Here is a 72,089-nt window from a genome sequence, read left to right as displayed (position 1 = left end):
AGCCAGATATAATATTAAGTGTAGACCTGAAATTTCTAACAGGAGCTTTAATCTGTATCTAATCCATGCTGTGCTTGACCTGGGAATGCTTGATGGCACAGTGTAGAGGGAGTTTTATTCTGCATCTAACTTGTGCTGTACCTGACCTGGGAATGATTGATGGCACGGTGTAGAGGGAGTTTTATTCTGCATCTAACTTGTGCATCTAACCTGACCTGAGAGTATTTGATGCTGACACTAGTGTATGAAATAGGAAAGTGCTCCAATCCACAGCACTAACATCCTTCAACTTGATGAGCACAAGAAGTAGCTCAATATGGAGGTTAATATACAAGTACAAAGTGACTTATCCTCTCAGAGAGTCCTTTTAGAAGAAATCCATTATCAAGAAATTTCCATTTTGTTACGTGACCTTTAAGTGGAAATTCAATAAAATATTAAGTAAACTGACTAAGAGTTTGAGCCTGAGCTCAGTGATTGAGCTGCTGAACTATAATAAGGGACATTTATGCTGAACCAGAAGTTCCACTCAAAATAATGGGGCAGAAATTACTTGCGAAATAACGGAGAGCTCGACAGCGTTCTCTGTCGTTAGTGGCGAAATTGAGGAGCAAGTTCCAACATTCACACATGTGCAGTGAAACGCGGAAATCCGGAACTTGTTCCTACTGGTTTGCCGGCGATATGACAGCTTCGAATTAAAGCGACATTGCACGCTGCAATCAGGAAAATCATTGAAAAAGCACTAACTTGCTTAATAGCCTCGCTGGAAAGTAACTAATATCGCCACAAAACAGGTAGGCTTAAAAATACCAGACTAAACTAAATTTAAATAACGCGGTAAGTCTTAATGACTGCCAAACAACTAAAAATTAACTTTTAAAAATGTGGAGTCTCATTACTCCTTATTTTAATAGTTTTTGGTCATTAAAAAAATTTTTTTTTTTACATTTCCCTTCGGACTCTTTTATTTAATTCAATTATTTCTTGCCCTCTCTTTTTTTCGCTGTCCAGAACTGTTTTTACAATGATTTTAATGTTGTACATTTCACTTCCTGGTTTTAACGATGGAAGCCTGCAGAGAGAGTAACGCAGCTTGTCAAAAATGCTGCGATCTGATTGATCGAGGGGAGAGTGTGATGCTCTCCCTTCTCCCACAGGTCCTAGATTCACCTGAACTGACGCTGGGCTCTTCTCCGCCTCCTATTCGAGGAAGTGCCTGAAGAAAAGACTAAGTTAGTGGGCTAGTATAAATCTATGGAGCGGCGAGCAGTGTTGGTTCACTGCTCCAGGTGATTTCTGCCCCAATGTGGAGATTTAAGAAAGAATGTATTTTTTTCTAACCTCTTAAGCTTACAGTTTTGGCCGTAGAGAATTATATCTACAGTTCATCATTTCCCTCCTCTCTGGCCCCAATATTCTCACCTCCTCTCCAGAAAGTGCTGACTTTTACTGGGGAGACATATCACACCCGGGTAGACTGTGAAAGGGATATGGCGAGAAGGTCAGTGAGTAAGGCTGACCTATCACAAAGGAATGAGCCTGTTGAATCCAGTGACCTTTTCCCATCCCTAAACCTCCTTGTGCTCAGACACTTGGAGCAACAACTCTGTCAAGGGCCCACTTGGCCATGTTGTCAGTCGCACTGGATCATGGTATACTGAGCACTGCCTTAATAGTAGTACTTCTGTTTCAATTTCAACGTTCACTGTAACGGTTCTCACATTCCATGTGCTGTAGATTAATGAGTTAACTGGAATCCAACCTGGGATCTTCTAGACTGTATTGTTCATTCTACACCAGGTCTTACATTTAAAAAAAAACGTACATTCTTGTAACATCATCGCACGCCTTAAATCATTTCACACAGTACATTACTTTTGAGGGAGAGGGACTGCTATTATGACAGTTTTTTGGTGGTGTTGATTAAGAGAGGAATGCTGGCCAGGACAACGGGAGAACTCTGTGTTAGTCTTTGCATTGTGCCATGTGATTGTTGACATCCACCTGACCCATTAGAACAGGCAGATGGGGCCTCGGGTTTACATCTCATCCCAAGCAATTACAGATAAGCTCCTGAGGGTGCTGCGAATGCAGATTAAGCCCAATATATCAATGTACTGAATTAAGTGATCATTATGAGCTATCAATAGTCTCACTTTAGAGCAATTTTTTCACTAACTGAGGGAAGTTGGCAGAAAGCTTTTTACTGTTTGCTGGTTACCAGGTGTAGCTTGGAGCCCCTGTAGTCCTAGGCTAATATTTCCTCTCCGTAATACATTTATCATTTCAAGAGGTCTTTACCATTTTTGGGGTGTAGTGTTAAACAGTAGGGGTAGTATCTCTGACTGGGGGCATGCTGCATTCCCTCAGATGGGCCCCAATCTTTGGTCCTCTCTGCTTACACAACTCTCACCTATGGCTCCAAGTAGTCGCTTGTGCACGGCAGTGGTCACAGCCTGGGAAACTGTGTCGGCTCGCAGGCTAAGCTAGCTGAAGGTAACCCGTGGATTTATATCGCGGGTGATAGAGAGGCACCCATCTCCTCAGTGCATGAGGAATGCTGTGGCGAATTAAGCAGACTGAGCCTAGAAATTGGATGATGCTCTGCCTGTTTTACAGGCGTAAAGCAGGTGCCAAAGTGTCCAATATAGCATACAGCATGAGCACGTACATTCTGCGCCGGATGTGCACCACCCACCATATTGGTATAGGCATCAAAAGTGGTGTCCAGGGCCCATGCCTCAAATAGGCATTAGGCCCTTTGCATATGAGAGGCCTAACGCCTGTTTAATTCCTCCTTTACCAAATTAGTTTGCCCTCGCCGAGAACCTGGCCTACATGCTAGGCTGGTCAGGTCATGTGGTGCGAATGTCTGATGAAGGAATCCCAAAGATCTTTTATGAAGCATTGACAACTGGGAAGCGATCTCATGGTGGACAGCAAAAGAGGTATAAAGATAAGTGGGAGCAACGTGCTCAAGATAAGAGGGCATGGCGAAAAACCATCCATGAAGGCACCTCCTGCTACAAGGCCCGTCGCCCTGCTGATGCTGAATGTAAACGCTAGCTGAAAAATCAAGATCCCCAACTTGGCGTACCCAGAATCCACTGTTCACTCTGCGGACACTCATTTCGAGTAAAAATCGGTCTCGTCAGTCATCAAAGAACTGATTGCAGAAAATGAGACGATTATTTGGCTTTCTTCTTTAATGTCCAAGGACAAACAAACCATTTTTTTGACTCTTTGAGCCTGACAGTGTCACTAAAAACCCATCTGTTCTCTATAAGTATTTTAAGACAGTTGTGTGCAGGTTATAGAAACTCTGTGGCCCTGCAGATGCCTGTCAGTGCTTCATTCTTTTGACACACCTTGATAAATTGTCACACTGGGGAATCCTGTCAGTCCATCTGGTGAAGGATCTCAAGATCATAGAATGATACAGCATAGAAGGAGGCCATTCAGTCCATCGTGCCTGTGCCGGCTCTTTGAAAGAGCCATCCAATTAGTCCCACTCCCCTGATCTTTCCCCATAGCCCTGCAAAATTTTTCCCTTCAAGTATTTATCCAATTCCATTTTGGAAGTTATTATTGAATCTGCTTCCACCACCCTTTCAGGCAGTGCATTCCAGATCATAACAACTCGCTGCCTAATTTTTTTTCCCTCTGATTCTTTTGCCAATAACCTTAAATCTGTGTCCTCTGGTCACCAGCCCTTCTGCTGCTGGTAAAAGTTGCTCCTTATTTGCTCTATCAAAACTGTTCATGATTTTGAACATCTCTATCAAATCTCCTCTTAATATTCTCTGCTCTAGGGAGAACAGATGCCTTTACAGTTTCAATGAGTTCTGAAGGGATTCACAAGAGCCCTAAAGCACCTCTGGTCCATCTGTGTGTGTCTTTACTCCATCTGTAAATCAGGCTAAAAGCAGACAGTGTACAAAGGTTAAGGAGCAGAACTGCCTGGGAACGAGGGAAGTGAAAAATGAGTTTGGTATTTAACACAGAAGTGAGAGAAATGTTTTTAAAAAGTTTAAAAATCACTCTTTATATTTTTAGTTTTGATTTTTCCGATTCTCTCCCCTCCATGCCTGGAAGTGCGACTCTTACACACACATGAAAAGAACAGCAGGGAAAGACCAAATGGTCCATCAAACTGTCTCCATCCATACACAATGCAACCATGCATTGACCTATCCTCTAATCACACTACATCCTGGGAAAGGCAAAAAAAAACTGAACTGAAACAATTCAGGAAAACTCTGAGAAATTCCAGTCCGACTCCCTAAGGCACTCAAGCAAAGTTCAGGGAGGCCTTGGTAGCCCGTAACTCCTGTCAATCATAACTAACTAGCAACTTACTCTCTCTAACTGGAAATGTCTTCTTAAGAAAAGACAGTTTGATAGACCATTTTGTCTTTCCCTGCCGTTCTTTTCTCTTAGGAACCTGTCTAGTTCCCTTTTAAAGGGTTGTAGAATTCCAGACTCGTGCTGTACTGCTCCCCAGCCACCCTGTGCCACCTCAGTTAACTGAGCCTAGACGGTGAGTGCAGTGAGCTATTTGACCGTGGAGAGCATCATAACTGAGCCTAACCGCATCCTTGCCCAACATCCACACAAGTGGCTTTTCCAGCAGGGGTTTACTGGATAGCGATCAGGAGTGGGAACTCTGGCTGATATTCTTCGCTCCCTAACCCAGGGGGCTGAGACAAATGTTTGCACCCCTTCTTTGATCCCTGGCTGAGATTGCAATAACTCAGCACAGACCAAGAACCGAGCCTGGGAACGTCTTGATGGCTTTGGCTCAGTACCACTCTGGGCCGTTCACTTCCCCTCAATCCCAGTTAGTACACTCGCCCCCTGAAGCACCAGGGAAGCCGACAAGGCAGACATTGGGAGAATTGAGTCCAGAGGATAATCGATAATGGTTTCAGCAGTGGTGGGGATGAGATGAGGTTGGAGGTGGGAGTAAGTTGTCCTGGTGGGGAATGTTTCTTTAACCAAAGAATGCAATTTTAGTTCTCAGATAACTTGGAGTCTATATTTAAAATGATTTAAAGTGACAGAGCCCCGATTAGTGTTCCAGGGTGGGGTGGAAAAAATTGGACAGAGTTCCTGAACACTATTCATTGGCCCTTATGTGTGTGGATGTCCGATGACAACAGGATCAGGCCCAGGGGCCCAGCTGTCTTGTCTCATTTATGGTTCTCAACCCCCTCCCCTCCTCCCCCCACCCTCAATCAAATAGGGCTCGCAGATCAATAATGGCTAATTGCTACCGGTGGGCAGTCAGCACCCATGGGACCATGGAAGAAAATGCAGCTTGCATCAAATGGTTCCACATTTCAGTTTCAGCCACTGGGAACCTTTATTTCAGAAGGTTTTCCTCCAGCACAGCAGAATTTTTGACTATTTACATGATTACAATGAATGCCTAGTGCCATGTATTGAATCATCATTACACAGCACAGCTGCCCTCCATCGATAAACAAGTGAGATAATGTGATAGTGGTTCCACTTCAGTGAAGCAAGTAGGAACAAATTATATAGGGAGAAGTCAAGGAGATAATAGAACCCTATGTCACTTAATGGATAAATTACCACAGGGTAGCTGAAGTCACATGACTTGCCAACGCCATGACACTAATGGCCTGAGAGGGCCTTTATAAAATGACTAACAGTTTGTGTTCTGGTCTAAATGCTCGCTGTCACATCGGCTTCAATTATACAATTGCAAAGAACGCTGGTCTCGTGCTGCATTCACTGCAGCAGACAAATCATTTTTAATAAATCATATTTTCCCATAATCCTCTCCTGAGGGTCCTGGCTCATGCTGGTGTTCAGTCCCATGGGTGCTGGAGTTCAGTCCCATGGGTGCTGGAGTTCAGTCCCATGGGTGCTGGAATACAATCCCACAGGTCACAGAGTACAGTCCCATGGGTCCAGGAGTACAGTCCCATGGGTGCTGGAGTACAGTCCCATACGTCCTGGAATGCAGTCCCATGGGTGCTGGAGTACAGTCCCATGGGTCCTGGAGTACAGTCCCATGGGTGCTGGAGTACAGTCCCATGGGTGCTGGAGTACAGTCCCATGGGTGCTGGAGTGCAGTCCCATGGGTCCTGGAGTACAGTCCCATGGGTGCTGGAGTACAGTCCCATGGGTCCTGGAGTACAGTCCCATGGGTGCTGGAGTACAGTCCCATGGGTCCTGGAGTACAGTCCCATGGGTGCTGGAGTACAGTCCCATGGGTCCTGGAGTACAGTCCCATGGGTCCTGGAGTACAGTCCCATGGGTCCTGGAGTACAGTCCCATGGCAATAAAATGTCCTCCACTACCTTGAACTAAGTGGCCAATTGATATCACAGCCGAGCCTCATCCGATGCACACACACCTGTTCTCTCCAGCAAGGTTTGCTGCATAACAGTCATGGCCGGGAATTTCCTCGGAGCTGCTTCTTCTGAGATCAGTTAACTCAGCACAGGCCAAGGATTCAACATGTGACCTGCTGGACTGTATGGATCATGAGTCCGTGCAATTACTAATTGAACCATCAGGCAACCACCTAAATTGATAAATTTGCGTCTCGGAGAGTTTCAGATCATTATCAATCCCCATTGATAACAGTGAACCATTATCAATCCCCATTGATAACAGTGAACCATTATCAATCCCCATTGATAACAGTGGATCATTATCAATCCCCATTGATAACAGTGGATCATTATCAATCCCCATTGATAACAGTGGATCATTATCAATCCCCATTGATAACAGTGGATCATTATCAATCCCCATTGATAACAGTGGATCATTATCAATCCCCATTGATAACAGTGGATCATTATCAATCCCCATTGATAACAGTGAACCATTATCAATCCCCATTGATAACAGTGAACCATTATCAATCCCCATTGATAACAGTGGATCATTATCAATCCCCATTGATAACAGTGAACCATTATCAATCCCCATTGATAATAGTGAACCATTATCAATCCTCAATGATAACAGTGGATCAATATCAATCCCCATTAATAACCATGGATGAATATCAACCCCCGTCCTTAGCAATGGATCATTATTTAACTGTTAGATTCTCAGAAACCATTATCTTCGCAAAACAGCAAAAAATCACATTGACACAATCTGCTCACCTTAAAAGAACTTTAAGACAGTAAAAGTCCATCTTTTTTTTCAACCTTATCTGCCCACCTTTTTACCACATCCCCAATCCCTTGTCTTTGCAGAAACAAGTCTAATTGTCTCTTGCAGCACCTGCCCTTTCACCTGCTCCTTTTCATCTGCTCCCTTTCATCCTCCAGGGCCCCAAACACTCCTTCCAGGTGAAACAATGATTTACTTGTACTTCTAACAACTTGGTATACTGTATTCACTGCTCACGATGCGGTCTCCTCTACATGAGGGGTGCCAAACACAGATTGGGTGATTGCTTTGTTGAACACCTCCGTTCAGTCCGCAAGCGTGACCCTGAGCTTCCACTATAATTCTCCATCTCACTCTCCACAGATTTTCCATGCTTCCCTCTCCCTCTGCTATTCTGCTGTAACCATTTACACCTCCTCTGGACCCATCTTTTGTTTCTGTACTTGTCTCATTATCACCTCCCCTTGCTTTGCACCATCATCACTTTTGTTCTTTCTCTGCACCCCCCCCCCACTTTTCCTGGCTCTGTATTTGCTTAAAGCTGTTAGATTTCTAACATTTTCCGGTTCTGATGAAAGGTCATCGACCTGAAACGTTAACTCTGTTTCTCTCTCCACAGTTGCTGCCTGACCTGCTGAGTGTTTCCAGCACCTTTTTGTTGCTATTTCAAATTCAGTATTTTGCTTTTGTGTAATTGTCTCTTGACCCTATTTACACTGTCCACATCAAATGCCCATCCCTGGTAACCTAGTCCACAACTCAATCACCCTTTGGGTGAAAAAGTTCTCCAACTTTCCTTCTTACTGCAAACTTTTCATTTCTCGACTTATCACCCCGGATTGTTATTAGTTGCTACTTACCCAGATTACACTGTTCCTTTTGATATCTCAAAAATAATCTTTGCGAGTGCTATAAATAAAGGTGAAGGCTGAGCTCTGCGTTTTTTTTAAATTAAATTTTATCGAAAATACTGGGAACTGATTTTTAGGAATACGCAATCCTATATAAAAGTCATTTGTACCGAATTGATTTTTATTTTGCCATAGATGTGTTTAATGTAGCCCAAGTGAAACTAAAAAAGTGATTTTGAGGAATGCTTAATATTGTCACACTGCAGCATGTGACTGAATGCATCAGCAGATGTGCGAACACAGCGCTCCCTGCAGGTAACTCGGGCTTCCTGCAAAACTTCATCCAATAGAACCGCATTCACCACATCCAACACAAGAGAGTTTCTGTCAATTATTTGATAGCTTTCCAACACTGCAGTGATATGGTTTGGAACAGGGATCTCTTTAACCTCCCACGGTACCTAGTTGCTCCTTCAACTCACAGGCTTTTAAAACCTAAGTTTTGGCATCACCAAACCACAATTTCCCGATTTACCTCATCTCTTTTCAGCCTTGGTGACACCTGGCACTGTGGGTTTTATACTGTGCCCCCTCCACCAGAAAAAATATTAGCACACAATTGCTGGAAAAATAACGGTGTGTTAATGTGCAGATTGGCCAGCAAATTCAGAGGATTAAGAGATATGGCATGAGTTGTGAATCTTCAGAATATGTTGGTCGATTTATGCCGCTCTGCCATTTGCTTCGCACAAATAGCATCTCGCCCTTAGCCACCCTGTTATTTTAAAGAACTTGATGGATTTGCACATTAACTGCCCATTAAACTCGCCACAGAAAGTTAGGTCTGGTAATTAACAGTGTAAATACCCTTTAATCGTCGTGATAACTGTTAATGAAATGCCAATCAACCTCTCTGGCCCAGAAAGTGAACAATTTAAACTGTGGAGTCTCATTCCTTCAGGTGATAAATTTTTCTTGGAGATTTTAAAAATGTCAAATTTAACATTTTAAAATTGTTTTCTTACTTTTCCCTTCTGTCTCTTTTCTCTCCCTCTCTCTTAATCCAATCTTTATTTCCCTCTCTCATTTCTCTTTCTGTACCTGATTTGACTCTAATTCACCCTCCTTCTCAGCCGTTTCTCTGATTCTTTCTCAATCCTTAAATCTAATTGGTTAAGGATTGAGAAAAGGTCCCACCGTTTACTTGGGTCTCAGGTGCCCCATTGCCCTTGTCGGGCCGTTATCAGCTCGCACTTCCAGCAAGTTACAGGGCAAAGCATTTTAGAGCTGAAAGTTGAGGGGCAAAAGTCTTTAACTAATGGGGCACACCACAAGATGCCCGGTTCCAACAAAATCTGGGCCAGTATGTACAGTTCAACCTTCAGATAATAGAATGACCTCTCTGTTCACTTGCAGCATCATAAGTTTCTTCTCAAATTTTCAAAGGCAGCTCAATGTTGTTTTAATTTAAAGGAGAAGTTCATCTTCGGCCAAATGTTCTGAACTGTGCGCTGCAGAGAAATCCATATTGGAATATCTCACCTCGGATGATCAATACTTCTCCACTAGACGCTTTCCGGGTGAAACCCCACAGTCACATCACGATCCGGAGTTTGCTGTACAACATTCCATAGAATCAGTATTCCGAAAGGAATTTTATTCACAAAGCAAAAAATCCTCAAATAAAATGGACAATTTTTTAAAATTGAAATTATAGAATGTAGACTGATTTTATAATGCCTAAGGTGAAGCTGTCTCGCTTTTCAAGTTTGAGTTTGCTTGCCCTTTCTTCAATAGACTGCAGGAAAACCTTGGAAACTGTGACCCTGTTTGCCCAAACTCATAGTGTGGTCACAAGTCTGTCATTGTTTAAGTCTGTTGACCAGTTTCAGAATTTTAACAGCCGATTCCCTGGAATGATCAGTGATGGTTGATGGTATTGAAAGTGTCAGCATTTGTCAATAAACTAATGGTGGCCCTGGGTGGGGTGGGGTGGGATGGAGGGGGGGTGGGCTTGGTATCTGATGACTGTTGATAGCAGACCACCATTCAGTATAGTAATCGGGAAAAGCACTTCTGTGAAAATAGTTCATGATGTGACCCTATAAATCTTCACATTCTGGGTCTTGCTGTTTGTGGGACCTTGTTGTGTGCAAATTGGCTGCTGCATTGCTTGCATTATAACAGTGACTACATTTTAAAAGTACTTCATTGACTGTAAAGCACTTTGGAATGTCCTGAGGTCTTGAAAGGTGCTATATAAATGCAAGTCTTTCTTTCTTTAAGTACAGTAAATTCCCACCTTTCTCTCCCCCACCTCTCCTGAAGGCTCTTGCTGGCGAGTGGCTCTCAGAGCAGAGACAGCCCTTTGGTACCTCCCCAACCGGCCACACTTCATGTATGAGCCAGACAGTGAGTGTTGCCTGGTTATTCAACATGGGGGGGAATCACAGCTAAGCCCTATCCTGTGCACTGACATTTGCACACATTCCCTTACCAGCAGGCGGTCAGTGGGTCGTAATCAGGAGGGGGGGTGGGGGAGCTCTGGCTGATTTTCCCTCCCCTTCGCCCAGAGGTGCTCAGATCAATGGCAGTACCCACATTGCTACTCCAACTAAGATCAGCTAATGCACAAAATCTGCAACATAAAGGTCACGCCCTTTGAACTCTTGCAGATTAGTGTTATCAACCGGATCATGGCTGGGTAGCAGCATCTGTACAGCTGTCAGAATGGCTGCACCACATTTAGCACAATCCCAGTTCTCTGAACAAGACAACTGTAATATGTAAAACTGAGTAGGGGTTACTGCCACCTGGTGGACAGAGCACATATGGCAGAAGAGCTTGTGCAACAATAATAAAAAAATAGCCTTCTTGTTGGGTGCTGTGCCCTGTGTCCAACTTATGCGTCTTGGGACGTATTTCTACATTAAAGATGCTACGTAAATATGAGTTGTTGTTGTAAATTGAACATTTATGGTAAGATTTTAAAATAGTTTTATCACAAGATAATTACAGGTGTCCAAAAGTTTGGTCAAAGAGTTGGGTTTTAAGGAGGAACTTAAAGGAGGAAGGTGAAGCAGAAGGGGTTAGAGAGGGAATTGTACAGCGTGGAGGCCTCAGCGACTGAAGACACAGATGCCAGTGGTAGGGCAAAGAGAGGGAGGATGCACAGGAGGCCAGAGTCAGAGGAACAGAGATTTTGACAGGGGGTTTGTAGGGCTGGAAGAGGTAACAGAGATAGGGAGGGTCGGGGCCATTAGGGATTTAAACACAAGGATGAGGATTTTAAATTTGAGTGGGACTGGCAGCCAACGTAGGTCAGTGAGGACAGGAGTGATGGGTGAGTAGGATTCGGTGCGGGATAGGAAACGGGCAGCAGTGTTTTGGATGAGCTGAAGTTTACGGAGGGTGGTAGGTGGGAAGCCAACCGGGAGAGCATTGGAATAGTCGAGTTCGGAGATGACAAAGGCATGGATGAGAGTTCCAGCAGCAGATGGGCTGAGACGGGGTGTGGGTGGGAGGGAAAGACAGGCAATATTACGGATGTAACGATAAAAATAATTATCTGCATATTAAATAACCACTGCACCATTTTTGTAGAATACTATCAAATTTTTTAATACAAAATAGCCTTGCATTTTTTTTCCCATTTCCTGCTTCTATTTCCAACTATTGATAATGTAAGAGCAATGTAGGTGGTCTTTGTGATGGGGAGGATATGGGGTGGGAAACTCAGCTCGGGGTCAAATAGGACGCTGGAGTTGCTGGGGAGGGGGATGGAATCGGTGGTGAGGGAACGGAGTTTGTGACGATCTTCCATAACTGGAGGAAATTTAACTCAAAGTTTACAAAATTATTGGCTTTTGGAAAATGTGCCAATTATTTCTGATTAAATTTACATTAAATAAATTACGCTCAACAGTGAATGAAGCTTTCTTGGAGACATTAGGAAGGGGGGGGCGGGGGGAGATATGTCTAAGGGAAGACATATCTGCCCTCTAGTGGGCAAATAAACCAGCTGCTCACAAACCACAGGGAGGCTGATTATCCCACCTCAGCTCATCAATCCTGAAAAAAAAAGCTCCGACCACAACATCCAGTTGTTTCTGAAATGATTCTGGGTTTTTGAAACAATTGGGAGGTTTGCAAAAAAAATTGCTCTATACAAGAGCACATTTTAAAAAATGTATGTGTGTCGCTGGTATTCAGTTTTGATTAAACTGTTGGGGGGTAATTTTGATTTGGGCCAGAGTGTAAAATGGGTGATGTTGGATCAGTCAGCCATTATACATCTCCCCCGATTTTCATTTCCAATGAAGTCAGTAGTGAAGTGAAGTTTAAAGTTATTTTATCATTTGTCTGCATCCTTTTCGTAGCTTCCTGCCATTTAGATGAGTCAAGTCAGTTCCCCTTTAAGGCCCTTCAGGATTTATAACAGTGTGTCCCAAATGAATACGGATTTTTATGTATAAAATTGCAGCTCCCACATGGGCTGAGTTGGTAAAGCAACTTCCCAGAGTGACACTGTGCCAAACAGAGCAGGAGCGTCTTGTCTGGTCCCTGGTCAGGACCGAGTTAGAAACAAAAACAGACTCGCTTTTATATAACTTATTATTGTGCCTCTCAAGGCACCTCACACATGGGAGTTATTGGAATGTTATGTAGATTAATGAGTTAGATGGTTGCAGACAGGGACAGAGCAGTAGTAAGAATGCTATAGTTGGCCTCAGTGCCCCTGGACTATAGAAAGGGGAAAACAAAATATCAGCCAGCGTTCCTACTCCTGAACGCTATCCAGTGACCTATGCTGAGATGTGTGGAGATCAGGTGAGGACATTAGGCTCAATTGTGATGCCCTACACAGTCAAATACCCAGCCAGCACTCCCTGTCTCATCAAAACCACAAACTCCACTGCCCATATCCTATACCATACTAAATCCCACTTGTTCAACACTCCACGTACTGTCGACCTCCAGTGGCTCCCATTCTCCAACACATTCTGTACAAAATCCTCATCCTCATTTACAAATGGCCTCGTCCCACCCTATCTCCACAGCCCCCTCCAGCCCTACGCCCCAGCCCACAACTTCCAGTCTTCCAGCAAAGCTCTTCTGCATACCCCTTCTCTCTCTGCATCACCATTGGTAGCAGAGCCCTAAACAATGAGATTCTCTCCCACCCCATCTTCAGTCATCACCCTCCACTCTCCTACTGTTTCTCATCTGTGGACTACAGTATGGCCTCTATATCATAGAAACATTTGCTGTTGTCATCCAGGTTCACAGATGGAGAGAGTCTAGTGCCCATAGAGGGTGGACTCCAGCAAAAGTCTTACTACATTTGTACAGGGCTTTAGTGAGATCTCACTTGCGTTCAGTTTTGGTCTCCTTATCTAAGGAAGGATATACTTGCCTTAGAGGCAGTGCAACGAAGGTTCACTAGATTAATTCCTGAGATGAGTGGGTTGTCCTATGAAGAGAGGTTGAGCAGAATGGGCCGATACTCTCTGGAGTTTAGAAGAATGAGAGGTGATCTCATTGAAACATATAAGATTATGAGAGGGCTTGACAGGGTAGATGCTGAGAGATTGTTTCCCCTGGCTGGAGAGTCTAGAACTCGAGGGCATAGTCTCAGGATAAGGGGTTGGCCATTCAAGACTGAGATGAGAGGAATTTCTTCACGCAGAGGATTGTGAATCATTTTGGAATTCTCTACCCCAGAGGGCTGTGGATGCTGAGTCATTGAGTATATTCAAGGCTGAGATCGATAGATTTTTGGACTCTATGGGAATCAAGGGATATGGGGATCGGGCAGGAAAATGAAATTGAGGTTGAAGATCAGCCATGATCTGATTGAATGGCAGAGCAGGGTCGAGGGGCTGTATGGCCTACTCCTGCTTCTATTTCTTATGTTCCTTCGAGAGTCAGTGCCCATCGAGAGTCAGTGCCCATCGAGGGTGGACCCCAGCGAGAGTCAGTGCCCACCGAGGGTGGACCCCAGCGAGAGTCAGTGCCCAGCGAGAGTCAGTGCCCACCGAGGGTGGACCCCAGCGAGAGTCAGTGCCCACCGAGGGTGGACCCCAGCGAGAGTCAGTGCCCATCGAGGGTGGACCCCAGCGAGAATCAGTGCCCAGCGAGGGTGGACCCCAGCGAGAGTCAGTGCCCAGCGAGAGTCAGTGCCCAGCGAGGGTGGACCCCAGCGAGAGTCAGTGCCCACCGAGGGTGGACCCCAGCGAGAGTCAGTGCCCACCGAGGGTGGACCCCAGCGAGAGTCAGTGCCCACCGAGGGTGGACCCCAGCGAGAGTCAGTGCCCACCGAGGGTGGACCCCAGCGAGAGTCAGTGCCCTCATGAGAGGTGGGGAGAAAATGATTAAAAGAAATAAAATTTCATATTGTGCTACACGAGGTTTGGAAAGGCATGGTTTAATCAAAACATTTTAAAGTCTGTCACGTACTCTGCAGGGGAATGGTAGTAAAAAATCATTCAGAAACAGCTCATTGAGAGAACTTTTCCTTTATCTAAATACCAACGCAGAATATCAGATGGAAAACTCTTGGAAGTTTCAAGTCCTGACTGATACATAAACAAGTTTAAGTATCAATTAGATCAAGATTCTCAAAACTTTGTGACAAAAGAGAGACAGGACACAATAATAGAATAAAGATTAAAATGAAACCAAGGTAAACATTAATTACATTTATTTAAGTGCCGATTCAAAAGAAAATTAGACTGTAGAGCAGAAGTGTAGAAAGAGTTGCTTGTGATAGCTCCAAGACACATGGACCAGGTCACATCTGCTGGGTTTTTCATGTAGCAACTCTTCCCAAAGGCATCACAGTCAGAATACAGATCAGTGGGAAACTATTTACATGTCAGGTCGGCCAACGGGCATCACAGATCAGCCCAATCTTGTCCTCGCTTAACATACATGCCCACCTCCCCCCTCCACCCACACTACTGGTTAAGGATCAGATACTTTGGCTGATTTTGATCCCCCTCCCTAATCCGAGGCCAATCATCTTGTCGCTACCACTGTCCTGGCTGATATCAGGCAACTCAGCACAGACAAGGGATTAATCCCCAGGTGTGTGACTCACTTCCACACTTGGTGATGTACTGATCAACCAAGCCACTGTGGGGTGCTCTATGCAATCTTTCTGTTATTGGGAGTCATATTAGTTACTAAATAACAGAAACTGTTTTAACTGGGCCAAAGGCGGGTATATGGAGTTAGATCACAGATCAGCCATGATCTTATCAAATGGCGGAGCAGGCACGAGGGGCTGAATGGCCTACTCCTGTTCCTATGTTCCTAACTGGGGAAGGGGAGGGGAGAGGGAAGGTTTCTCTTCACCATTTGAGAGAGGGATCCAATGCAGAAAGTAGAAAATGGCATTTATTTTTTAAAAAAAGGAAACATTTTAAATTGTTCTAATTTCACTAGTTGAGAAGGTCAAATTGGCCACAATGCCTCTGGGTTAGGAAGGGGACAAATCAGCCCGGGCTGCTTCCTTTCATAACTATCAGTTGACTCCTTTTAATCAGGCGATAACTGGAATGGGCTGCACGCTGATGCCCTCCACAGTAAAATAGCCCAACACTCAGGTGGCTGGGCCCGCACAGGAAATGGTCACTTGGGCAAGGTACTGGAGGGCTGCTGGGAGGTCTGGAACCTAACCCCCCAGTGAGGGCCCACCACCTTCAGGGGAGGAAACAGATCAAAAAGATAAAACACTTTCAGACTCCTTGTGAGCAACAAAATAAACTCAGCACCAAGGAAATCAAATTATACAATGTAAATAACGCAAACCAGCCCAAGCAGGCCCGGAAGGCGTTTGGAAGTGACTATTAGTCACCGTTGTGTTGCCTGATCCTGTTATCCTTCTGTCAAATCAAAACATTGCAAATCATTTTAAGCCAAGAAGCCAGGGTGCAGGGCAAGGCCCAGGGTGCAGGGCAAGGCCCAGGGTGCAGGGCAAGGCCCAGGGTGCAGGCCTACTCCAAGGTTTAAAATAGTAGGGGACAAGGCGAATCAAGAAGTAATGATTAGGTGACGCCAAACTTGGGTTTTAAAAGCCTGCAGATGGCGGGGAGAAGGGAACACCGAGGGAGGTAAGTAAAAACTTGCATTAGTATAACACCCCATTATGCCTTCAGTACATCCCAAAGCACTTTGCAGCCAATGAACTACCTGTACTGCTGAAAATGTCATGTCATCAATTTGAACATCGACATTCCACAAACAGTAAATCAGTTGAACGACCAGTTAATTTGTTTTTAGTGACGTTGGTTGAGGGAGTAATGTTGGCCAGGACAACGAGAGAACTCCCCGACTCGTCTTCAAATAGCATCATGGGATCTTTTATATCCACCAGAGGGTGAAACAATGAGTGACCCACTTGCCTTTCACCTCTGTGTCCTGAGTTCAAATTCAGACTGAAGGGATGCAGATGTCTGCATGAGCCTTATGTAAAGTGAGTTTTTACGTTCTCAAGCAAATTCCTAGTGGGCATTTGCCCAAAGAGGCCTCTAATTTGGCAAATTCACTTGAAGAAGTCACGTGATGGTTGTGATGGAAAATTGAGGCTGGGCTGGAGAGTAGAAGGAGCTTGATTCTGTATCTAACCTGTGCAATACCTGCTCTGGGAGCACTTGATGCTAACACTGGGTTGTCTGAAATAGGCAAGTGTCCCATTCCACAACTGACAACCCCTGCCAGGATGAGCTCAATAAAAAGGCCCAGGGCTCTTCAGTGATACTGGCTGAATTTTGGCTTGTTCTCACCTAACTAGCGGGAAACCATGACCAGCTTCGGTCAGTTAAACGCTGCCAGGGACCCATGCCAATCAACCTTGGGTAGATATAAGGAAGTTATTTTCTCTGATGGGGAAACCAAGAACGAGGGGACATAATCTTTAAATAGAGCTAGGCCATTTAGGAGGGAAATCAAGAAGCACTTTTCACACAAGAGTAGTAGAAATCTGGACTCTCCCAAAAGGCTGTGGATGCTGGGACAATTGGAGCTTTCAAGGCTGAGATAGATAGATTTTTGTTAGGTAAGGGTTATGGAGTCAAGGCAGGTAAATGGAGTTCAGGTACAGATCACCTATGATCTAATGGAATGGTGGAACAGTCCCGAGGGGCTGAGTGGCCTATTCCTAACCAACTAAACGGTTTAAAGAGATAAAAAAAAAACTTTTTAAAAGGACTTCAGCAGAGAAGTGGCTAAAATGTAGGTGGAATGTACAGTTTGTTTTCCACAGTTTGTCACAGAACAGGTCAGCCAGTAGCTATTTTTAGCCCTGAATTTCCCAATATAGGGCAGCACAGTCGCAACAGACACAGTTCATTGATCCAAAGTGTCTCTGGGTCGAGTACCACACATCGTTTGCCATTAAATTTACTTTAATACGGACAGAATGATTGTGTTACAGACTCTCCATCTCTCCGGGCACCACCTGCCCTCTGGTGTCTCCCCAATACAAGCATTTTCCAAGCACAAGTCTAGGCAGTGAGTGTTGGCAGGCAATTCAACCATGAGGTGCAACGCAACCGAGCCCAATCTGAGCCGCACCCTACGTTCAAAGCTGTAAGTTTTCCCACAGGGATCACTGAATGTTGATCGGGAGCTGGAACCCTGGGAGGATCTTTTTTTTCCCCACTCCTTGCCCGGGGCCACTGAGGACAACTGTAGTATCCCAGCCAGAGAAGAGCTAATTCAGCACAGATTGAGGATTGAACCTGGGATGTGCAATGGTTCAGTTCCAGGTTGAGCAGTGCACTTATCAGCTGAGGCACCAAAAGACCATCATTTCCCTAATTCCATGAAGATATCCGACTTGCTGGATGCTCAGAAAGTCCCGAGTGAATGGTTTCTATTTTGAGATCGATTTAAATCGATCAGTGAACATAATCTCAGTCAAAATGCCCTGAGCACAAGATAGTTAAAGGGAAAATTAGAAAACTTTCTCACACAAAAGGGGTAGACTTTGATTTTTGGGTGACTGACCGGTGGAGCTCGCTGATGAGACGTCCATTCCAGTGGCGAAGAGGCCCCTGTGATTTTGAGGCTCCGGCCTCATTTAAATTCACCAGGCGAGCTGCAGGACGTCAAACAGGCATCCCAACACAGGTCGCCAGATTGAGCACTGGAAACGGCAACTAGGTAAGTTACCATGGTGGGGAGGGGGGGGAAGTTGGTCGGTCGCGGAGGGTTGGGGTCCCGGGACAGCAGCAGCCCAAGTTATTTTTGTGGGCGGCTGGAGGAGCACCTACTTTCAGAGGGCCTCTTCTCTTCCATTGCCCGTGGAACTTGACGGAGTCTGCACTGCGCAGGTTCTGACTAGTTCGTACCTAAAATGGCAATCGGGGGCCCTATTTACGTCAAACTGGCCTATTGCCGGAGCCAGCCACATCACTGGCGTTAACAGGGTGGTGAGGTTACCGACACCATTTTGAGACCGTTACCGCCCCGTTGACGCCAGGCGAAGGCAGTGAAAATTGACCCCAAAGAGTTACTGGAATGTGGAATGCTTTGTAACAAGAAATGGTCAATGCTAAATGCATTACAGTATTCAAAAAGTTGTAATTACTTAAAGAAGATTATAACAGGGTGTGGGGTTAAAGTAGGAAAATCAACCAGAGAGGCTGAAATTTAAAAAAGGCAAGGAGAGCTGACTGGCCTCCTCCTGTGCTAACAATCCTGTGGATTGAAGCATAGATTAGGAGGAGTTTAAGCCTTTGTATTAGATGGGTCTACGAAGGTTCACATTGCACAAGTAGTAACAATCTCCTGAAGAAGCACAAAGTCAGACAAGAAAACATTTACATGTTTCCATGGATAAGGCACTCTGTAAAGTGCAGCTGTCATGACACGAGCTGGATCACATGGAGCTCGGTTAACACCCACAAACAGGCAGTGAATGGAGGCCCATAGTGGCAGCAAGTCATATGGTCACTGGTCTCATTTAGTGTATTGGCAGCAGTACAAGATAGGAACAAGCACTCTTCAACCCAGTGCACTTTAGTGTGGCATACACTTCACATCTGGACCTCTTAGTTCATCACCTCAAACTGCTTCCGCCAGTGTTGGTTGCCAACCCTCCAGGATTGTCCTGGAGTCTTCAGGAATTCAAGGTTAATCTCCTGCACACTGCTGTGAAAAGTCATATGGGCATTTTAAAAAGAATTGTATTTTTTTTCATTTTCTTTGAACACTTTTGTTTATTAGTTATAAAAATAATAGAGATGGGGAAAAGTGCAATTTGACTGGGCAAGGCAGTTGGAGGCAGGAGGTCATGTGATGAAACCTCCAGGAATACGTGCAACCAGAGTTGGCAACCCTATCCACCACCAGTGACAGACCTGTAACCAAAAATCAAGATGCGACAAAGTTGGGAGGGGAAATTTTAGTTCTGGGTGTTTCTCCCCAGCTCCTGTGAACAGTGTGAAAATTTCACCCCACCCTCTGTCACACATACAGAATCCAGGAACACAAACTGAAATCTCTCAATGTTATTCAGGTTTTATTCGATCTTAAATCACAGATGTAATGTTACTGTATGACCATCTCATCAATCTTTAAAGTCAGTCTCAGTTTTTACTTAGCACATAGTATAAAATATAATTTTTCTTTTAGTTGCCAAGAAAATGCCTCAGTATTTGAAAAAAAGAATTGTACACAATTAAAATATACATTAGTTATTTATTCAATGAATAAAATCTTCTGCAATGCTAGCGATTGTTATCACCCCGTAAATACCTTTGTTTCTCAGGTCTTACTTTGATTCTCCTGATGTACTGGTACTCCCAATGTGGTCTGTTGTGACTCCTCTCCAATCACCCATGGTTCCTGACCTACTGTCTGCTCTGTGCTCTCGGTCTCCATTCACATCCTGCCTGGTGTTGAGTGAGCTGGGGTTCAGAGCTGTTTTCTCCCCTTTTCTTGCTTTTCAGCAAGGAACAGCAGAAGAATGCTCAGAGAAGGCAGGGTTAACCCAGCTTCCATGCAGCCAGTGAAAGAGACCCATTAGAACATTACTATTTAACAGAACTATTGGGCTTGTATTGTTTTTTCCTCCACTCCCTATGGGGAAGTAGCTTGGCAACTGTGCACATTGGGTTAATTGGAATTAAGAGCTCACGGCATGGAGGAATCACAGGTGTAGACGCTGATCCCATCACTCCCTGATGCAACATTCCAGATCCAGGGATAGGTTCTTTGTATCAGTACAATCGGGGCACGTAGACAGTAAAATACACCAATTCCAAAGGGAAACATTCTTTCGATCAGACAACCGTTCTCCTAACCAGGACAAACCGTTCAGCGGCCTTTTCAATAGGACACACGAGGCCTAAGCAGTTAGTTGCTGACTGGATTATAACTCCCCTGGTAATAACTGACTAATTACAGGTGATGCAAATTCTATCAGCACAGAGCCATAAATATAACCACAGATCAGGCATCTGGTGCTGGATCTGCTCTCTGACTCAGATGGAATGATCTGTAATCTCACCCTCTATCAATATTTCATCATTACCATACAGGCACTGGGTAGAGAGACCTTGACCTCTCCATGACCTGGGAGAGGAGAAGAGAAATGGGTTGGAAACAGAAAACTGACAAATGAGTGAACTCTCCACAAAGTATATCTGCTGTCAGTCAATCACAGAGCAGTAACTGATGTGGCTCAGACAAACCAGCCGCCCAAATGGTTATTTTTAGGTGTGAGCCCAGACAGCAAGTGTTGGGAGATTATTCAATCATGTGGACATCACAACTCAGCCCGATCCTGTCCTGACTGCTATCGACATGTACTCTCCAGCAGGTACCACTGGATGTGATCAACAGTAGGAGCCCTGGCTGATATTTGTCCCTCCCAAAGAGCCAGTTGGAACATAAGTGATCAAATAACTCAATGAAGACCAAACTTGGGTTGGTGTGGCTCAGTAAACATATCTAGTAGTGTATTTACCTGCTGTGCTATTCGGGAAGTTACAGCCAATATCTGAATGAGAGATTAGGGTTAACATCCCAAGGGAATTTTTCAATTTTTCCAATGTGAACTTACAATACAAATAATTAAAGCAAAGAAGTGATAAAAATATAGATTAGAACCCTACCATATAAACCATTTCACATTATAGCAGATGCCAATCATCCAGCTTGAAAACCAATACACAATACTACCCAAACAAAACACAAACACAGATTCAGAATGGCTCAAAGTACAGGAAGCAGATGGGCAATTGCAGACAAATGGATCCAGAAACTTCAGTGTCTCAAACCCTAAAGAAACCCCAACCAACCATAGATGGCATCAAATATACACGGTATATAATCCTTTGACATTGGTGGTAAAAAATAAACTGTACAAGTCTAGGTCAGGAACAGCATGTCCATTTAGAATTTGGTTTGTTTGGCGGCTCCAGGCTAAAACCACAGTCTTGCTCAGAATCAGGGTCTTTATAACCTTGAAGCCGAGACTTTGCAATCGTAGAACGATTCTAGTGGTTCACCGTCGATGTAAGTGCTTGATGGACTTTAGTTTGCGTTCTACCTCCCCCCCCAACCCCCCACCCTCACAAATTTTCTTTCCTCCTCTCTCAAAGGCGCCAACTCTTGTGGAGGGCATCGCAGCCCCCTGTATCTTACTCAAGCCCAGGCAATGAATTTAGATGCGCTATACGGCTGTGGGGGCAGATCAGCTGAGCCTGATTTTTTTCCGCACACACTTTCTAGCAGGGTTACTGGATGGCAAATCTGGAACCCTGATTGATTTCCCCCCACCCTAGCCCAGGGTAACCGAGCCCAGTTATTGCCTCACTACCAGTTCCATGCCCAAGATTGGCCGGCTTGGGCTAAAATAGGGATTGAACCTAAAATTTTTTGGGTCCATACAGCACGAGTAGAACCCCGCACAGACCATTCATCTACCAGGTGGAAAGGGGATCGTGTGCCCCATGGGCAAAGGGTTTGGCTTTAGCCTGGGTCCTTTAAAGAAAGATCTCTCCGTTTCTTGCATACCTCGAGTGCGTACTCTTACTGCGTAATCAGGCTTAGAGAAAGGGTAGTCCACAGTTCAATGCCCTAGCTATTAAACGACCCACTGTAGTAAAACACTTCAGCATCAAATCCTGGCAGGGTATTTTGCCATCACAGTCTGAAAAAGGAACCTCATCAAAACAATTGCTTTTGCTGTATTTTTTTTTTAAGCCCTCCACCTCACAGTACACCCATTCAAGTCACTCTTGCACACACGCCAATCAAATGTTTCCCTCCTCCAGCATTTTGTTAACCCCTTCGCAAAGCTTCTGCACGTGTGCGCGATAAGGCTCCGTGGGACCGTACAACGTGGCCAGGAATTCACAGTCCGCAAAGTGGTTGAAGATGTGGTTGATACGTCCGTGGGACTTGGACGTCAGGTGTCGGTTGATGGCCTGGTGCAGCAATTCCCTGCACTCATTCAAGATGTTTGCCAGAACCCGCCTGTCGAACGTGAAGTCAATCTGGTAGAAACTGACAGCCGTCATGGCCAATTGGTGGACTTTCTTGCGGAACTTGTCCACCAGCACCAGCTCCTCTGCACTGAACTGGTTGTTCCTATAGAGAACCCCAAGTTTAATGACCACCTTGATCAGGTTTTTGATGACCTTCTGGGCTTCCTTTTTGTTTTTTGTGTATTCCTTGGTGACCTGGTAAAGTTCGTCCAACACCTCACTGCTTGTGTCATCAATGAAGATATTGGCCATGCTTTTGGACGCCATCTTGCCCAGAAGTTTCTTCTGTGCCTGCAAGGCCAGGTTTTTGGTGTTGAAGACATCCATTGTCTCTGAAAAACGAAACAACTCCATATTAGAGAACACCACCACCAAGTCCCATCTGAGATGTTTAATGGAATAGTTCTCTCCACCCCCACTGCCCCACCCCCTCCACTTTGCTCCCCATGTCTCCAGAAAATGCAAAGTTGTGCTGGGTTATGGTTCCATGGATGCAGCCACCTTCTTGAACCTCACTCAAGTGGCCATTCTGCATGTGTGAGCTTGGACAGTGACTGTTGTCAGCCTATTCAACCACATAAAGCACCATAGTTGAGCTGGATCGTGTCCTTACCCAGTGGCAGATGCACCAGTAAGAACCTTGGTCCATTTCCTTTGCCTGATTCCACCACTTTGTAGCCCAGGAGGAACTGAGGCCAATTGCACTGTCTTGAGTTGCTGGTCTGACTGAGATTGATAGACCAGGGCTCCACATTAGAGCTCAGTTCATTCTCCATACTGGGTTGGTGCATTCACCAACCGAACCAGGGTGAGGGAGGGGGGTCGGGGGGAGGCGGGAGAATCAAAGCCAACTTGTTAAACTTTTAAATTAACCACTGCAGGTCAATATTAATAAGTTCTGATGTTCTGTGTTAGAACGTTCCAATAATAATCAGACATAAAAAAAAAACCTTAATAGTGGAGCTGATACAGGCGGTGCAAAAGCCTGATTATAAAACGAGTGATTCGGTGCCAGAATTGTTAAAAATGTTTCTGTCAGTTCTTAAATATGCTTTACAGATGGTGCACAGTACGGGCCAAAGATACTTCATAGATTTTTGAGGCCCCCCCCTTAAGCGAGCCCTACATGGTACTGGCAGCCAGGGAGCGAGGGAGGAGTGGTTAGATTGGACAGTGACCTGAGGTCACTGGGCACAAGGTTTGGTATTGCTGTGCATTGGCGAGGAACGCTGTTACTTGTTACACAGAGTTAGTAGTCTGAGATTGGGAAACTGTGTGCTTCACAGCAGCAACGGGCCTGTCCTGGCAAGCCAGCCAGTAAAGGTATGACTTTGGTATGTTGCAAACACCACATGCAAGGCACAACAGAGGAAACTCCACCCCAGTGTGTTTTCATGGGAAGACGCTGCTAAACTTACATCGTACTTATATTTCAGCAATACTGGTGCTCCAACAGAGATCGACAGGCTCAGCACAGACTGAGGCGTAGATCTCAGACCTGGATTCACTGCTGTCCCGTAACAGTGCAGTGCACCACTGCAAGGGATGGCTTCTCCCTGTCCTGCTGGTAGCAAAGTTAACCTGATACCAGCTGTCCCCATGGCCCACTGGGTGGCACAGAACGCCCAAGGTTCCATCCCGTTGGATGCCGAATTAGCTGATCTCAGCTGGTATACCAGTGGGGCACTACAGCTGGCCCTAGTGCCCGAGTCAGGGAAGAGGGGGCAGGGGAAATCAGCCTAGGTTCCTGCTTCTGATCGCTATTCAGTAACTCTTGCCAGAAAGTGTGCATGTTCAGATAAAAACCCTGCAAATGCTGGAAACACACAGCAGGTCTGTATAAGAAAAGGCAAGTTAACATTTCCATTATAAGCCTTCATCAAAGGAGTCAGCCACGGCTCAGCGGTAGAACTCTGGTCCGAGTCAGAAGGTTGCGTGTTTAAGTCCCACTCCAGAGACTTGAGCACTAAAACTAGGCTTACACTCCAGTGTAGTACTGAGGGAGTGCAGTACTGAGGGAGTGCGTCTGCCCCCTCAGATGAACGTAAACAATCCCATGGCACTATTTTGAAGAAGAGCAGGGGAGTTCCCCCGGTGTCCTGGCCAATATTTAACTCTCAACCAATATTTATCCCTCAACCAACATCACAAAAATAGATTATCTGGTGATTATCACATTGCTGTTTGTGGGACCTTGCTGTGTGCAAATTGGCTTCCGCGTTTTCTACATTACAACAGTGACCACACTTCAAAAGTACTTAATTGGCTGTAAAGCGCTTCGGGACATCCTGAGGTTGTGAAAGGCGCTATATAAATGCAAGTTCTTTCTTTCTTTTCTCTCTTTCATTCAAAGAACAGCAGGGCATTCTCCTAACATCCTGGCAACATTCTTCCCTCAACCAACACTACCAAAAAAACCCAGCTGATCTGGTCATTCACCTCACTGCCCTTTGTGGGGTTATGTTGGGCACAAATTGGCTGCTGTATTTGCCTACATAACAATTATTGCAGTTCAAATGGGAGGGCTGTACTGGAATGTCTCCCTAGTCTTCCGAACCACAAATCTGAAAATGTAACCCAAGGTGGCACTGGGTCACAACTGATTGCCAATCCAACACGTTACTTCGCAAAGCCACGGGGCACAAGTTGGCGGAATGTTTTACATCGCGGACTGCTTTCTCTACCTTCCTGACAGTGACGCTTGTTGGTTTACAGTTTCATGGGCACCAACTGCCCTCCACCATGGTCGAGATGCCATGTGCGAACTGAGACAACGAGTGTTGGCAGGCCACTTGACCATGGGTGGGTGGTGGAAGGCATCACAACCGAGTCTAAATCTGTCAACATTAATTCTCCAGCAGTGGGAGTGAAAACTGCAGCGGTTTTCCCCCTCTCTAGCCCAGGAGACATTGTGAAAGGGTTGCCAACTGTCCAGGATTGTCCTGGAGTCTCCAGGAATTTAATATTAATCTCCTGAACACTGTTGCGAGCAACTCGGGGAGAAAAATCGTAGGGCGTTAAAAAAAATGATGTGTTTTTTAAAAAAATTCTTGGGGCGCTTCCATTTATTAGTTATAAAAATATTGTAGATGAGAAAAAGGTTGTTTGACTGTTGGAGATGGGAGGTCATGTGATGAAATCTCCAGGAATACGTCCAACCAGAGTTGGCAACCCTACATTACGGCCAATTACAACGCCCCACTGTCACCCTGGCTGAGATCAGCTGACTGAACATTAGCCCAGTTCCACACTGGGCAGTGCATTTATCAACTGAGAGGTCTCCATGGCAAGATGGGGGGCGGGGGGTGGGGGTTGCGGAATGAGCAAAGGGATTTAAAGTCTGCATAGATACGTCATTAAGTACCTGGAGCCCTGAATCCCATTACTTGGCTCACCCACTATATTTTGCCAGTGTTTTCAGTTTTCATTTCCATAGAACCATAGATGTTTACAGCGCAGAAGGAGCCCATTTTGCCCACCCTGTCTCTGCCTGTTCTTTGCTAGAACAATCCTAAAATAATCCCAACGCCCTCAGTCTCCCCATAGCTGCCTGCATTTACAGCTCTTTTCCCCTCCTCTCCAATTTCCCCCATTTTCTCTCCTTTTGGTTTGTGGGCCTCTCGCTCATAACTATTTGCATTTCCTTCTGTTCTTTTAATATCTTTCCATTGCCTCACTGAGGAGATCATCTAACAGTTTTTATTAAGTAATTTGCAGGTCATTCATCCATCAATCCCCACTCCATGGTGCGACTGTTCTCTCTACCTCCTCTCCTTTTTTTCAAACCTCACTAAAATGCTTTCTTATCCTTGAGTCCTGAAACAATAACTTGTCTTTTCTTTTTACAGATACTAATGTCTGACCTGCTGGGTATTTGCAGCACTTTCTATTAGTAATTCACTAAATTCTAGGGCACAGATGCAAAAAGTAGTCAAAAAGGCTAATGGGATTCTGGGCTTTGTCGCTCTAGGTTTAGAATGTAAAAGAGTGAGGATGAACCCTTGCAGGGCGCTGGCTAGACCTCATGTGGACTACTGCGTTCAGTTTAGGACTTCTGGTCTTAGGAGAGTCCAGGACAGTTCACCAGGATGATCCCTGGGATTAAAGGATAGAGTTATGATGTAACAATATTCCTGGGAGATGAGGATGTTAAGGGGCAATTTGATCAAGGTGTTTAAAATAACGAAGGGGATTGACAGGGGAGACGGAGAGCAACTCCCCCTCCAGCAGGAGAATCTAGAACAGGGAGAAATGATCTTAAAATTCGAATTAAGCTGGTTCAAGGCAATTCCAGGAAAAAACATCTTCACGCAAAGGATTAGAGAATATGTATCAAAATCAACTGCACTGTTTAAAAGGGCGAGAGATACTGACCTGGGAAGTAAGGGTATTAAGAGGTATGGAGAAAAGACAGGAAATTGGGATTAAAAAGATAAAGAGCTGTCATACTAACAAATTGGTGGATCAGACTAAAGGCTTTGCGTGGCCGATCCCTATTTTGTGTTTTTGAAGATGTCATTGGGAAATGGCGGGTGGGTGAGGGGGTGAGGAAGAGGCAACTCTGAGAATATCTTACAACACCATCAAGCATGAGTGGGAGAAAATTCCAGTCGTTTCTGGATTGCTCGGAATCACTGGCTGTTAGATTTTTCCCACGAAAATCACACAGTGGAAATTTGAAGTTGTGACATCTGATCTATGGTTGAGAATGGCCACACTTCAAACATACTGGGTGCTTCCACAGAAGAAAGTCCCTCCCTCTTTATCTTTGCACTCCCGCCCCCCCCATCCCATATAAGGCTTTGGAAATTTCAAATCTTTTCTTTTGTGGATTGTGCGGGTAATTTTACATCATTGATTCTTGTTGAGTAGGAACTGCCATTTATCCAATGTCAAGTTCCAGGTGGTGAGACACCTGGACTTCCAGCTCATCAGCATGGGCTAGGATAAAGCCAACAGACCGATCTCCAGGGATGTCTATGAAATGAGGAAAAAGGCTTTCAGCCCAACCACCCATCATGTCCCACCTACCCATCATGAAGTCTACGTCAGGTATATATAAATTCTCCTTCATCCCCAAAGTAATCAAGGAAAACTCCAGAATAATCAACCATCTCCCATTTTCCTCCTCCCCGGAAGGTAAATAGAGTTGAGATGCAGATCTAATTGAATGGCAGAGCAGGCTCGAGGGGCTGAATGACCTTGTGTTCTTAATGTTCCGATGTGCCTCTTTCCCTGGCCAGGGTACTGAGGCCAACTGTGATATCATAACTACTGCCCCAGCTAAGATTAGCTAGTTCAGTGCTGACCAGGGGAGTGGGGGGGGAAACCTTCTGGTCTATATTACTTAGTAGCACACCAGGCGGGTCCCTTAACTACTGTGCGTTGGAAGAGCTACATCTCCACTACTCAATCCTAGTCTTCTGTTTGACAGACAACACTTCCCCCTCTTCTTCCCTTCCGACCCATGTCTCTGCAGTGCGGGGCATCGATCTTACTGCATGGAGATTGCTAAACAGGGAATAAAAAATACCAACAGAAAGGCAACCAACCTAAGATTTGAAATCTAGCTGCTCCAATAGGTCACTGCTGCCCGAGACAAGCAAAAAGCCACCTCATTCCCATGGATGTTCTTCTGTGCTTTCGACATCAGATGAGTTCAATCCCTACATTAAGGGGAGGCAACTTTAAATATAATCCCTGTCTCCCAGTTTTTTTTAGGTCGCATTCCAAAGTTAAGCACTAATCAAGTGTGACTGTCATTCCCTGATGGGTCTCCGGTTATACAGTCTGGGTCCCATCTTCTTTAAGCTACAAATAGCTATGTGCCCTTTCCTGTGTGGGAAGTCTGAATGCAAGTTTATTTTTGACCGTTTGTGAAAATAGTTTGAAGACATGCTGTGACCATTATGGATGTACATGAAGATTAAGATCTCATTTCGACAGAGCACTACTAAAGACAATCCCATCAATACTGGCGCAAAGGTTATTGTTAAACTCGGTTTTGTATCTTTAAAATCACTTATATTTGTCGCTTCCAAGGCTGCTTTGTGCTACACCTGAAGTGGCCACACACCAACACAACAGTTGTAGCGTGAATGCAGCCTGAATCCAGAGCCAAGGCCTGACCTGACGCCAAAGCAAGATACCCTGGAGGAGGAAATCTCATTCCACTTCTCTTTGGAATCAGCTCCATCTTTGACATCTGATTTACACTATACAAATTTAGTGTCAAAACTACTTCACACTGACACTAAAGTTGCAGAGTAAATGATCTGTAAAACAAGCATCCAACTGGAACAATGTCAATTCAACAGCAGCGAGAGATTTCGGGCAGTTAAATGTAAACAGTAATTTGTACTAACCTACTGCATCTACATGTTGGTGCTGGGAATGCCAAGGCAACAATCTGCATCTACGTATGTGTGGAATGCCAAATTCTAATTTGAAACAACAGGTATTCAGATAACAGGAAGCGACATGCTGTGTTAATCTTTTACTAGCTGCAATACATCAGCCATTTTCACTGAAAATTAAAAACTTTGTTTTCTCTACTTAGGCCACCCTCTCTAACTTTGGGTTGGCTTATTTCAGCTTGGCTCAGCTGGGAGCACCGTCACCTCCGGGGTCAACTGGTCATGGATTTGAACACCAGAGTCTGAGAACGTAGTCCAGGCTTGACACGCCAGTGCAGTACTGAGGAAGTGCTACAATGTTGGAAGTGCCGTCCTTCAGATGGGACATTAAACAAGGGCCCAGTCTGCCTGATCAGGTGGACATTAAAGATCCCAAGGCACTATCCGAAGTAGAGCAGGAAGTTCTCCTGGTGCCCTAGCCAACATTCCTCTGCCACATAAATACTGTGGCTAAAAGAGCAGGTCAGAGGCTGGGTATTCTGCGGCGAGTGACTCATCTCCTGACTCCCCAAAGCCTTTCCACCATCTACAAGGCATAAGTCAGGAGTGTGATGGAATACTCTCCACTTGCCTAGATGAGTGCAGCTCCAACAACACTCAAGAAGCTCAACACCATCCAGGATAAAGCAGCCCGCTTGATGGTACCCCATCCACCACCCTAAACATTCACTCCCTTCACCACCAGCGCACCATGGCTGCAGTGTGTACCATCCACAGGATGCACTGCAGCAACTTGCCAAGGCTTCTTCGACAGCAATTCCCAAACCCACGACCTCTACCACCTAGAAGGACAAGAGCAGCAGGCACATGGGAACAACACCACCTGCACGTTCCCCTCCAAGTCATACACCATCCCGACTTGGAAATATATCGCCGTTCCTTCATCGTCGCTGGGTCAAAATCCTGGAACTCCCTACCTAACAGCACTGTGGGAGCACCTTCACCACACGGACTGCTGCAGTTCAAGAAGGTGGCTCACAACCATCTTCTCAAGGGCAATTAGGGATGGGCAATAAATGCAGGCCTTGCCAGCGACACCCACATCCCATGAACGAATAAAAAAAAACCAATAGGTTAATTGGTCATTCATCTCGTAGCTCATTGTGTGGCCTTGCTGGTGCAAAATGGCTACTACATTCACCTATGTAATAAGTTAGTGCAATTCCCAAAGTAATTCATTGTGTGAAGCACTTTGTGATATTTTTATATGAAAGGTGCTGTACGAATATTAGCTCAAAACCAACCAGAATAGAGATGGGGAGGGGTTATGGTTTGAATTCCAATGTTTTTATGGTTAAAAAAATGAATTCCATTCCCTAATTATTGATTTCTCCACATCACAAGGCACAGAAGTAAATGGTTTAAAAAAGACTTTATTTAAAAAAAAACTTTTGGTGTTTACTTCATAGTTTAAAAATTTCTGTGCAGCCCTTTTGAAAACAGAGAGTGTTCCAAAACTTACTAGTGCCTCGTACTGCCCAAAGCGTTGCAGATCCCTGTTGAAAATAAAGGAAACTGCTGGAGCTGTGGGTGGTCTACGTTTGGCAGAGTACAATGCTTTAGAACCATGCAAATAACATGTAAAGCCAAAAGAACAGAGGAACTTTGGAAACAGAAAAATTAACAAGCTCATCCCTTTTAGAACAATATCATATCCCTCAATCACATCTCTCTTGAACCCATTTATGTTATCATATTGATGTCCTCCCACAAATCAATCCTCTTAGATGAACAAATTCTGCCCAACTTCCCTTCTTAATCCTAACTTCTCAAACTTCTAATCTGCATCCCCTAGGATTTGAACCTTTCACCACAGTCAACAATTTGTTCAGGTCAATTTGGTTGATTCCCTTCATAATCTTTAAAATTTCAATCAGATCACCTCAAAAGTTTTTGTTTTTCCAAAGAGGGCAAGCCTCTTAAACTTCCTTAGCCTTTCCTCAGAATTTAGATTCCTGGGACCATCTTGGTTGCTCACCTCTGTAACCCTCGAGGACAAGAATACCATTAAGAGAACATTCTAGAAAGACCAGGACTCTAGGCTGAGATTTTGACGAAACAGCCAGAGTTGCCACAAAGCCTAAAACCTTGGTTGCCATGTTCACCAATGCATAGCCAAAGCAACATTTTCAATTGCACAGACACTACCAACTTCCAGTTTCCTATGGACAAGATGCAGTGACCAACTAAACCAGTAGGTAGCGCCTGCCAAAACGATGGAACCCTAAGGAAGGAAACTATTAGTAATGCACCATAAATAACTAGTGAGTAATTGTGTCTGATCAGAGTAAGCAGGTGTAACAGTTGGAATCTACCAAATACTTAGGGAGGGTAGTCATACCAATTGAGGCACCAGTCTCATAGTAACATAGTAATATTTTGGGCAGATGACCATTGGTCCATGTAACTACCTGTCCAAGTCTCCCATCAGAGTACTTACTTTATATAGTCTCAAAGGACTTTTGGCTAATATGTGACCTTTCAGTACCCACAATTACATTCCCACCTTTGTTTTTTTTGTCCGAAGGCTGCATAACAAAAACAGGAACAAGAAAAAAAGCCCTCTGAAGCTCATTCCCCAAACACCCAATCTAGATTCAACTGCTCGAATGCTCTTCTTGCTGGCCTCTCATCATCCACAAACTTTAGCCAAGCTATCAGTCACCCCTCCTAATCTCTCCCTTCCTGGCTTCATGTCTATTTTCTTTACACCTATCTGTGAGGCACCTGGCAATTTTTTGTTTACAACGGTGCTGTATAAATGGAAGTTGTTGTAGGTCCTCGATGAGGTGTCCCCCCATTCCCCTCTTAAACTTTCTTCTCTTTTGACTGTAGAACGCAAGCTTCTCTATTCTTTCCTCGTAGTTCATCCCCCTCACACTTGGGATCAGACTTGTTGCTTCTCTTTTCACCCTCTCCAATGCATGGGTGTCCAGAATTGCACACAGTATTCCAAGTGAGGTCTGTCAGAGCATTGTAAAAATCTCAGGATAACCTCTGCACACTTGTGCTCTACTATTCTGGTTAGTTTTGACTGCCATGTGCAAAAGTAAATGGGAGGGCAGTGGGGGAAGAGGGAGAGTAGTACTGGGAGCCTGGGGTAGATACTAGTCTTCCAAACCTGATGAAACATACAAACGCCTACAAAAAAAACCCCGGCCTGCCATCAATTTCTATGGAAGCTTAATCCACTAACTTTATAATAATCATAACCTTCTTTGATTTTCATAGTATCATAGTAGGTACAGCACAGAAGGCCGCCATTCGGCCCATTGTTCCTATGTCAGCTCTTTGAAAGAGCTATCCAATTAGTCTCATTCCCCTGCTCTTTCCCCATAGCCCTGTAAATTTTTTCCCTTCAAGTATTTTACTTTTGCATTTCTATCTCTGCAATTCACACACAACAGACATCACTGCAAATATTACTAACCCATCCATTGTTCACTGAATGCAATTTAACACCTTGTTATTCATCAACCACTTACGGCAAGAATAAGCTTCAGCGATTCCATTACAGCAGATTGAAAAGGGTGATTTTCTGATGTGCCATTTCTATTATAAATTTAGATTATATTTCTATTCTTGCTCCAGAGGCATTGCTGTACTATAAAGGCACTATTGTAACCATGCTAAGCATTCCTGGGGAGAGGTGTTCACAATTTTCATGTACTGCTGTCCCTATTTATATTAACCTGCTCCTGCTACTACGCCTAACAAAACCGGTTGGAAGTCAGATGCTCGTGATTTCCTTTCACAAGTTGGATCGGGATAAGGAGGACCATTCGGCTCATCCTCACAGACCACATTAAAAAATACTCTAGTTTATCCTCCTCCCCACCAATCACAGTATCCAACTATTTTAGACTATTCCAGACTTTTCACCTCCACTCCCCCATCCAGAAGTCCATTCCATCTGTTGATCACTCTGTGTGGCGAACTCCCTGACATCAATCTCAAATTTACCTTCCACCATTTTGAACCCGTTGTCACGGTTTAAACTTAAAGTGGTGGTCTGGATATACCATTAACTATCTTATATACTTCTATTAGGTCCCCTTTCAACCACTTCCTTTCAAGGACAGGTAATTCCGCCTATTGCTAAAAGTGAAGGAATCCAGTTCTGCACTTATACTTCTAAATGGAGATCTGATGGCAAGTCATGAGATCAAGGAAAGATCTGGGGCTGAGCTGTGTTGGATAAACGGGGGGTCAAGTCACTTACTTTAAGAGTGGTCATTGGTAGGATTAATTTGCTCCGACTACCGACGAACTCTTAACAAGTTAAAGTGTCCTTAACTGAGGAAACACAAGAGGCACTACCCTGTGAGAGGCGTTTCCAAAAGGCCTCTGGAGGCAAACACAAACATGCCTTTGACCGTGCTAGGTGCCACTGCCTGCTGGGAGTGACTGCATACAGGCTGGTGATACAGTTTCTACATTATTGGTCTTAACAGATCCTCTGCTGTAAGGAGGGAAAGTCTCTGGCCAGAAAACCAAAGCTGCAAAACCATTTTTTAAGCAACCACAAGACTGCATGCTCGGTTGCTTCAATGTTGCCTTTGGTGAATTTGCGCCATGATGTACATGAGGCAAATTCAGAGCGTCGGTCCCCTCACCTAATACTGAATCATGTCCACAGAACAAATAGGGATTAAAAAAAGGGAATCTCAATTTTTACACTTAATTCTACACTTAAGAGTTAATAATGGTTATTGGGCCCCAGAACAGGATAGCATCATTCAGACATGCACTAGAACACTGAACTCAAAACACAAAACAGGTGTCCAGTATAAACATCACCACTTCTACAAACATTCAATTAGAACCAATGTTTACTTTGAAGAAATCAAATTTAAATTAAACATTTTTTTTGAACATTCCTTCGAGTTAAACAATGCTGCACCTACACTTTGCAGGACAAGATTTGTAGCCCCTCAGACCAGCTTTGTCCAAGTTTATTTTCGTGAGAAGAGAACCTTATCTCTGTTTATAGAGTATTCATGAGATTCAAACAGATTTAAGACAGACAGAGGGAGGGATTGGATGGTGCAGGACATTAGACAGAGTTCATTCCTCCCCAGGACCCAAGTTCAATGTAGACTAATGGGATACAAATCTTTATCTACTGACTGTAAGAGTTCAGATATAAATCTGGGGTACTCTTAATCGAGTTGGTATGGAGCTGAGCCCACAGTACGAACTGCTACTACCTGGCAACCCAGGGTTGCCAACTCTGGTTGAACGTATTCCTGGAGGTATTGACACATGACCCTCCCACCTCCAACCACCTCACCCCTCCGCTCCCGCCATTGGCCACCAGACACGCCCATCCTCATGGCACCTCGCCTTCCCACGCCAATTGGAAAGTGAACAGACTCTTTATTACCCAATTGGATGATTCTTAACTGTTAAATAGCATTTTTCCCCCCCATCTCCAATATTTTTATAACTAATAAATGTAAGTGTTCAAAGTAAACGTGAAAAAAACCATTTAAAAAAAAAACACCTCTATGATTTGTCCAGAGTTGCTGGAAGCAGTGACCAGGAGATTAATCTTTAACTCCCGGAAACTACAGGGCAATCCAGGAGGGTTGGCAACCCCATTCAGAAAGGCCACAGGATGGTCGGTGTGGGAAGTAGGGTATTGAATGCTTGGAATAGACTGCTCAGTGAAACAGTGGGAATGAACTGCAAATTCAAAAAAGGAGCTAGATAGATGACATGCCATGTGGTGTTTTTTGAACTTTGGGGCCAGGCAGGTGGATCACATGATTGTTACCAGGCCTACGTCTTCTTATGTTCCGAGGCCGAGGTACGACAGAGCGAGTTTTATTCGAAGCTCAGTGCTCTTACTGAAGGAGAATCAACTCCTTTTGGTGCAACTCCACCCCCCGGTAAGGAGAAGGACCCTCTGGAATTGAATTATATCTGATACCCATTTGGAATACAGTCCAAAGCCATGTTAGAAACACAGGTTTCTCGAGCTCAGAGACTGCTCACTGAATAATTAATTATATTGCCAGGTCAATTGTGTATAAATGCCTAGAAGTCATGCTAAAATTGTACAATGCCCTGGTCAGACAGCGCCTTGAGTACTGTGTTCAATTATGGTCACCACGACATTCAAGCCCAGGAGACAGTGCAGAGAAGAACCATGAGACTGATCCCTTGCCTCAAAGCATTGAGTTATGAGGAAAGAGTGGGGTAATTGGTGCTATTTAGTCTTGATGGGTCACGACTGAGAGTACCGTATAGAAATGTACAAGATATTAAATGACGGATTGGGTTAATCTCGGAATGGTTTTAGTGTAAAGTGGAGACAAAAATCTTAGACTCATTCAAGAACAGTTAGATGACGTGAAGAGGTGGGGCAAGAATATGTTTTTGAAAATTCTGGATGGGTCCACTAATATGGACCAATGGCCTCCCTCATCTGCACCTATCCTGTCAATTCCAGCTCTAGCAACATCCCACAGCTACACAGACCATGAGGCTGAGAAAAACATAGAACTACATCTCGACTGCAAGCCATAGATCTGGGCAGGTTCGCGTTAAGAGTCCTACTAACTTACTGTAATTTGCAGTCAAGAGGCATTAGCATGTTGCATTGAGTCAATTTAAAACGAATTTGCCTCCATTAAATGTGATGTGCTGTAAACACAAGCCAACGCGTGGGATTGGTTTTTAAATTAATATATTCGGAGGTGATAAATATTAAAATGTCTTGTGATTATTACTTTTTGTGTTAGCAGTAAACTAGAGGTACATAAACACACATTTGGCCCATGAAGATTTAGAACTTGTAAATTTAGGTGGAACATACAGCATGCGACTTACATAATTGAAAATTGGTTTCAGCATTGCATCGAGATAAATTGTGTGATATAACTTAAGTTGCTCGAACTTGAAATCAGCTCAAGGAGATTGTCTCGCATCATTTCATCTGCACATGCACTGCAGTATAAACACAGCCAGTGGAAAATAAAGTTTAAATACTTCCAGTAGAAAACTCGGGAACTCTTTTAAACTTCATTGTGAATCTGTTTATTGTTTGTAGAGAGAGAGTAGACTGTCCCATTGGCTGTTTGATGATGTTACAAGTTTCGGGGCTGCCGTAGATATTCCCTCAGGTGCAGCAGAGCTGGTCACTCCCTTAAGCAGCCTGAGCATCTTACATACAGGAGTGTGTCCGTAATGCCTAATATCGAATTATACAATAGCATAACTCGGGTGAAACAAAAATCACACATGATCTGAACTGGATATCCTGGCTATCACACGGGTTCTTGCTAAGCTGCTTTATTGTACAGACAGCAAGTTAATGTACAGAGTAACAAATGTAATCAAATCTTTCCTTGATTCAAGTACCGAACCCTCCTTGAGGACAAGAAATATTATAAAACAGGCCACACTATCCCAGTTAGTGGGCTCATTTAACTTTTCCTGGTCAGCCTTCTAGGTTTGAGATCAATAAGTTTCCCCATGCTTGGCATGGCTTCCTCCCAACTGGGTAACTGACTGTCCTAGTCTCCCTTTTGTCTCTGTGTTCCCAGCCAGTGGGAGTGCAGTTTCTTTGATTCCTTCCTTATTCAGGGAATTCACCAGAAGGTCAATCAATAAAACTGGCTACTTCTCCTTCCTCCTTGGGGTGTGGGTTTAAAGAAAATATCTCTTGCTATTCTCAAAATTAACTTGATTTAGTGGGCCTGGGACTGACCAATGACACTCACCGTCTCAGTTTGAAATAGACTGTGGGCTGCGACATTCCACAAACTAGCTCTTATGGTTTTAATACACATCTTCATTACCCTGTATCAAAGTGACTACAGCCCTTGGCTATTTAAACATGTGCAAAATCAACTTCTTTTAAAACAAAAATATTTAAACATAACTCATTCCCAAATCCTTTCTATGAGAACCAAAAAAAGGATCAAAAATCTTGAAACGTGACACTTGACAGCTAAATTTAGTGGACATATAGGTTGCAGTGAGCAACCTATGGGTATACGAGTAAGCAAATGTAACAAGAGCTCCGTTTCCTCTGACTGGAGGGCAGTATACAGCTGGCAGTATAACTCAGTTCTGCATTGCTGCGAGCAGGCACCAGATTCAAACTGGTACCTGCAGAATAATAGGGCCCGAGGGTTCCTGGCTCTCGGTTTATATTCTCCTCACATTATTTCGCCGACACGAGCTATGAAGTTCTACAGGACGGGAAGACTTTTAGAAAAAAATCCTTATTCCACACTTCAAAACGATTATTTCTGTAGTGCCTCATCAAGATCCAACTTGTAGACAGATTATCTCGTCACATTACTCCTTCAGTTTTGAATTTAAAACTTTGTTGCAAAGCAATGGAATGCTGTTTATGACCTATGCCCCCCAGTTTTCTCTCCTCTCCTGAAGGCACTGACTCTTGCTGGGGTACGGGTTCCATGGGTACCATCAAACCTCCAGTACCTCACCCAGATAACACAACACAAAGTATGCAAAACCTACTGTTCTCCAGTGGTAATCTCCCTTTTATTTTGAAAAGCATGTAGAGAAAAAATATGTACTTTTTTCCCAGAATTTTCTATACCAAGTTTTTAAAAAGCGACTGAGCTTTGTTCAAATTCACCTTCACTGCTTCACGCCTTCCAGATGTACAGCATTTCATATTTTTGTTGCAGTAATCTGATTTGTTAATTACTTTTTTTTAAAGTCAGTCCAGGTACACACAGGTCACTATTTGGCTGAACAGAAACAAACTAAGTACACTGTGTCTTTATGGAGAGCTGGCTTGTTTCGACAGGCAGCTTTCCCCCAGTCCGCACCTTACCTTCCTTCACCTCATGTTCCAACTCCATGGCTGGTATTGATCAGTACTGAAGTGAAGAACTTGTCTGGGTAAATCACAACAAAATGGGGCAGCCACAGTCAACACGAAAAGCACCAAGTGCCCAAGAGGCTGGATCGCACTGGAATCCAGAGTGTGTTCCAGTCAAGACACTAATGAGAAGTGATCAGAAAACTATCTTTGTTGGAAGCCGTCAGTCCAGGCTCGCCCTGCCCTGCCCCTTGGCAGACGACAGACACCCTTTCAGGCCCAGACAGACAGCTGCAAAACATTCTTCCCTCTTTGATAAGATCACCACTTGCTGAAGGGGAGGACTGAAAAAAAAATGTAATAAGCACGCAGACAGGCGCACTGACAAACTACACGTTAGAATTTCTGCTTTCTTCTGGACTGATGCGTTTTGTACATTAAAACAAAAAGAGAAAATGATGCAAATACCCAGCAGGTCTGTCAGAATTTGTACAAAAGGAGCTTACAGATTTGGAGGTAGAATCTTCCTCAGAACGGACGAATGGACAAAGGGTCACACCCAAAATGTTAACATGAGTTTTCTCTTTACAGACGCTGATGGATTAGCTGTATATCTCCAGCATTACCTGTTTTTCTTTCAGATTTCTTTTATTTGGGTCTACTCTGTAAAAGTCAGAATTTTCTACCCCAGTGGATGCTGAGTTGTTGAATATATCCAACTCTAGCAATATCCCAAGCCCAAGCCCAGCAGGCTATGATCAAAGACCCAGACTCTGTCCAAGTCCACAGGTGAAGGGGTGTTGGATCATAAGTGACCCCTGTTGGGAGTAGAGACCAGACATGGCAATTATTTACAATGGCACTCTTTCATTCTAAGGCAGCGGTTACATCACAGTTACAACTTCTATATGAATATCACCAATGACATGTTACAAAGGGAGAAAGTTACATCGGTATCTGTATCTCTGAGGCATTTCTTGACTTGGCTTTTAAAGCTGTTTGAAGGCAGCACTTGGAGCAAGAATGTTGTGCAGGATTTTTCCTCTGACACAGTGAAGTTCTACTCTTGGGGACATCTTAAATGGAAGCAATAGACTGTGGTTAGCGCTCCCATTTCCAAACTCAGGACAGATGAACAATTCATTGCCCCCCCCCCCCCCTCACCCTACTTCTTCCCAACACGTGTCAATGAGTAAGATTGAAACTTGAATGGTAACTATGGCTGGTACCAGTGAACAGGTGTCAGCGATTGCTGTATCAAGCAGTTTTATTCCTACTGCGCCCCCCAGAGGATACAGTCAAGTGTGGTTTACCCCCTAAATGGATTAAGAGCAAATTCAATTTTTACAATTCTTTATCAGTATGGAACATGTAGGAATTAACCTGTGTGAGTGGTGGAGATTCAAAAGGTACAACTTAAAGATGCAGCCCTACAGAGGACAAGAGCTCGAGAGACTTAAACAGATTCTGACTATGAGCAACACTCCGATGCACGCTTACCCTTAGACCAAGGGCACCCAAGCATTTAATGTTCATGGGCCTCTTAGATGCATAACATGGAGCCTCTGATGCTGCATATAGAGCTTAAAACCCTTGTCCTCATTAGTTTGAAGTTGTTGATACTAACAGATCTCGGTGTTCTGATTTAGGATTTATCCTCAATGAGGCAACAGAATTAAGAATAGCCTTTTCCAAACCTCCAGATCCACAAACTTCAGACTAGAAAACCAGTGACTAAGAAACATAAACTCAAGGTGGAAATAGGACAAATTGAGCTAGGGAGGGGCAGAAGGAGAGGTAGGGGGGTGGGAAGCAGTCACAATACCCATTCCTGATCACTACCCGCAGGAAAGCATTCCGATGAAGACATTAATTAGTTGTGCATTCTTTTTGCATGAACTGTCTATGTTCATGCATAAAGAATGACCAGAAGTGGAGGTATGGAGGGAGATGATGGCTGTGGAATAGTATCCCAGCATGAGTCAACGCTTTCAGGAGAGGGGGAAGGGGGAAGAATAGATAAAATTGGAAGGGGGGAGGGAAAACAGACTAGTGAAAGAAACAAGGGGAAAAATCAAAATAAAGCACACCAGGAAATCTAATGAACAGACTGCTAGAAGACCCATCACTGAAGACAAGCCTCCCAGGTAAACACTGATTTAAAAAAACAACAGGCCAAATGGGCTGTGCCAGGCCTGGGACACTTGCTGAAGTGTATTGTGGCCCTTTCCTGTCTGGGGCTGAGGGGAAGATATATATAATGGCTCAGAATTTGCTCCAAAAATAACGGAGAGCCAAAGAGCGCTCACCGTTTTTTAAGGGCAAATGGAAGAGCAACTTCCGGTGAGCGTGCGTACGCAGTCAAACGCGCAAATCCAGAAGTTGCTCTACCAGATGCCCTGCTCGTTTGAAAGCTGTGTGGGAAGGAGATCTCGCGGTGAAATGAATGGACCAACGCAAAGTTGCTGCACTGCCCAGCTGGAAACAAAGTAATCGACTGGGTGTTTTAGGTCTAAATTAACTTTTAATGGTGTGGTAAGTTTTAATGACTGCCAAACAACCTCACTGGCAGTGAAAATTAACTTTTTAAAAATCCCTTCCGATTTTAATTGTTGGAAATTTAAAACAAAAATAATTTTTATTTTTTTTACTTTTTGTTTCTGTCTTTTTTATCTGTCTTTTAGTTCAATATTTCTTACCCTTTATTTCGCTTTCTCTAACTGATTTTACATTGAATTAACTATTGTAGCTTTCACTTCCTGGTTCCGACGCTTCGCGGCTGGTCAAGGATACTTCAATCTGATTGGTTGAGGGGACAGAAGGATCCTTTCCCCGCTTACACAGCTCAGAGATGCCCGGGAGAAGACGCTGTGTTTTTTGCAGCTCACCATTAGAGGAAGTTTCCGCACTAAAGCCCGTGGATCGTTTGTGGGCAAGTTTAAATCTAATGAGTGGCGTTCATCGTTCGTTCGCCACTCAGAGCAAATTCCAGGCAATAATTTTAAAAATAACCTCAGATAGGACAATGCAATCAATTGCCCTGCGATCAACTGCGTCAAGTAAGGTAGCCTGTTAAATTTTAAATCCTCCCTCCCTCCCCTAATAGTAACCCTGAATGCCAGGAACACACAAACACTTCTAGTACCCAGCATTGCAATGGTGCAAAATACAGGATACAAGTTATATGACATTTGCGTATGTTTTGAATATGCCAGCTCATATTCTATGTTTCCCGTCACTTCCTGCAGAAAATCTTGGAAGTGACGGGCTGATAGGGAGCTGGCAGAATGGCTTCCTATCTGACTTTGTGTCCCTGTCTGCTGGAGTTACAGTCAGGAGCTAGGGTGACCTGCAGTGGTAAATCCTGATACTGAGAGAGTACTGCACTGTCGGAGCTGCCGTCTTTTGGATGAGACATTAAACAGAGGCCCCGTCTGCCCTCAGGTGGATGTAAAATATCCCACAGCACTTTTCGAAGAACAGGGGAGTTCTCCCAGTGTCCTGCCCAATATTTATCTCTCAACCAACATCACTAAAAAAAAAATCTGGTTATTTATTTCATTGTTGTTTGTGGGACCTTGCTGTGTGAAAATTAAATGCTGCATTTCCTACATTACAACAGTGACTACACTTCAAAAGTATTTCATTGGCTGTAAACGCTTTGGGATACCCTGGTATCTTGAAAGGCGCTATATAAATGCAATGTTTTCTTTCTCTTTACATCTATTACAGATTTACCTCTTTTCAAATCCCAAAGTGTCTGTTTATTCCTGTTCTCCAGCTTATAGAATTACACAGAATTTACAGCACAGAAACAGGCCATTTGGCTCAACTGGTCTGGTTTATACTCCACGTGAGCCTCCTCTCACCCGATCAGCATATCCTTCGATTCCTTACTCCCTCATGCATTTATCTAGCTTTCCCTTAAATGCATCCATACTGTTTGCCTCAACTGTCGGTCTCTCTGTGCATCTGTCTCCATCTGTTGACTACCTTCTTTCTTATGATCGTCTCGGCTGGGAATCTGTTTCCTCCCTGTCCTACCACCACCTGATTTGCCATTGCTGCCTCAATGTCCTTCCCAGGTCTCTTTTTTCTTACTTAGTTTAGGTGCAGCTGGTCCCTTTTAACCAGTTCTTTTTGTTCTGAAAATGGTCCAGTTATTGATGAAAGATGCCACTGTTGCTTTCATACCATCCACTTGATAGAATCCTTAATTTTCTTGATGAACTTCTTTCCTTTCCAAAAAACATACAAGTATACCTGAGAACATTACTTTGCATCCCCTATCATTGTGTAGAATCATAGAATGATACAGCACACAAGGCTATTTGGCCCATCATGCCTGTGCCTGTTTGAAAGAGTTATCCAATTAGTCCCACGCCCCTACTCTTTCCCCATAGCCCTGCAAATTTTTCCACTTCAAGTATTTATCAAATTCCCTTTTGAAAGTTATTATGAATCTGCTTCCACCACACTTTCAGGCAGTGCATTCCAGACCATAATAACTCGCTGTGTAAAAAAATGTTTTCCTCATGTAACCTCTAGTTGTTTTGCCAATTACCTTAAATCTTTGTCCTCTGCTTACCGACCCTTCTGCCACTGGAAACAATTTCTCCTTATTTACTGCATCAAAACCCTTCATGATTTTGAACACCTCTATTAAATCTCCCCTTAACCTTCTCTGCTCTAAGAACAACCCCAGTTGCTCTAGTCTCTCCACATAACTGAAGTCTTTCATCCCTGGTACTATTCTAATAAATCTCCTCTGCACCCTCTCTAAGGCCTTGACATCTTTCCTAAAGTGAGGTGCACAGAATTGGACATATTACTCCAGCTGTGCCTAACCAGTGTTTGAAAGAAGTCCAGCATAACTTCCTTGCTTTTGTCCTCTATGCCTCTACTTATAAAGCAAAAGATCCCGTATGCCTTTTTAAACAGCCTTCTCAACTTGTCCTGCCATCTTCAAAGATTTTTGTATGTACACTCCCAGGTCTCTGTTCCCTTTAAAATTGTACCATTTAGTTTATATTGCCTCTCCTCATTCTTTCTACCAAAATTAATCACTTCACACTTCTGTGCATTAAATTTCATCTGCCATGTCACCCTTCTTACCTTTCATCAAAATATGTACAGCTGTAGCTCCAGGTAGCCATAAGTTAAGAATTTATATAGTGCCTTCCATGACCTTAGGACGTTCCAAAGCATTATAATGTAGGAAATGCGACAGCCAATTTGCACACAGCAAGGTTCCACAAACCTCAATGAGATAATGACCAGGTAATTTTTTTTTTTTTTTAAGAAGTGATGCTGGTTGAGGGATAAATATTGGCCAGGACAGCAGGGAGAATTCCCCTGCTCTTCTTTGAAATAGTGTCATGGGGTCTATTACGTCCACCCGAGAAGGCAGAGGGGGCCTCGGTTTAACATCCCATCTGAAAGACGGTACCTCTGACGGTGCAGCACTCCCTCAGTACTGCACTGGAGTGTCAGCCTAGATTATGTGCTCAAGTCTCTGGAGTGGGACTTGAACCCATAACTTTCTGACACAGAGGCAAGATTGTTACCACTGAGCCATGGCTGACACCTAAAGTTGCTTCATAATGTACAAAAAAGGAGCATGAGAAAGAGAATCGCAGAATTCTTCAAAATTTCAACTCCATAAGAACTAAACAAGCAAACGTTCCCAGATAATCACAGCAATCAGAGCTTTTGTAGCAAATTCTGTAACCTTTCCTCTCCCTCGAACTCAGGCTGCAACACACTGTAAATCAGCCCTTAGGTAAAGCTTGCCTCAAAGAACTAAAGTTGATTACACTGGGAGTAGAGGAATGTTAGTATTTCCTGTTTCTGCTTCATGGGTCTCCTGCAGAAGGCGGCAACCCCAATGTAAACCTGCTGGATTCGGCAAGTGCAGCTCCTGGACCCAGTATAAGCAGTTTACGACTGATGAGTGTATTCATGCATCAATACGATTCTATATTCAACTTTCTTTGTTTCTGTTATCTCTTTTTAAAATAAAAATTCTCAACTTTCCCCCCTCCTTTCACACAGGTACAGGCTCATGAATGGGAATGGATCCATGGGCACTGGCAGTGCTCCTGTCGCCTCATCCAAGCAGTCACTCCTAATGCCAGAGACTAGACAGAGAGAGTGTCAGCATGGTTATCCCAGCCGACTCTGATCCTGTCCTAATGTGCTTACAGACTTTCAAGCAGAGGTCACGGGAATTCACTCCCCTCCCCCTAGCACAGGGTTGCTGAAGCCAAATGTCGTATCCTCCTCACTGCCCTAGCTGAGATGAGCCAACATTGCAGACCATGGATGGAACACAAAAACATCCTGGTCTGAATGGTGGGGTTCCTTCCAGCACCCCCCGCTCCCAACCCCAGTGTTTTCTTCCCTCTTCTCAGCCATGCTGGTAGCTCTGAGACCAGCTGTACAATCCCCTACCCCTACTCCGCTGAAGCCAGCTGTAGACTCCCCTACCCTCACTTGGTCAGCCAACTCTGAGAACCTGATGGATGCGGCTCACACTGCACAAAAAGTGCAATTTGCCAACAAAGCCACAAGGAGGCAATCCCTTTTGACCCATTTGGCAGCAGCAAAGTATTGAACATTGAACTTGATAACAATGGTGTCAATTAATTGTTCAGTTCTTTTTGTTTTAAGTGCCAGCTATAAAAGGTAAATAACTACAAGTAGTTATGACTGGAACATCTATGTCCTAACAGAATATTCAAATTGGAGTCAGCGTCAATCGTTGAGTTATTTAGTACCAATATGCTAGAGACATAATGGCATTAATCCCAACACATATTCATGTTGTGTAACATACTTGTGATACTTTTAACATTGCAAAAATCCACGTTGCTCCTGCTGGGTTTCCCAAGTACAGGCCTTGCACAGCCAGCTACAAACTAAATGACTCGCTGCCAGGAAGACGTCTTTCGCTGTTTGACACACCACCAGAAACATCCTATAAATACTCACACACTCTGATCTAACTTCCCAAAGACTGTGTTAGCTATCAAAAGGAAAACACAGATTTTTGTCAACATTTAAAGAAATCTGATGACTTTGCAAGCCTCCTGGGGACCCTTCACGGACCCCACGGCATCCCAGGTAGTTTCATATGGTGAGTATCTCAAATCCCAACCGGCTCCATTATGACGCACATTTGAATGATGAGATATGGCCTTTGTGGAGTATGGGCCATTGTTTCTCTACTATTTCATCCACTTAAAATCAAGCTTGGCGTTGACAACCTTTTAATGAATTATTGATGCAACAACACAATGGTCTTGCCATAAATCATTAAAAAAAAGCTCAGATAGTTCAACAGTATCAATAAGGAATGTGTTCGGCTTTCAAATGTACAATAGTGACTACATTTCAAATAAGAAATATGAACATAGCGATGCAGTCATGGAAATTTAGGAATGCATAATATGGTAACAATGTATTGTAAAAAGTATAGTACAGCAAGATCTCTTTAAAATGCAACAAAACTGGTGGAGCCAAACTAGAACGAGGTGATATTAATAATAAATGATGCTACTTGATTACAACCTATGCATTATTAAATGATAATACTTTAGTTTCCTCATTTAAATTCTGAGCTCGGATCCAAGACGTGTGGTACATTTGATCTGATCAGAAGTCATGAAACTCTTGGCTCCCTCAATAGTCTGTGAGTAACCCTTCCTTCCTTCCTTCCTTCCTTCCTTCCTTCCTTCCTTCCTTCCTTCCTTCCTTCCTTCCATGAGGGTAGCACTATGCCATAGAGACCAGACATTCTCAGGTTTCATTCCTGGTCTGTGCCGAGTTGATTGTGATTCCAGCCAGGGGCAGCAGTGGGGGAGCTACAATCAGCAGTGCCTCTGGCTGGGGAGGGGAATAAACAAATCAGCCAGTAGTCCTGCTCCCAATCTCTAGTCACTGAAGCCCGCTGGAAAGAGCAGGTCATGGCCGGGATTGTGCTTGGCTCTGACATTCCCCAGCAGTCAATTAGGCTGCTGAAACTCATTATCTAGGGTCACACATGACAAATGGCCACTTGGACAGGGTACCACAGGGTGCTCAGTGTCTGTGGCTCCGTGTAACCCAACATTTGTATGAAAGGGGAGGAGTGAAACACCCAAAATTGTCAAACAATTCTCATAGTTAATCAGGATGAATAGTTTCTTGCTGATGGCTAACAGGACACATTGAAATCTTCCCTAAATATTTTGCTTCATTAAAAATAATCCAAGATGTCAAGTACAGAAGAGAAGGAGTCAGTCCAAAGCATATTTTGCACAAAGGCAGAATGTTTGCTTCCTCTCAGAAAAAGTCTTAAATATCTTAAATTGTTTGGCATGGCCTACAAAGGCTAAAACCAACGATGCAAAAACAGACATGGGAGGAAATCAAAGCACCTTGCAGCATGACTGAGTGAGTAACAGCATCTTCAGGAGGAGAGTACTGGAGAGAACACGGGAACATTTTTTTCTGCCAAAACACGTTTTCAAGTAGATAATCACAGTCCTTAGCAAGTAGACCAATAGGACAGTGTCTTAGAACAATGCCCTCTAACCTCTGGGCCTGTGGGTCAATCCAATGACTGTGACCATTCTCAACCCAATCACTAGTAGCTGTGAGCCCCCACACTAAATTGCCACTAGTTCAGCTCTAACTTGGTAATCTCACTCAGAAACCATCAGGATAACTATTCTGCTGCCTCAACTGGCAAACATGATGTGGAGATGCCGGTGATGGACTGGGGTTGACAATTGTAAACAATTTTACAACACCAAGTTATAGTCCAGCAATTTTATTTTAAATTCACAAGCTTTCGGAGGCTACCTCCTTCCTCAGGTGAACGATGTGCCACATCGTTCACCTGAGGAAGGAGGTAGCCTCCGAAAGCTTGTGAATTTAAAATAAAATTGCTGGACTATAACTTGGTGTTGTAAAATTGTTTACAATTGTCAACTGGCAAAGTAACAGTCCAATGTGAAACTGAGCTGTATAAGATTGCCCGTCTGTGCTGAGTTAGTCAATCTCAAGTCAGGACTCTGCTCCCTCTGGGCTGGGGAGGTGTGAGGAAATCAGACAGGGCTTCTACTCCTGATTACTATTCAGTGACTTTTGCTGGAAAGTGGGCAAGTGTGAATCTTGGTAGAGGGCATGATTGCGATTGTAACAATGCTGTAGAACAGCCTCCCAGCACTCGCTGTTGAGGCTTACCCATGAAGAACGGCCATTTAAGGGTGTTACTGGTGCCTAAAGAACTGTACCCCATTAAGAGTCATCACTTTCAGGCGAGGGCATCCCATGTTGATTCAACCGTCTGCAGTTTCCTGCCATGAATTCTTTTACAAAGTAGTGCAATTATCTTCAAACATTACACAGCACCAGAGCAATTTGAATGCCTCTGAAAGCTCAAGAATTACAAAGCCTCTTCCTTCTTGGCCTGTGCCAGCATGCCTTGAACAGTCAAAACACAATTAGCCACACGGGATCAAATTTGATATAGCGCAAGGCAACAGGGAAAAGTTCCGATTAAACTGAAGTTCAGCCCGAATTGGGAACATTAAACAAAAAGAAAAGAAAGAAAGATAGCACACTGGTGATTTGTATTGGTCTGTCCACCCACAGTGGAGCAATTACCAGGGCCATAACGAGGCTGTTTGATGCTGATCCAGCTGGCACACTACAGTGGACCTATTTGAACTCTCAACATGTAAGTAAGTGTTCCTGGGATTTTTAGCATTTAGACTGAAGTGTACCCGGTCAAGTAAGTAGCTGCCTAATGGTCCAGTAAGTACGTGCACTGCCTGTAAAGATTATGCTCGATCCCTTGTCTGTGTTGAAGTAGCTGTCCCCAGCTGGGGTGGGCATGCTTAGTGCTCAAGAGTTCTGGGAGAGGGGTGAAATTTAGCCAAGTTTCCTGCTCCTGCTCACTATCCAATTGCCCCTGTTGCAAAGTGCATGTGTGTGGAGTACAGAGCTGGGCTCACTGTGATGCCTCCTCCTAACCCCAAATAGCTTGCTGACACTCATGGTCGTTTAGGCAAGGTAGCAGAGAGCAGCTAGCACTCATGCATCCATATCTCAGCTTGAGTCAGTGCCATCATAAAGTGGGGGGCGGGAGAGTAAGGTAGTTGGAAATGAAAAGAATAAAAACCCTCTAGCTTGCATTTACATTAAGAGTGCCCCAGAATATCAATGTTCATCTACAGGCACTTAAAGTGAAGAATTCCCCTTTGGATTCTGCTTTACAAGATTTATAATGGTTAATAATTCTTTGCAAATATCAACTGGTCCAATTACCAGGTTTCTGGATGAACGCGAGACCAGCCACCTTAAACTCAAACATGAGCTGAAAATTGGTCGAACCAAAGCCAGGTTTAGATGCAACGTTGTTCAGCACACTAGTGACAGCAATCCTCACATTCAGCAATCCTCACATTCAGCAATCCTCACATTCAGCAATCCTCACATTCAGCAATCCTCACATTCAGCAATCCTCACATTCTTTCCACAGTAATCACAACAAAACCTAACACGCTACTGGAAAATGGAAATTTAAAAAAATAGCCAAATAAAGCCTTTTGGGATTTGTAGTAAAAACATACATGTATCTATATATTAAGAATGGTGCGCAAGGCACACACTTCCCGTCTACAACTTTACTTCTTGTTATCACACGTTTCTGTCATCATTTACCATTTAATTTTGTTATATCAACTGTTACAATGTGGAGCAAGTTTCTTGGGTTTCCTAGATCCATTGCTATCTTGCAAATATAAAAAAAAAGTACATTCCTCAACAGACTGTGGGCAACACCATGGACAATTTACTAGTGTTTTTATTCATTTTAGTTTCAATGACATGATAAAATATATAGGGGGGTTAAATTGGGCCGTGTAGCGTCTGTTGTGTAGGTGCTACGTGGACTCCTAAGCCCTGAAAATGGGTTCCGCAATGCGCGCGCACACTTCCGGCGTGGGATGCCATCTTGGTAAAGGTGGTTGGGTGCGCGCACCTAACGATCGCCGGCAGCATGTAAAGTAGGGAGATTATGATGTAGATCAGTGTGCAACGCTGATTTGAAGCAGCCGGTGCCATTTCCGAACTCCCTGCTCCAGCCAACGCACTGTCCTAACCTCGCTCAGCTGAAGAGGAGTTAAAGGGCATGAAGGACCCCCCCCCCCACCAGCGCTATTTAAAGGGATCATGCAGGATTAACATATTAGTAGCTGGATTAATTATTCTGGCTGCTAGTACAATTGTAGGTGCTTGTGGAAGTTTCCTATACTTGGAGAAAGTTGCAATATTATATAGAGAGTGGTCTGGCTGGTCTTGCAGTACTGTTAATGGCATTTAAAATAGTGTGCTGACCATGGGTGGCCAGCTACGGCTTCCTCTGGGAATTGAACATGACTGGGAGCATGCAGAGAGGCCACGTAGAGCAGGACAAGCTGCCAGAAGAGGGGGAAGGAGGAGGAGGCACAGGGCACTCAGCAGGAGGCCATGTCCAAAGAGGGCCTTCAGGGACCAATTCTCTTACCTCAACTTCACCAGTGCATCCGACGGCTGCGGTTCACCAAAGAGGTCGTGACGGAGATTTGTCAACTGCTGCAGCCACAAAGCAGGGCAAGGACAGCATTGCCTGTGGCTGTCAAGGTAACTGTGGCGCTTAACTTTCACGGCTCTGGTTCCTTTCAGGCTACTGCTGCCGATATAAGCAAAATCTCGGAGTTTGCAGTGCACTGCTGCATACGGGAGGTCACTAACACTCCAAAACAGATTCATTACCTTCCCTTTTCACGGAGTCAAGCAGCAGGAGCACGAGGGTTTGCTCGCATTGCAGGCTTCCCCGTGGTGCAGGGTACCATTGACTATATGCATATGGCTATGCGAGCTCCACATCAGAACTTGGCCACATTCACGAACAGAAAGGGATTCCACTCCCTCAATGTGCAGCTGGTGTGCACAGGCAGCGCATCATGCTGGTCAATGCCTGCCATCATGGCAGCAGTCATAACTCCATTCTGCGGCAGTCCAACGTGCCACCTATATTTCAACCAGCATGGCAAGTCAAAGGCTGGCTACTGGGCAACAAGGGTTATCCCCTCATGAAGTGTCTCATGACTCTGGTCAGCAACGTACACACACGTGCACCACAGGCGTACAATGAGAGTTATGCTGCCACATGGAACATCATCGAGCGTACCATCGGCGTCCTCAAACAACGCTTCCGCTGCCTGGACCGCTCTGGAGGAGCCCTGCAGTACTCAGCTGAGTGGATATCAAGATTTGTTGTTGTATGCTGCATGCTGCACAACCTGGCCATTATGAGGGAACAACCCTTGCCACCGCCTATCAGGTAAGAACCTAAACCAGAGGAAGAGGTGGAGACAGAGGCAGAGGAAGTGCAGCAGGGAGGTAACAAGGTAGACAAGCCCTGTCTGCCAGGGCTCTGCGTGATCAGATTATGAATGAGAGATACCAGTAACCTCAAGGACACCTCCCCATTCACCAACAGTCCCACACTCCTTACCTTTCCGCTCCCACATGACACATTGCGTCCGCCCTCAGCTCATCGCAGAAACGAAAGCCAACACCAAATATGAATCCAAATTTATCAATTAACATATGCAATAAAGCAAACAAAAGGAGACTATTCACCCTTGTGCATTCCCTTAGTGCCTGTTGTTCGTGTGCCTTTACCTATCCTAGTGCTCCTACGAGGTGCATCCCCAATGGCTGGAGCATGGGAGGTGGAAGGCTGCTGACCTTCAATGGAGGAGAGTGCAGATGGCCTTGGAGGACGACCTTGAGCAGCTCTGGGCCGGGAGGGCCCAGCTGCAGGCTGCACCATCTTGGCCTGGGCTGCAGCAGTCTGGCCTGGCTGGCTGACAGGCAATGGCAAGATCACTGGCAGAGTGGCAGGGCTGGGAGCAGGAATGCTGTTATCTTGAGAGAGGACAGCAGGTTCATCTCCCATAACGCCATCTCCCCGGGCGGCGCCTCAGCACTCCTGGTGATCAGCTGGAGAACAGATTGCTGCAGTGCTTTGACGCCCTGGAAGCCCCGTTTCACAATGGTATCCTAAGCCACACTAGCAGCAGTCTGAGCTTCCAAACCAGCAGTATGAGCTCCAAATGAAGCATGCAGACCTTTGATGGCAGCTGTTTGTGCTGCATTGGAAGCGGAGACATCAGTCATCAGGCGTTGCATCATAGTGGGTTCCACAGCTGCGCTGATGGAGGTGGCCACCCGTTCCATGTGGGAAAGGATGGGCTCCAAACTCTGTGCAAAGCCCTGTGCCAAGTTGGAGCTGGACTCCTCCGTGCCCCTTGACATTGTGCGCAGGCTTTCCAGTGCACCAAGCATTTGGTTGTATACACCCATCAGCCTTCTTCTGTAGCCTGGCCCATCAAAGTCATCATCTGACTCCTCGGCAGCAGAACTGGTGTACGACCTTGTCCTCTGGCGAGCTGGCACCTGCGGTATCCGTTCTCCCCTGCCCCGGCTCCTGCGCACATATTCCCAGTGTCGCACCATGTGCAGATCCCTCGTCTATCCCAGTCTCTAAACTACAAGCAGTGTCAGTCTCTGAGCTGGTGGCTGCGAGTGTAAGATCGAGTGACTGTGTGTCTGCATCATCACTGTCTTCTTCCTCTGACTGGGAAGGTTCCAGTTCTTGGGTATCTGAAATGACAAAGGGACACGGGTTGGGTTGTGGTGAGGGGAGAGGAGAGGAGAAAGTAAGAAGTGCGTGTTCACACCATCTGCAGCATGTGAGTCAACGAAGGTTGTGGGCTGCGGGAGAAGTGGGAAGCGAGAAGGAGGATTAGGTATGCAGAGACCCTTATCATCGATCCCTCCAGCACCACCAATGGTCACGGCCGCAGTGAAAGAACGCCCAATGATCGCCAGCACGGTGTCCTCCACGGGGGTGAGGACGTGTAGGCAGGCCTGTTCTCCCCCAGGTCTTTCCTGCTGCCTCCTGTTATACGCCATCTTCTCCTGCAAGAAAGAGGGAAGTGTGTCCGTGAGAGTCCTGCAAGATGTTTGGGAGATGTGGCTGTCGTGGTTGAATAGCTGCCAGCGTGTGTGACCTGTGAATTGTGGGTGTGCGGCTTGTAAGAGTGGTAATGTGTGAGGGCGAGTGTAGCATCTGATTCGCAGGGTTGCGTACTGACTGAAAGAGTTTGTTGGTAGGTGGGTGATGGGGGATGTAGTGCGCGGAGCAGTGGATGAGGCTAGTGGTGCAGTTGGTAGAAGATGCCACTTGACAGTTGAATGTGCTCACCTTGACCACTCGTGTCAAATCATTGAACTTCTTCCTGCACTGCATCCATGTGCATGGAGTGATGTTCCTGGCATTGACCTCATCGCCAGAGCCTCCTACTGCCTCTTCAGCATGTGTCTGGAGGGCCTCCTGTCCCCCTGCGGATATAGGATGCCCTTCCATCTGTCCACCTCTTCCACCAAGGCCTCCAGTGCACCTTCTGAGAATCTTGGTGCACGCTCTCTCGCAGGCACAGCCATTCCTCAATATCTTCCAGCCCACAAATCACTTCACACCACTTCCTGCAGCCACAGAGCACCTCCCCTTTAAGAAGTGCAGGCTGCCTTGAAGTAGTGTTAGCCGCTCCCGATATCAGGGCCTCCTGCTGGTGCGTGCATCCACACAGTGCAGGTAGTGCAGGCTGCACGCAGCAATCATGCAGATTAGCAAACAACACAAATGTTACGTTCCGCCTGCATCTTGACAACCGGTGCGAGTTAATCGCGCACCGCGATCCCCGCGCCCATTTTCGGGGGTTAACCAATTTAACCCCCATGGTGTCTACTTGCAAATGTCAACACTAGAGTCTGGAATCAGACTGAGTGAGTCAAGGTCTTCTTTACATCAAATTACAGAGAAACTGCAGCATGGAAGTAGGCCTTATGGCCCAACCAGTCTGTGTTGGTGTTAATCATTCACATGAGCAGTAAACCTATGTGCCTGTCTTGTTCCCATATCACTTTGTTCCCTTTTCCTTCAACTGCCCATTGAACCTATTTTTAAAATGATGACATGGTGTCTGCTTCAATCATTAACTCCATTGCTGCATTCCACAGCCTCACAACCCTCTGTGTAAAAACATTTCTCCTGTTCTCTAACCTAAATCTCTTGCATTTAATTTTATATCTATGTCCCTCATTCTAGACCCCTCAATCACTGGAAACAGACCGTTTCTACCTACTCTGTCCCAACCCTTCATTATTTGAAACACCTCTATCAAATCACCCCTTAAATCTCTTAAAGATAACAGCATTTTACTACAGTGCTACTGACTCTGGAGATATAACTTTAGTGACAGTAGTGCCTTTGCTGGTATGATGTACTTTCACGTTACTAAATCGAAGCCAATGGCAATTCAGCACTTGGAAATATAACCCAGTCCCTATCTTGTACCAGCAGCCGTGGAGACCCACTTTTTCATAAGTCTCGTTAACTGACTGTTTCTGGTGCACTAAATGTGCAGGGCAGTATAGTTACAATGCCAATAGCATCAGTGCTGCTCAATGAAAATACTACGGTTCATTCAGATCTGTAACCTGGTCACTGTACAGAAAACAAGTCTCTGCATTTTCCCAAATGACACTGTATGGAAAGTGGCACAGGGTAGTAAAATAAATGGTGGTGGAAGGTTAGTACAGTGACTACACTTCTAAAAGTACTTCATTGGCTGTAAAGCACTTTGGGATGTCCTGAGGTCATGAAAAGCGCTATATAAATGCAAAGTTTTTCTTTCTCTTTTAGTATACTTTCACTCTCTTGAACCAATAACGTAAAAGCATCGTGGAGACTCACCTTAACGAGATATTTGTCTGATGCAAAGAGCTGACTCCGTCAAGTATAAATGAGCATTATAGGCCTTCATTTATGTGTGGCCAGCATAGCTATTTTTACATTGCTGGCTCGCACAGACCTACCCCAGTGTGCCAATCACAACTTTTGAACAGTTGCTTCCATGCAGTTATTTGAGTGTTGCTGCTGGGGTTGTGACCTGGCCTTGTAGTGTAAATGGGAGTAAACCCAGAACACCAGGAGCGGGGACACATCGTGGAATCACAAGATAATTAGAGAGGAGGAAAGCCATTCGGCCAACATGGTTCACCCATCCAGAAAGATCCTCATGCCCCTATTTTAGCATCAGGCTCGAGGGGCTGAATGGACTACTCCTGTTCCTATGTTCGTAAACAATTCTAGGGTTTTCACCTCCACTCCTCTACCTGAAACTCCATTCCGTGCATTAATCACTCTTTGTATGAAGAATTTGCTGATATCAGTCCGAAATTTACCTTGTGCTAGGAGCTTGAGCCTGTGTCGTGTCCTACTCACAATTTAATTTTAAATACTTTTCCAGATGAACCTATTCAGTACCATTTATTATCTTATATACCTCTAAGATCACCTGAGGTGTCTCTTTTCTAGGCTGAAAAGCCCAAGTTCCTCCAGCCTTTCCTCATAGCTTAGACCTTTGGCAGGAGGGATCAGCCTTGTGGCTTGTCTCTGCTTTCAGCTTCATTCTTAGCTATTTCAACACTATTCAATTGGAGTGCGTGTGAATCAGTTCCGCGATACGAATACAAAACTGAAAGTACCCTATTTCGGTATAAATTATACCATCCTTACGCTCACCTTTTAAGCACTGCCACAGCCTTGCTCCACCCTCCCTCAATGACCTGTTTCAGCCCTATGCCCCTGCTCATAACCCTTGACCTCTCCGACACTGCTGTATTCTTTGTCTCCATCCTCTTCACTCCACCACTGGAGGCAGCTCGTTCAGCCAGCAGACCCTTGCTCCCTGGAACTTCCTCCCAATATCTCTCTGCCATCCCTCCGTTATCCCAGCTTTCAAAAGCTGACTGAGTTCTTTTTGCTTCAACTGAATTTTTGGCTCCGTCCCTTTTAATCCACTCCACAGTTCTCCTCTTCGCTATTTGGTGCCTATTTCCACTTATCTGATCAGTAAAGCTTCCGCGGTGTCATTCCAATGAGAAGAGAGCTAAATAAATGCAACTTATTTTTGTTAAACTAAAGGCCTTAGACCAGAGATTGATATGGGAGAGGAGAGGGGGGGGGGGGGGGGGGGGGGAAGACAAGGACACGGCGAGGGGGGGGGGGGAAGCCAAGGACACGGCGGGCGGGGGGGGGGGGGGGGGGGAGGGAAGACAAGGACACGGCGAAGGTGGGGGGGGGGGCGGGAGACCTCTTGACTACAGTGGGGTTGTAAGGGGATTGCTGAAAGTTACAAAAAAGCTCCCTTTGCGCAGTGTTTTTATTTACAATTTTAGATCCAAGCCAAGTGATTGTATCAAAGTTAATAATGTAACCAGTTATTTCTGCGAAGAGAAATGCTAGGAACAAAAAGACCATTGAGTTCCGTACATTCACAGCCTTCGGTGTTCACTGTAACCTTAAATAGAAACTGTTTCCATTCTAAACCTTAAAAATATCTCAATGCATCTTCCCGGAACGACAAACCAGATAGAACTGATCTGATCATAGGATCTTCCAAGTAGAGTAAGCAGTCATTTGAGATAAATTACTGGACACATCAGTTGGTGTGTTAAGGCACGTGGGTCCGTGCTGGTGATGTGATGAATACATTACAATTTTACGGTAGATAAACGCCCAACATTTGCCAAATAAGGGAAATTTAAGAAAAATTGTTTTACAAGACCCTATTAATCACTTCAAAATGTAGCAAGCACTTCCACTTTTGTCCAAATGGTTCACTGGTTAAATATACTTCCCAGGGCAATGCTGGGCCACAAAGACCAGGACATCCCAGGTTTGATTCCTGGCTAGTGTTGAGTTAGCTGATTGCAGCTGGGACAGCAGTTGAGGCTCAACAATTGGCCTCCATGCCCCTGAGCTAAGGAAAGGAAAATCACAAAGGTTCCTGCTTCTAATCCCTATCCAGTGATCCTGCTGGAAAGTGGACATTGGGCAAAGATGGGAAAGGGCTCAGCTGTGAAGTCCTACCCCTACAGTCAAATAACCTAGAGGGCACCCACTGAATCGTATCCCAGCAAGAGTCGGTGTCTGTGGGGAGAGATCCTAAAGGGCATCCACTGAATCGTACCCCAGTAAAAATAGGTGTCTTCAGGACTGGAGGGGAGAAAATAGGGGAAATTTCCAGATGTAAATTAGGATAACTAGTTTCTTGCTGATAGCTAACAGGACCCTAAATACTTTCCTTCATTGGAAACAATCCAATCTGTTGGGTACAGTAGAGCGAAGCAATCTAAAGCCAGTTTTGACAAAGACAGAAGTTGGCTTCTTTCCAGAAGAAGCCTTAATAAACTCAAGATTGTTTGGCATGGCCTACAAAGGCTAAACCCAGCGATGCAAAAATAGACCTGGGGGGAAATTAAGAAAATCAAAGCAGTGGCTCGCATGGCTCATTGGGTAAATGCATTTGCTGGCATGGTGCTGAGACACACAAGTGAAGAGGAATCCCAGGTTTGATCCCCAGCTGAGTTAGCTGATTATGGCCAGGGCTGCAGTTGGACAATCACCGTCAGCTTCTGTGCTAGGGCTAGGGAAAAAAAAAAAGAGGAAAAACCAGCTTCTGCTTCTGCTCCAAAAGTGCATGCATGTGGACATTAATTAAAGACAAGATGGTGCTCGGCTGCAATGCTCTTCCTGTACCCACATTCACACACATGAAAATTGACTGATTAGGTTGGATGGCACTTGTGGAACCGTGCCCTAGCAAGGGCCTACACCTTCGGATGAGGAGAGGAAAACAAACTGAAGACAATGGATGGATCTTTCCAGATCGGGATGATGGGAAAGACATGTAAATATTTGGAGGTTCTTTGCAACCTCCACCCCCACATTCTGGGAACGCTCAGTGTTGAGTCATTTGTGCCACAGAGTGAGAGTCACAAGGGAGTGCTTCAAAGAGCAAACAGTGACCGTCTCATTCATTATGGACCCAGACTTTCATCCAGCAAGTGTCAGACTCTCTCATCAACAGGTGAACAGGAGGGGAAACTGCATTCACAGCAGGGCAGTATCTTCTGGGCAAAGTTGGGAAATGACAAATTCAGTGCAAAGTCCAATGCAAACACAGTATGTGTCAATCTGACCTGAAAATTGGATTGCGCCAGTGAAAATGTAACCAGCTGTCAAAAATGTGAAATCAATTTTGTCAAAGAAATTAGTTTCTTTGGTTGTCAAAACCACAAGAGTCAGTCCAAGACAACAATTTGTTAATAGCAAACTTAGTTAATCTGTTAAAACAGTAAAGAGCAATAATGGATAAACTTTATTTTATATGGAATGCACATTATAGAACCAGGAAGAGACTTTGGCTGAACAACTTTCTTGTTCGATCTTAACACTATATCAGATCCCTAGATGTAAATTCTCTCCCTTCTCTTGAAGTCGTGTCTACTGTCAGTTTCAATGATCTTTCCATGTAATTCCCTACCCTGATTCAGATCAGCACAGACTGGGAATCTAAACAGGGACTTTCTTCTGTTAGGCTGAATACCATACCGGACGGTGCATTTACCCACTGATCTATTGAGGAGAATACATTAAAACTTCACATTGGCTGAAACATTCATAAACCTACTGATGTCTCACTTTAGCGTACTTTTAAAAAAAAATACCCTCCCCATTAAGGAGATGAATGCTGCAACATTTAACACCCAGTAAGTGCAGTGATACCCAGTGCAGTAATAGTTAGAAAATACGAGCCACCTGAACCCGAGGAGGGGTCGCCCAGGTGAAACATACACGCTGATAAGTTTGTTACTCGTTACCATGGAAACGACTCCACTCGCTACCCCGCCTCCGTGCTCTTCTGATTGGTGCAATTGGGCGCTTCATCGCCTACCGCGCTTGTCATTGGCTGTGTTACATGTCACATTAGCTTGATATGTTTCAATGGGATGAAATTGTCATTAAAATTAAAACTATAATTGGCAACATTCCTAGAAAACAAATTTCACCCTGGGGCCAGTATAGTTCTTTTTATAAAATTACAATAGAAAATCATTCTCTCCGACTTGTTCTATTAATTCCAAGCCTCACTAACAGTTTTTTTAAAAAAACATAGGTTAGTTTGTTCTTTCTCCAATACAAGTTTGTCGAGAAAGGTGCAATTCTTGGAGTGGAAAACGCGTCAGTAAAAATCCTCTGGAAATACAGAGCTTAAAAATAATAAATAGAAATCAAAGACACGTCAGGCGGGGACATCCGCTCTGGGGCTTTAATAAAATAAGTCTTTCTAACTGGGCAGTGAAAGGATACCAGACAAACTCCTCCACATAACCCCAAACCTGTGTCGGTTCATATAAAACTTAAAGGGTCCTAATGCGGGTTACTTTCAATAACTAAAACTTTTTGACTACAAATTTGAGGCACCCATTCCTCTATAATTGTAATTCTTCTAAATTTAAACTTAACACCTTTTTTCATTCATTTTACTTATTTCGTCTCTTTGTTCTTTGCCTGTCTGTTCCGCTAAAATTACTCGATGCATTTTTTTTTACCTGTTTTCCTTAAGCCGCGAATGGCCGCGAACTTTGATCCAGCGAACTCCTCACAACTTTTTTAAACAGGAAAAAAAACTTTCCGCTTCCTCTGATCGGGTTTAAAAGGCAGTAAATAAGCAGCTGGCTACGGGTTTTAGAGGGTGAATCATTCGCCAAATAAACAGCCGAAGGCCGGTGGTAGAAGGAAACTAAGCCCTCTTGTTAGCCGAGTTTGAAACTTGACTCCGGGGGAAAAAAAAAGTTTCAAATTTGAGAGGAACTGTCATGTACACACGGCAGTGGGAGGAGGGTTGATTGACATTCAATGTGACCAATGTAAATGCGAACTGTGGCTGCCAGGGAGCAATCAGCATCGGGCAGGGGCGGGCACTAAACAGGCAGCTGAATGAAGAGGCCAAGTTTCAATGTTCCCAGTTTATTTTTGTTTCTGTCCGTTTCCTTTCTCCACCCCTTTCCCATCTCAAGGCCTTTATTCCCGTATGCAGCCACTAAACCCAGACGGCTGGCTAGGCATTTAGGCTTCGCCGGTGCTTGCAATTTCTGAATGAATGCTGCTTTCCTGCTTTCTAATGCCCTTTTCTTCCTAAACCATGATCAGATCTTTCCTGTTTCCCACATATTTTTCCATCAGATTCCGGTGTATTTATTTACACAGAAACGCAAACACACCAAGTAAAAAATGCAGGAACAATGAAACTTCCCATACTTTAGAAATATATATGAATTATCAGGTCCCCTCCCCCTCCCCCGTGGTATGCATATGCATGATTATATTAAAAATACTGAACACTTTTTTTCCTGCTCTTTGATAATCTCCACAGTGCCTTGGAACCTTCAAACCTGCTGAAAACAGCCTCGAATGCAATTATACTGTTTGGGGGCCTACCTACTTTCACACCTGTTTATATCACAGCATCATTTTTGTTGGAAGTGATTTGCTAATTGTGCCGATTCCCGTTAGTAGCAAATCCTCCAGGAAAACTACACAGTTACTACAGAGCTCTTGTGACATTTGTTAGCTTGGCTCGGTTTGTAGCACTCTCGCCTCTGAGTTACAAGTTTGTGAGTCCAAGTGCAGTTCCAGCACTCGAGCACATAATGTACGGTGACAATTCTGGGAAATGTTGCATTGTTGGAGGTGCTGTCCTTTCAATGTGATGTTAAACCAAGAGCCTATTTGCCTGATATAAAAACAGAAAATGCTGGAAACATTCAGCAGGTCTTTGCGAATGGAAATCCGTTTTCAGTGGTGTGCCACAGGGCTCAGTGTTGGGTCCCTTGCTGTTTGTGGTATATATTAATGATTTGGGCTTGAATGTAGGGGGCATGATTGGCAAATTTGCAGACGACACAAAAATTGGCTGTGTAGTTGATAGTGAAGAGGATAGCTGTAGACACCAAGAAGATATCAACGGGTTGGTGGAGTGGGCGGAAAAGTGGCAAATGGAATTCAACCCGGAGAAGTGTGAGGTAATGCACTTAGGGAGGGCAAACAGTAAAAGGGAATACGCAGTAAACGGGAATATATTGAGAGGGGTAGAGGAAGTGAGAGACCTTGGAGTGCATGTGTACAGGTCCCTGAAGGTGGCAGTACAGGTAGATAAGATTGTGAAGAAGGCATACGGAATGGTCTCCGTTATTAGCCGAAGTAGAGAATACAAAAGCAGGGATGTAATGATGGAACTATACAAAACGCTGGTAAGGCCACAGCTGGAGTATTGTGCGCAGTTCTGGTCACCACATTACAGGAAGGACGTAATTGCTCTGGAGAGAGTGCAGAGAAGAATTACAAGAATTTTGCCAGGGCTTAAAAATTGCAGCTACGAGGAGAGATTGGATAGGCTGGGGTTGTTTTCCTCAGAGCAGAGGAGGCTGAGGGGAGACTTGATTGAGGTGTACAAAATTATGAGGGGCCGAGATAGAGTAAACAGGAAGTACCTGTTTCCCCTAGCGGAGAGTTCAAGAACTAGAGGGCATAGATTTAAGCTGATTGGCGGAAGGATTAGAGGGAACACTGCCCGAATTGGTGGTAGAGGCAGGGGCCCTCAACTCTTTTAAAAAGTACCTGGACCTGCATCTAAAGTGCTGTAAGCTGCAGGGCTACGGACCGGATGCTGGAAGGTGGGATTAGAATGGGCACCTGGTTGCTCTTCGAGCCGGTGTGGACACGATGGGCTAAATGGCCCCCTTCTGTGCTGTATCTTTTCTATGGTTCCATGGTTCTAGGTCAGGCAACTTTGGTGGAGAGAGAAACAGAGTTAACGTTTCAGGTCTGGAAGAATTTAGAGATTTAACCGTTTATGAGCAAGTACAGGGCCAGAGAAAAGGGGGAGAGGGGAAGGAAAGACAAAAGGGAAGGTCTGTGATAGGGGGGAAGGCAGGAGTGATTAAATGACAAAAGGGATGATGGTCCAAGGCAAGTGGGGGTGATAATGGGACAATAAAGAGATGAAAAGATGGGTCCAGAGGAGGAATAAATGTAACCATTACCAGCATCAGCTGTCCGAGAAAATGGGAGCGGTGGTTATGATCTAAAGTTGATGAACTCAATGTTGAGGCCAGAAGGTTGTAAAGTGCCTAATCGAAAGATGAGCTGCTGTTCCCCGAGCTTGCATTGAGCGTCACTGGAACAGTGTAGGAGGCCGAGGGCAGAGAGGTCAGAGTGGGAGTAGGATGCTAACAACCAAAAGCTCAGGGTCACGCTTGCGGACTGAATGGAAGTGTTCAGCAAAGCAATCACCCAATCTGCGTTTGGTCTCCCACATGTAGAGGAGACCGCATCGTGAGCAGCGAATACAGTATGCCAAGTTGGAAGAAGTACAAGTAAATTGCCTTGTCCTGTTTGCCAACTCAGATGGATGTAAAAGGTCCCATGGTGCTATTCTAAGAAAAGCAACTACAACTTGCATTTATAGTGCCTTTAAAGTAAAAAAAAATGCCCCAAGGTGCTTCACAGATAGGCATACAGAAAACATACCCTGAGAACATAAGAACATAAGAAATAGGAGCAGGAGTAGGTCATACGGCTCCTCGGGCCTGCTCCGCCATTCAATAAGATCATAGCTGATCTTTGACCTCAACTCCACTTTCCCGCCTGATCCCCATGTCCCTTAATTCCCTTAGAGTCCAAAAATCTATTGATCTCAGCCTTGAATATACTCAACAACTGAGCATCCACAGCCTTCTGTGGTGGACAATTCCAAAGATTCACATCCCTCTGAGGGAAGAAATTCCTCCTCAGCTCAGTCCTAAATGGCCGACCCCTTATCCTGAGACTATGTCCCCTAGTTCTAGACTCTCCAGTGAGGGGAAACAGCTTCTCAGCATCTACGCTGTCAAACCCTCTCAGAATCTTATATGTTTCAATGGGATTACCTCTCATTCTTCTAAACTCCAGAGTTTAGGCAGGAAAGGAGAGATTAGGAGGGTGTCTGGAAACCTGGTTGAAGAGATGGATTTTGAGGTTGTTTTTAAAAGAGAGAGAGGTGGTGGGGTTTAGGGAGGGAATTCCAGATAATAGAATGCTGAAGGCATGGCCGATAATGATGGGGTGAAGGGAGAGGGATGCACAAGAGGCCAGAGTCAGAGGAACAGAGAAATAACGGGGCTAAAAACGATTTCAGAGATAGGTTGGGGTGAGGAGCAGGGGAGTGAAGTTTGTGGTGGGGCCTGAAGACAATGGCTTCAGGCTTTCCAAAGTTTAGCTCGCGGAAGTTAAGATTCATCCAAGACTGGATGTCACACAAAGCAATTTGACAGCACAGAGGTGGTAGAGGTGTTGAGAGAGTTGGTGGAGATGTAGAGCTGGGTGTCATAGGTGTAAGTGTGGAAGCTGACTCCCTGTCTGTGGGTGATGTTGCCGAGGGGCAGTAAATAAATAAGGAAGAGGAGGGGACCGATCATGAATTCCTGTAGATAACATTGCAGGGGTGGGAAGAGAAGTCATTGATGGAGATGCTCTGGTTATGTTTGGACAGATAAGGGTGGAATCAAGTGAAGGCAGTCCCACAGAGCTAGGCAATAGAGGAGAGGCATTGGAGAAGGCTAACATGGTCGATTGTGTCGACTCCTGCAGATAGGTCGAGGAGGACAAGAAGGAATAAGGCACCACAGTAACAGAGGACATCATTTGTGAGTTTCATTAGGGTTTTTTCGGTGCTGTGTCTTTTCCTGGTGGAGAGAAATATAGATCCTGAGGAAGGGTATTACACCTGATAGGTTAACCTGTCTTTTCTCTCCACAGATGCTGACTGACCTGTTTTGTATTTCTGGCATTTTCAGTTCTTGTTTCAGATTTCTAACATTTGCAGTTTTTTGTGAGAGTTTTGCCGGTGTACTGGTCAACATTCCTCCCTCACCCAATATCATCAAAAGCACATTAATTTGTCTCATTTACTATTTGTGCGCAAATTGGCTGTGGTGTTTGCCTACATAAGTACAGTGACTACAATGCAAAAGTAACTCATTGGATGAGAAGCACTTTGGGATGTCCTGAGGACATAAAAAGCCACTATATAAATGCAAGGGCTTTTTCCCTCACTTTCCGTCTCTCTTTCCCTTTCTCTTTTTTTCTCAAAGTGGTTGGCCTCGAAATTCGGGCGCGCCCATCCCTCGTCGTTTTGTCCCCAAGGCCAGATCTTGTACTTCTGCTAGCTTGGCTGCAATGAAAGTCAAAACCAGTTCACAGCAGTGCAAAGTGTGCAGTGAAACTGGTTGATGGATTTAATTTCATTCAAAATGTTTTATCTTTTGCCATTCCTCACAACAGCCAGAAATAAAATAGGTTTTATCTGTTATTATTATTACTCTGGAAATTATTCGAATGATATAATCATTCTGACATTGTCAGTCTGGTTTTCATTTATTTTCGCATGCCTGTGACTGTACTGGTGTTTTGGTTGCTAAATGTTCTCTCCTTAGACCTTTCCCCTTGGGTGTCAGCTTTGGCTTAGTGGTAGCATTCTCACCTCTGAGTCAAAAGTTCAGAGACTTGAGCACATAATCTAGGCTGACCTTTCAGTGCAGTACTAAAGGAGTGCTGCACTATCGAAGGTGCCGCCTTTCGGATGAGATGTTAAACTGAGGCCCTGTCTGACACCATTTGAAGAGGCGAAGGGAGGTTCTCCTGGTTTCCTGGCCAATACTTATCCCTCAAACAACATCACATAAAACAGATTATCTGGCCATTTACCTCATTGCGATTTGTGGGACCTAGCTGTGCACAAACTGTCTATTGCATTTCCTTACATTATAACAGTGACAACACTTCAAAAGTACTTCATTGGCAGTGAAGCACTTTGCAATGGCCTGTGGTTGTGAAAGGCGCTATATAAATGTAAATTCTTTCTTCCTTTAGACATGATATTATCTTAACACTGCACTTGTTACATGCTGTCCTAATTCAGTTGTTGTACATGCTCACGCAGATCTCAATTCTGTTCGTGTGTTAACACTGTTTGATCTTAGAGTTGGGCTCTGTGTCAGGTGGACTCAGTTGGGGGCACCCTCACCTGAGTCAGAAGGTTGTGTGTTCAAGGCCCACACCAGAATTTAAGCACATAATCTAGACTGAGAGTCCAGTGCATTACTGAGGGAGTGCTGCTCTGCCGGAGGTGCTGCTCTTTGGTTGTAACATTAGCTGAGACACCCGTTTGCCAGTTCAAGTGAATAGTAAAGATCCAATACCACTATTTAAAGACAAGCAGGGGAGTTCTCCCAATTTCCTGGCCAACATTCCTCCCTCAACCAACCACCAAAAACAGATTAAGTGGTAATTTAACCTATTGCTGTATATGGAGTTTGACTATGTGAAAAATTCCGTGTTTACTCACACAACATTAGTCACTGCACTTCCAAGTGATTCATTGTATGTGAAGTGTTACAGGACATTTCTGAGAGATGTGGTAAAGCACAATATAAAGGAAAGTTCTTTCTCTGGCTCCTTAATTACACAGCTGGCAGCTTTGCAATCTATATTTCTGTCTATCTATTTATTGGAGTGGAGCGAAACATTGCTTCATAGAGAGGGAGTCCAGTCAGAAACGTGCAAATATGGCAATATATACTGTCTGGCTAACTTCCTGTCCATCATCCCATCCTGCTCCCAAATCCCCTTGAGCATTACTGACTGTACCCACGCATAGCTGAGAGCTCAATTGCCATCAAGGCGAAATGGGAGCTGGTTGATCAAATCTAGGGAGATGTTTTGAAAACCTCAATGTTGCTGCTGGCCTTTTCTCAGAATAGCTGGAAAGTCAACTCAAGAGATAAAAGGAAAGGGGCAACACTGAAGGCTCTGGGGGAGTGGTTCTTTGTTATTTCTTTATTTATCTCTTTTCCTACCGGCAACTGTTGGGAAGGAGGGTGGGTAATTGGAACTTACAATTCTTGTTAATATATTATATAGACTATTTATATAGAATAAATACGTAGAATAGGTAAACTCCACTTGTACTACTGTTATTTTTAGTAGTCTGTAAAAATGAATAAACTTTAATTTAATGAAGCTGATCTACTATTAAAAAGATTCCCACTGTGAGAAATTGATTCCTGTGTAACATTGAGACAGTTGCAATGCTGATCGATATGTGGACAGTTTTCAACTACCTCCCGCTTCCATCTCTGTCCCCCTCCCCATTCATGTTGTCCCATCCACATCTTCTTCCCTCATCCACCTCCTTTTCTCTCCTCCCATTGCCCTATCTGCATCTCCCATCCTGAATACCCCCTCCCCCTCTTCCAGTATCCCCTTCCCTTTCCTTCTTCTACCCCTTCAATCTCTCCCCTGGCCAATTCCTTCATCCTACAACACTTCCTTATTTTCCCACTTTATCCTCCTATCTCCCTCCCTTTTTCTCTTCCCCGCCCTCAGCCCCTCCCTCTCCCATCTGCCTCGTACCTCCTTCCTTTTGCCTGCCCCCATCTGGGTTCACTTACCCTGCTGCCCTTTAACCCTGCTGGACCGTACTACTGTACTTGGTCTTGACTCCCCATGTGCAATGCCACATGACATTGACTAATATTCAAATAAAGCTAGGGTCATACTGAACCAAACCCAATGGAATTGTCAAGGGCTGCAGACCTGAATCTAAAGGGTGCATCCAATGGTTGAGTGCTGGGTTTATCAACCAGTGAGTTCCTGGTTGAATTCCCCTCCCAATCCCCAACTGCAGGAATAATTCTTATGAGGAAGGAATTCATCATAAATGGGCTCTATTCTCTCCATCTGCTAAATGGAACTAGCAGTTCTGGAAAGTCAACTGGACTTCTGAGTGAATGATTGGCAGGAGTTGCAGTCCTGGCCCCAGGCCAAGGACAGACAGATGGGCACTCCCTTGTGACAGGCCTTTATTTAAAGGCTGGCTGTAGGAAAGTTTGACTTTCAGCACTTTAAAGAGTTAAACCCTATGCGAGTAATTTTGACTTTGGGTGATAGTGTGAAACAGGTGATATTGATTCAGCCAATTCAATACTTCAACTTCCACAGAAGTCGATGGAAATGAAAATCAGGAGAGATGCATAACGGGCGGCTGAATTGATATCACCCATTTTACACTATTGCCCAAAGTCAAAATTATCCCCTATCAGTTTTGAGAAAGAAGAAAGAAAAAACCTGCATTTATATAGCGCCTTTCACAACCTCAGGACGTCCCAATGCGCTTTACAGCCAATTAAGTACTTTTGAAGTGTAGTCACTGTTGTAATGTAGGAAATTACATGGACTAACACTTTATTCGAAACACCAAAACAGGTAGCGGATATGGTTTTCATAAGTAATGTGATAGTTTACAGTTTACAAAGCTGTTGTAAAGAAGAAAAGTCTGCAAATGTCAATGAGGCATTGGGAGCAAAAGAAATGAACAATTTAACTGTGATATAAAGCAAGTAGTCTGGGGGAGGTGGGGCTTACTGCATCGTAACATGAGAAAACACAGCGAATGTTTGGGTGAATGTAAGGAATCGCACAACACCAGGTTATAGTCCAACAGCTTTATTTGAAATCACAAGCTTTCGGAGCTCCGAAAGCTTGTGATTTCAAATAAAGCTGTTGGACTATAACCTGGTGTTGTGCGACTCCTTACATTTGTCCACCCCAGTCCATCACCGGCATCTCCACATCAATGTTTGGGTGCTTTGATATTGTGGGTTGTGGGGGGGCGGGGGTGGAATGCGGCAATCACATGGAGGCATGGGACCATCCAGTGCTGCTTTACGATTTTTCTTTACCAGTGTGGCTCCAATCCCTATCGGACCAATTGAAGGGGGACAGACCCCGGGGAAAATAAAATACATTTCCAACAGGAACAGAATATAATGGGAGGAAGTATTGGGGAAATCCAGTGAATCATTGATGGGTCATGGAATTGACACAGTTACAGCTGACAGATGGCGAGGCAAACGTAGACCCTATAACCTGAACACCTGCGCTTTTCCATTTATTGACCTGACAAAACTGAAATTGATTTTAAATCGAAATTGTTAAAAGAAACTCTTTTGTTTTTTTGCTGACAATCGTTGAATGTTTCTTGTCTCTCTCGAAGTGTCACCAATTGCTTTTTGTGACCATTACATAGATGATTGCTCGGCTATATTTGTTTGTCAATTTTCGCAGGAGGGGATACCAGCCTGCAGCATAGGACCGCAATGCATTTTAACTGACCTGCTTTAGTCTTTTCATTTCCTCTTCAAATAGCTTCAAATTATAATAAACTGGAACAGCGGTGACTGTCATTGACTCTCTGTCTCTCTCTCTTTCATTTCTTCTCAATTTCTCTCTGTAATGAAAAAAAAACATGTTTTATTTTAATCTCCTCCTCCCCCATTTCATCTCTCTTTTTTTCCTTCCCTCTTCTGAAGGCACTAACCCATTATGGGACGAGACTGTTTTACTGTCCCATACAGCTGGAGTTCCTCAGCCCACTGATGGTCAGAAAACGTGGCCGCCTCTGTCTCTTTATGTTGCCGTTGGGAACAGTACTGCCTCTGGAGGCACAGCAAACACTTTAGGGGAAGCTGTCAGCCGGCCCATACAGGCAGGTGCAGTGATTGTAACTTGGCTGGACCGCAGGACCTTCCCTTGAGATTGGGCCCACGCCCAGAATGGGAAAGTTGCATTTGTGGCATTTGAGCACCACAGGCTCAACTAAACCAGCTCTGCCACTGCCAAGTCTGCCCCTGATGGGTGGATCCAGCAGCAAGGGAACGACTGCACAGGCACAAGATTGACGCACTTGCTTAGAGGTTGTAAACTCATGTGCGGTCAGTTCAAAGTTCACATTCTTGGCAATCTGCCCTTCCCTATTGGAGATGGAAGATCTGTACAAGGCACCAATGATGAAACCACATTATTGGCCTGTATGGGCAGACTGGGAGCTCGGCTTCCCTGTAGTCAGATCCAAGATGGTGAAACCAACTTACTGGCCACTGCTGCTGGCAGCTGTTTGTCTTTGTCACACCTGCACCAAGCAACCAGAATCCCCTCCTGGTGCTTCTCTAATGGTGCTCTTTCCATCAGAGGCATGTTCTGTACAGGCAGCTTAATTTTGAGAACCCACCATTAGTGGGTGGCTGGTATTTTCGCCTTCCATCCTTACCTGTTCCATCCCTCGCTGCCAATATTGGGTAAATCCTGGGGGTGAGATTTTAATTTGTAGCCTGAGGAATCTTTTGTTTATTCTCAGGTTGTGGGCAATGCCCATCCATAGTTGCTCTGAGAAGGTGGGCCTTCTTAACCCACTGGTAGCAAATGTTTGTACAACTCAGAGGCTTCTAAGACCACTTCAGAGAAGGCATTAAGAGTCAATCACATAGTGTGGAACTGGAGTTACATGTAGGCCAGACTAGGTAGTGGTGGTAGGTTCACTTCTAAGGGGATTAGTGAACTTGTTGGGTTTCATGGTCATATGTTCGGATACGAGATCGCAAATTACCAGATTTGTTGAATTCAATGTCACAATTTGCCATTGTGGGATTATGAACCCACAACCTGTGGGTAACTAGTCCAGTACCATAACCACTATACTACCATACTTGGCCCAGACAGCACTGCCGAACGGCATTAATGTCGCCTTCGCTCCTCTTATCCCCATTTTCCATGACCTTTTTATTTGCTCTCTTTTTTCCTCTTCACTGCACGGCTTGCTGTGGGATCAGCGAGCGTTTCCCACCTGGTGAGTGAAAGAAAGCATAAGAATTGGCAGGAATTACGGGCACGTGCAGGTTGGGGTTGGAGGTTGGGAGATCGTGATCTGACACTTGAGCTTCCTGTTAGGAGGGCTAGATGGGCCAACGTGTTTAAAACATTATTTGCTCAGCCAGAAGCGCATTTCTCCTGCATTCTAAACTGTATATTGCTACTTTGTGATTAAATAGAGTTACTGTTTCAGAGGCACGACTGGTCCATGATTGGATTAAAAAAGATAATTGGTGCTACAACTGCACTTAGCACTCAGGTTAGGGAAGGGAGAATTGCCTCTCCTGATCACCATTCAGTGAGCCCGATTAGGTGAGGGCAAGATTGCACCCAGCTGTGAAGTACCCACCCCCCCAACATAGAATCATAGAATAATACAACACAGAAGGAGGCCATTCGGCCCATCGTGCCTGTGCCGGCTCTTTAAAAGAGCTATCTAATTAATCCCACTCCTTCGCTCTTTCCTTATAGCCCTGCAAATTTTTCACCTTCAAGTATTTATCCAATTCCCTTTTAAAAGTTATTATTGAATCTGCTTCCACCACCCTTTCAGGCAGTGCATTCCAGATCATAACAACTCACGATGTAATTTTTTTTCCCTCATGTTGCCTCTGGTTCTTTTGCCAATTACCTTAAATCTGTGTCCTCTGCCATGGAAACAGTTCCTCCTTATTTATTCTATCAAAACCCTTCATGATTTTGAACACCTTTATTAAATCTCCCCTTAACCTTCTCTGCTCTAAGGAGAACAGCCCCAGCTTCTCTAGTCTCTCCATGTAACTGATGTCCTGCATCCTTGGTACCATTCTAGTAAATCTCCTCTGCACCCTCTCCAGGGTCTTGACATCCTTCCTAAAGAGTGGTGCCCAGAATTGGACACAATACTCCAGCTGGGGCCTAACCAATGATTTCTAAAGGTTTAGTATAACTTTCTTGCTTTGTACGCTATGCCTCTATTTATAAAGCCTAGGCTCCTGTAAGCCTTTTTAACAGCCTTCTCAACTTGTCGTGCCACCTTCAAAGACTAGTCTACATACACCCCCAGATCTCCCTGTTCCTGCACCCCTTTTGAATGCACACACATGAACGTTAGCTACATTGGCAAGTGGCAGAGGGCAACTGGCACCCTTGGAATTGTACCCTGCAAGGGGAGGAAAGAAAGAAACTTGGCAAGAAAAGAAATTGTAATTCCTTTAAACAAATACATCAGGGTGTTCTTCATGTGTAGAAATGCACTGACTGTGACCCTTTGAGATGAGTGCTGATTATATTGTTCTAACAGACACATGTAGGTCACTCATTCATACAGGCCAATCATGCAGACCATGTTTCGGGATTTTTGATCATTCTTGTCTTCATGGTAAGGATTTTCCTTAATTGTAAGAAATGTTACTTACTTTGTTTTCTTTGAGGTGTTGGTGCAAACAGACCTTGTACTCCTGCGTGTCAGTGCGAGGTCAGGTCATGGCCCAGGGAACTGGCTCTGCGCTGTGTCACACACAGTCACCTCTGTGCAACGGCCTTGTGACTTATTTGTCAGTTCTGGCGGCTGCTGTTAAACCAGGGTTGGAATTCTTGCTTTGCACTGTTGTGGCAGATGGCTTGTATTGGTTTAGTGTAATTAAAATGAGATTATTCAAGCATTGTACGTGTGTTCAAACATAATGTGCTGTAATTTTGTAGTTCATTCACACACACACAAAGTAAACATAATGATTCATGTGTGGGATTGTTTACACTCCATTTATTTGTCCCTCTCCCTTTTCTCCGCTGTTTTCCTGAAGATGCTGCAATACCTTGGGAAACGGCAGCCCTTTGGTATCACACCCATGTGTCCATTCTTTATGCGTGAGCTAAGAGAGAAAGGCAGGCCATTCGACCATGGGGGGCATCACACGCCGACAAAAATGATATCCTCACCAAACAGCCACGCATGCGCACTTTCTAAGTTGCACTCAAGTTCTGGAACGTCTTTATGGCTCTTAAATAACCTACACTCCAGGGTTCACTTCCACCACTGCATTGAGTTGAGAGAAGAATTAATTCAAACTAATGGAGGCAGAGCTGACCCATGGTGCTCAGCAAGAATGAAACCAATCCAGAACTTGCAGTGATTATAGGATTAGTTCACTCTTGCTAAAGAGTGTGGGTAAATACTGCCTCCATTACTACAGCACATAATAAGTGGTGCCTGATCAGTAGGTCTGGGTTACATGATTTTTGAGTTGATAGAAGTATGCTGCAGTCTGGAGGTGAGATTTTCTGCATTTTTTAGTTCTTGGGGTTCAAGTCTCTGAAAGGCAGTGTAAACCCGGGGTCTCGTAGCACTTCTCAGAGACAGATTGACTCCTGTGGTCAGAGGACCAGACACAATGGACATTATGATGGAAAAATAATGAAGGGTTCTCAGCCTCCCTGACTATGTGTGGCTATGTGGGACTTCAGAGTTAGAACAGAACAAAGTGTGGAACGAGGAAAGTCCATTTGGTTCATCTTCCACAACCCATGTACTATATCATGGACTCCACCCACCATTTAACCTCCTTCCATGGCCCATGTACTATCTAGTCTATCATGGACTCTATCCACCCATTTAATCTCCTTCCATAGCCCATGTACTATCTACTATATCATTTTTTTTTATTCATTCATGGGATGTGGGCATTGCTGGCAAGGCCGGCATTTATTGCCCATCCCTAATTGCCCTTGAGAAGACGGTGGTGAGCCGCCTTCTTGAACTATCATGGATATCTATCATGGACTCTAGCCAATCATTTAATCTCCTTCCACAGCCCATGTACTACCTACTCTATCATGGACTCTACCCACCCACTTACTCTCCTATGAGAAAGTTCTATTTAAGTACTTCCCGACTCCAAAGGTAATCAAACAAAACACCCGAGGATTCATCCTTCCTCACATCTCCATTATTTAACCCTGGCCTGCTGCCTTCCACAGATACCCGCTCCCCTCTCCCTGAGCCTCCAACAGAACCACCATGTCCCATGGAGTATTTGAGCATCGCAGTCTGTACCTCTCCTTGTAACCAATCTACTCCCCAACCAGGCCTAGCACATTCCTTTTGTCCACTCAAAATTCCAGATCTTGGCCTCTCTTCTTTTCAGTCTTGATTCTGTCAGCTTTGGGCCTCTCCTTTAGGTTTCACAATAATGTTTCCATAACACACCCATGGGCATTAAGGCTTTATTAATAAACAGGATGCGTTTCTCTCCCTCCCGAAAGGGTTGATTTCACCATTCATTGTTCGAGAGGCCTGCGGGCGTCAGCTCATGTTTTGCTATTTCTCCTCCATTGATCACAACAGCAGCTCTAATGAACACACAAGTCTTGTCCAGCTGTGTTCCCGGCTGGGACAGGATGCTGCTTTCCCGGCTCGGACAGCCCCATTGTTTTTCACTGAATTAATCCTCAAAGTTCGGTTTGAAATGTGTATGTAGATTTTATGTGGTCGGTGAGACCCCGCAAGTGCTGGACTCAAATGGAGACCCAGGACCTATTGAGTGCCGCTTGCCTCATTTTTACTTGCAGTATCTCCCCAGGCGCTAATGGGCCTGTTGGGGG

General features: G+C 44.5%; 1 protein-coding gene across 3 annotated transcripts; it reads right to left on the bottom strand.

Moving 5' to 3' along the window:
• Positions 1-19,531: 19,531 nt before the first annotated feature.
• LOC137299409 (tumor necrosis factor alpha-induced protein 8-like protein 1) lies at positions 19,532-58,579 on the bottom strand. Of its 3 annotated transcripts, none has more exons than XM_067968129.1 (2): positions 58,313-58,579; positions 19,532-22,854 (listed from the first exon to the last, which is right to left on the bottom strand). In XM_067968129.1, the coding sequence occupies exon 2, from the start codon at positions 22,847-22,849 to the stop codon at positions 22,289-22,291; it is 561 nt and encodes a 186-aa protein (XP_067824230.1). In that variant the 5' UTR covers positions 22,850-22,854; positions 58,313-58,579; the 3' UTR covers positions 19,532-22,288. The 3 variants fall into 3 exon arrangements, with proteins under 3 accessions (XP_067824230.1, XP_067824229.1, XP_067824231.1); XM_067968128.1 differs by lacking the exon at positions 58,313-58,579 and adding an exon at positions 37,760-37,922; XM_067968130.1 differs by lacking the exon at positions 58,313-58,579 and adding an exon at positions 28,075-28,162.
• Positions 58,580-72,089: the final 13,510 nt, after the last annotated feature.

This window comes from Heptranchias perlo, chromosome 29, assembly GCF_035084215.1.
Source record: "Heptranchias perlo isolate sHepPer1 chromosome 29, sHepPer1.hap1, whole genome shotgun sequence".
Taxonomy (NCBI): domain Eukaryota; kingdom Metazoa; phylum Chordata; class Chondrichthyes; order Hexanchiformes; family Hexanchidae; genus Heptranchias; species Heptranchias perlo.
Note: the sequence above shows the minus strand (reverse complement) of the source record. Positions and strands in the feature narration are given on the sequence as shown.

Bases quoted from the DNA above. Each gene is read 5' to 3' on its own strand.
- LOC137299409 (XM_067968128.1), bottom strand. From the start codon at position 37,787: ATGGAGTTGGAACATGAGGTGAAGGAAG. The intron at 22,855-37,759 runs GTAAGGTGCGGA...TTCGTTTTTCAG, and splicing joins GGAACATGAGGTGAAGGAAG to AGACAATGGATGTCTTCAAC.